The sequence below is a fragment of the Periplaneta americana genome, chromosome 9 (genome assembly GCF_040183065.1).
Source record: "Periplaneta americana isolate PAMFEO1 chromosome 9, P.americana_PAMFEO1_priV1, whole genome shotgun sequence".
In the NCBI taxonomy this organism is placed as follows: domain Eukaryota; kingdom Metazoa; phylum Arthropoda; class Insecta; order Blattodea; family Blattidae; genus Periplaneta; species Periplaneta americana.
The window spans coordinates 140,734,822-140,806,128 of NC_091125.1; the positions used below are offsets into that span (position 1 = coordinate 140,734,822).

General features: G+C 36.9%; 1 protein-coding gene and 28 non-coding genes across 29 annotated transcripts in view; 1 reads left to right on the plus strand and 28 right to left on the minus strand.

Moving 5' to 3' along the window:
* Window positions 1-5,621: 5,621 nt before the first annotated feature.
* On the minus strand, window positions 5,622-5,695 carry TRNAN-GUU (transfer RNA asparagine (anticodon GUU)). Its single transcript has one exon. It is a non-coding gene; the product is annotated as a tRNA-Asn (tRNA).
* Window positions 5,696-5,786: 91 nt separating this feature from the next.
* TRNAN-GUU (transfer RNA asparagine (anticodon GUU)) lies at window positions 5,787-5,860 on the minus strand. The gene has a single exon. It is a non-coding gene; the product is annotated as a tRNA-Asn (tRNA).
* Window positions 5,861-6,279: 419 nt separating this feature from the next.
* On the minus strand, window positions 6,280-6,353 carry TRNAN-GUU (transfer RNA asparagine (anticodon GUU)). Its single transcript has one exon. It is a non-coding gene; the product is annotated as a tRNA-Asn (tRNA).
* A 91-nt stretch (window positions 6,354-6,444) lies between these two features.
* On the minus strand, window positions 6,445-6,518 carry TRNAN-GUU (transfer RNA asparagine (anticodon GUU)). Its single transcript has one exon. It is a non-coding gene; the product is annotated as a tRNA-Asn (tRNA).
* Window positions 6,519-6,603: 85 nt separating this feature from the next.
* Window positions 6,604-6,677, minus strand: TRNAN-GUU (transfer RNA asparagine (anticodon GUU)). The gene has a single exon. It is a non-coding gene; the product is annotated as a tRNA-Asn (tRNA).
* A 91-nt stretch (window positions 6,678-6,768) lies between these two features.
* Window positions 6,769-6,842, minus strand: TRNAN-GUU (transfer RNA asparagine (anticodon GUU)). Its single transcript has one exon. It is a non-coding gene; the product is annotated as a tRNA-Asn (tRNA).
* A 91-nt stretch (window positions 6,843-6,933) lies between these two features.
* Window positions 6,934-7,007, minus strand: TRNAH-GUG (transfer RNA histidin (anticodon GUG)). The gene has a single exon. It is a non-coding gene; the product is annotated as a tRNA-His (tRNA).
* Window positions 7,008-28,467: 21,460 nt separating this feature from the next.
* TRNAM-CAU (transfer RNA methionine (anticodon CAU)) lies at window positions 28,468-28,539 on the minus strand. Its single transcript has one exon. It is a non-coding gene; the product is annotated as a tRNA-Met (tRNA).
* Window positions 28,540-28,620: 81 nt separating this feature from the next.
* TRNAM-CAU (transfer RNA methionine (anticodon CAU)) lies at window positions 28,621-28,692 on the minus strand. The gene has a single exon. It is a non-coding gene; the product is annotated as a tRNA-Met (tRNA).
* Window positions 28,693-28,773: 81 nt separating this feature from the next.
* Window positions 28,774-28,845, minus strand: TRNAM-CAU (transfer RNA methionine (anticodon CAU)). Its single transcript has one exon. It is a non-coding gene; the product is annotated as a tRNA-Met (tRNA).
* A 234-nt stretch (window positions 28,846-29,079) lies between these two features.
* Window positions 29,080-29,151, minus strand: TRNAM-CAU (transfer RNA methionine (anticodon CAU)). The gene has a single exon. It is a non-coding gene; the product is annotated as a tRNA-Met (tRNA).
* A 387-nt stretch (window positions 29,152-29,538) lies between these two features.
* TRNAM-CAU (transfer RNA methionine (anticodon CAU)) lies at window positions 29,539-29,610 on the minus strand. The gene has a single exon. It is a non-coding gene; the product is annotated as a tRNA-Met (tRNA).
* An 81-nt stretch (window positions 29,611-29,691) lies between these two features.
* Window positions 29,692-29,763, minus strand: TRNAM-CAU (transfer RNA methionine (anticodon CAU)). The gene has a single exon. It is a non-coding gene; the product is annotated as a tRNA-Met (tRNA).
* A 501-nt stretch (window positions 29,764-30,264) lies between these two features.
* On the minus strand, window positions 30,265-30,336 carry TRNAM-CAU (transfer RNA methionine (anticodon CAU)). Its single transcript has one exon. It is a non-coding gene; the product is annotated as a tRNA-Met (tRNA).
* Window positions 30,337-30,417: 81 nt separating this feature from the next.
* TRNAM-CAU (transfer RNA methionine (anticodon CAU)) lies at window positions 30,418-30,489 on the minus strand. The gene has a single exon. It is a non-coding gene; the product is annotated as a tRNA-Met (tRNA).
* Window positions 30,490-30,570: 81 nt separating this feature from the next.
* TRNAM-CAU (transfer RNA methionine (anticodon CAU)) lies at window positions 30,571-30,642 on the minus strand. The gene has a single exon. It is a non-coding gene; the product is annotated as a tRNA-Met (tRNA).
* Window positions 30,643-30,723: 81 nt separating this feature from the next.
* Window positions 30,724-30,795, minus strand: TRNAM-CAU (transfer RNA methionine (anticodon CAU)). The gene has a single exon. It is a non-coding gene; the product is annotated as a tRNA-Met (tRNA).
* An 81-nt stretch (window positions 30,796-30,876) lies between these two features.
* Window positions 30,877-30,948, minus strand: TRNAM-CAU (transfer RNA methionine (anticodon CAU)). Its single transcript has one exon. It is a non-coding gene; the product is annotated as a tRNA-Met (tRNA).
* A 234-nt stretch (window positions 30,949-31,182) lies between these two features.
* TRNAM-CAU (transfer RNA methionine (anticodon CAU)) lies at window positions 31,183-31,254 on the minus strand. The gene has a single exon. It is a non-coding gene; the product is annotated as a tRNA-Met (tRNA).
* Window positions 31,255-31,335: 81 nt separating this feature from the next.
* TRNAM-CAU (transfer RNA methionine (anticodon CAU)) lies at window positions 31,336-31,407 on the minus strand. The gene has a single exon. It is a non-coding gene; the product is annotated as a tRNA-Met (tRNA).
* A 234-nt stretch (window positions 31,408-31,641) lies between these two features.
* On the minus strand, window positions 31,642-31,713 carry TRNAM-CAU (transfer RNA methionine (anticodon CAU)). Its single transcript has one exon. It is a non-coding gene; the product is annotated as a tRNA-Met (tRNA).
* Window positions 31,714-31,947: 234 nt separating this feature from the next.
* TRNAM-CAU (transfer RNA methionine (anticodon CAU)) lies at window positions 31,948-32,019 on the minus strand. The gene has a single exon. It is a non-coding gene; the product is annotated as a tRNA-Met (tRNA).
* A 234-nt stretch (window positions 32,020-32,253) lies between these two features.
* Window positions 32,254-32,325, minus strand: TRNAM-CAU (transfer RNA methionine (anticodon CAU)). The gene has a single exon. It is a non-coding gene; the product is annotated as a tRNA-Met (tRNA).
* Window positions 32,326-32,406: 81 nt separating this feature from the next.
* Window positions 32,407-32,478, minus strand: TRNAM-CAU (transfer RNA methionine (anticodon CAU)). Its single transcript has one exon. It is a non-coding gene; the product is annotated as a tRNA-Met (tRNA).
* A 387-nt stretch (window positions 32,479-32,865) lies between these two features.
* On the minus strand, window positions 32,866-32,937 carry TRNAM-CAU (transfer RNA methionine (anticodon CAU)). Its single transcript has one exon. It is a non-coding gene; the product is annotated as a tRNA-Met (tRNA).
* Window positions 32,938-33,018: 81 nt separating this feature from the next.
* Window positions 33,019-33,090, minus strand: TRNAM-CAU (transfer RNA methionine (anticodon CAU)). Its single transcript has one exon. It is a non-coding gene; the product is annotated as a tRNA-Met (tRNA).
* An 81-nt stretch (window positions 33,091-33,171) lies between these two features.
* Window positions 33,172-33,243, minus strand: TRNAM-CAU (transfer RNA methionine (anticodon CAU)). The gene has a single exon. It is a non-coding gene; the product is annotated as a tRNA-Met (tRNA).
* A 17,484-nt stretch (window positions 33,244-50,727) lies between these two features.
* TRNAM-CAU (transfer RNA methionine (anticodon CAU)) lies at window positions 50,728-50,799 on the minus strand. Its single transcript has one exon. It is a non-coding gene; the product is annotated as a tRNA-Met (tRNA).
* A 3,370-nt stretch (window positions 50,800-54,169) lies between these two features.
* Window positions 54,170-71,307, plus strand: part of LOC138706555 (formimidoyltransferase-cyclodeaminase-like) — a 116,567-nt gene continuing 99,429 nt past the window's right edge. The window contains exons 1-2 of the mRNA XM_069836023.1: window positions 54,170-54,374; window positions 66,397-66,580. Of these exons, the coding sequence (XP_069692124.1) occupies window positions 54,321-54,374; window positions 66,397-66,580 (238 nt within the window). The 5' untranslated portion in view covers window positions 54,170-54,320. The remainder of the gene's footprint in view (window positions 54,375-66,396; window positions 66,581-71,307) is intronic.

Consider the following 71,307-nt stretch of genomic DNA (forward strand, 5'->3'; position numbering starts at 1 on the left):
CACAGAAACATTCTCTGTAGGCTATCTTTCATAGCTTTCGATTGTTGCTGTCCAAGGCCCCTTATAGACGAAATCATTTGTTTTTTAATTCATTACACGGTCTTAGATGGCAGTTATTTTAATTTTAAAACTCATTTATCTCATTAAATATCAGTCCTATAAAAATTTTTCAAGGATTAAAACTTATCGCAAATTATTTTTAAAGAAATTTTTGTTATGTCACATTTTTCACAAAATCAATAATAAGCGAGATATTTCGTTTTATTTAATTCAGGCCCCCTTATAACCCCCCTTTTAAATAATGTATTTTGAATGCCATATAGCCTAAAATCTAAGTTACAACGAACTTAATTTATATTCCAATTTTCATTGAAATCCGTTCAGCCATTATCGCGTGAAAAGGTAACAAACATACAGACAGACAGACAGACATACAAACAAAAATTTCAAAAAAAGCGATTTTCGGTTTCAGGGTGGTTAATTATATATGTTAGGACCAATTATTTTTGGAAAATCGAAAATTACCAGAAAAATTTCGGCTACAGATTTATTATTAGTATAGATTCGGTCGATTTACGAGAATTTTTTTTTTATTTTTATTTCCAACAAGTTCCTTTTTCACTCTTTTGAACAATGTATGTCGCTATATTCAATCTCAAAGTGTTACGGTACCGTGCCGCAGTTAAAGGTATGAATCCACCTCTAACCACGTGACAGAGCCAACACTGCGCTCTCAGCCACCTGTCTTTCATTAGCATCTATAGCGTTCATCGACATCGCTCACTGCTCTTAATCACTCCAGTTGCCCAGCCCTGCTCTATAGGGACCAGCGGGGTTGTCTGTTCGAAGCCTGCGTACGCAGTGAAGCTTAATATAGTCAGACGGCGTGGGTTGGAAATGCGCCTAGCTTGAGGTTTTTGTGCAGAGGTCGTCAGCACAGAGCACCCTGGGGCTAGCATCTTTTACCCGCGGAGAACACACTGCACCATGGTGCACTCGTAGCTGCTAGCGGGTATGCTCTCTATCTCTTCCTGCTGCACGACGGTGCACACGGGACGGCACCTCTTACCCTTTGCACATTTCAGCAAGTGCTGACGATCACTAGTTTAGCGTAATATATCTAATAAAGTCGCAGATCTGGGCAGAGTGCTGCATTGGAGTTAAATCCCTCGCTTGAACTCGGTCGAGTGTCGCACCCTCGAGTGAGATACGATCGGTCGTGATACGCTCGTAATAAAAAAGTCATCTCACCGACATGTCTTATCTTGTATGGAAGGCGACAGATAAGATACACATATGTTATGCTCACGTGGTAAAAGTAAGGCTTTATTTTCTGCGTTTATGACAAACGTTTAATGGAACTGTCAATGGAACGTACCAAAACAGGAACATGAAGTTATAAATAAAATAGTATGAAAAACTTCGATATATAGTTATTATTCCTAATTAATAATTATCCAATATTTGATTTACCACATATATAATATGATAGGTCCATACATAGTGTTCCGCCTATATAATGCGACAATGTAGAAACGTTTTACAAAAAATTATTGATATAGCAGTAGATTAATAATAATATTAGTACAGAGATAACGTCACAGAAAATATAATAAAACGAATAATCATCCTGCACAACTGTTACAGACGCAAAGATTGATACACTAATTATTATTATTATTATTATTATTATTATTATTATTATTATTATTATTACTAAAAAAACTTGATACAGTTCTTGCATTATCGTGATTGTGTTCTCCGTTTATAATAATTACATTTACATCCAATAATATCCATCAGATGTGGCAAAACAAAACCACTCTTGTGGGGGGGGGGAACATTTACCTACAACATTTATATTACACTTTAAAACAAGTTTTGTAGTTGTACTATGGAGAGGTTAGTTAAACACTGCCAAGTTTTGAAATGATAAACATCTATGATGTTACTACACAGTTCATCACTGTAACAAGAACGAATGTATAACGCTCGGCTTATACCGTTCGAGGATTTATCGCTCGTGACAATTTTACCCATCATGCATGTGCGCTACCTATCGGATTATTCTATGAACTACTTGGCGCTCGAGCGAAAACGTCCGATGCAGACCTCCGGTTCCGGGTCTCCTTAAAGTCAATTCAATTCAGAGATTTTATACTGGTACTTAATATGGAGCATTGTAAGATTTCAGCCTACTCCATAAATGTTGTTGTCCTCTATAGACGTGCGGTTACCAGTTCCCAGGCTGGCCGTAAGAACCCAAATCTTCGGGTTAAAATTCGGCTGAGAAACGTCAATTTAAAGGGCAATAATACCCTCAGAATGGCTTCAGGGACGAAGATGAGTGCAACTCTAGTGGCGCGAAGTTTCGAGACGTCCCTGCGTGACCTCTCATAGCCCCGTCTTGTTTACATGAGATTTTTAATTAAAATATCCAAGCGTTCTTTACATGTTAATCATCCAGTATCACGTAGGGGCCACTTGCGACCATAGCCGAGAAGTCAGTCTAATGGAATCAACACGGATCCAACAATGATGCATTGTGCGGAGTGATCTCACCACCATGAAGCACGTAAACAACTCGTCCGGTCCCAGTCATTACCCCAGTTGGATCCTTGCCAACACATTGCACAATCCTTAATTGCTGTCGAGTGCAAATATATGTAACTGCATTACATGGGAAGAGCATCAATAGGTCCAGGAGATTCCCAGCACAAGTCCACTTATCGAAAATGTAACTGCTACGTCTTTCTCCTAATTTTGGAATTAAATATCAGAAATGAAACGCTCCTTGTTGCCTTGTATTACTGTTCTGTTTGTCTCCCCCTTGTTCTCCTTTTATTCCTCTTGTTCTCGTTTTTCTGTTGTTCTCCTTGTATTCCCTTGTTCTCCTTTTTCTATTAAAAGCTTCCTTTTCCTCCTTTTGACTTCCTAGCAGCAGTTCATGTTACTGCTTATACTGGGTGTTCATTTCAAAGTGTGTCATGACGTCACTGTTGTGAGTCAGCGATTTGAAGCGAGTTTCAGCTTTTATGTCAGAGAAGTTGCCTATTAATCAAGGCGTTTAATCTGAACTTGAGAACGTGTACGGTATAACTTGAACGTCGTAGCAACAGATGGCGGCCTGTACGGTCTGTGTGCTACCATAACCTCTTTCGAACTGTGTTTTGCTCGGGCAAGTCGTACGCAGGGTATTTGTTGTCATCGGTTGCGTACGGCAACATTTCACAACACAAATCAAATGCTCCGTGTCCATGTTGACCGTCAAAGTTAATGTCAACAAATACTGTACTTAATAGTCTTAACCCTCTCCCCATATCCCGACAGTAAGAAAAAAACTCAAGCCAGTACGTGTTTCCAAACAGTTCACATTCCTGCCACTACTGGCGTTACCGTACGTATCGGTAAGTACTCTTCAGAATGAACGCCGTACTTGCCAGGCAACTTCTCTGCCACATAGGTAATACGCCTCTGCGGAAGTGTAGGAAGTTTAAATTCTCTAGGCTCATCGACTAGTCACATGACGTCATACAGCGAGCCATGACACACTTTGAACTGAACACGCAGTAGTACACCTCAAGTATTTGAGGCTGTCCACTTGCTCTACTGCCTCATTCAGAATTCTCACGTTTAAGTTCTATGTTTTTCTTCCGAGAGTCATGGTCTTTGTCTTCTTTACATTTATCTTCATCTGATACTGCTTACAGCTATCATTTAGCTTCAGTAACATATCTCTTAGTATTGTCTCAACGGAGGTTGATGGAAACATTATACCACTTAAGCGCAGACGTGGGCATTTAAAGAGATGCGCCGTACTACTCTGATTGCCGCAACATGCATCACCTGTTAACGTAATACTCAGCGGTGGATCGCGTGAAGTATTGAAACACGGAAAGTTAAGTAATTAAGCAGGACAAAAAGATACACAATTTTCTACAAATGTTATTTTTATGAATAATGACAATGAAAGAAAACATATTTTCCAAACCAAAGACAAACTATTTTACAAAAAGCTGAAACATAACTTTATTTCTAATTTAAACAATTACTGTAAAAACCTTATAAAATGATATAAAACGTACAATTCCACAACATTTAAAAAGTAATGCCATAATCTGAACCTATTTGTCACCTATCAGTCACTAATTTGCATCCTTTGAAAATAAAATTAAGAAACTAAGGAAAAATAGATTCTTAACAAAATATCAAGCACATTACCAAGAAACAGAAAAGCAACAATTAGGCTATTTTTTAAACTTCTTACTGTAGTTCTTTGTTGTTTTTGTCAATTTACTTCAATTGACTCATGCCCTTAAAAGAAAGGATTCGTTTATTCTTCTTCGTCACGTAAATCAGCAAGTGTTTCAAAATTTGGAGTTATGTCAGACATTGCAATTGTGAGCTGATGGAATAAATTTTCTTCTGAAATGCGTGATCTTGATTTGGATTTTACAATGGCCAACTGATAAAGAAACAGTTCACAAATAAAGGTTGAGCCAAACATAGAAGCAATTTTCATAACAAAACTCCGAAGATGTGAATATTTTACTTTGAAAAGTTGTTTAAGCTTATATACATCTAAACCAGCCATATTAGTGCACTTGCAATTGGGGTTTCGCGGCCAGACGCGCTAACCGTTACTCCATAGGTGTGGACTACTATTATTATAAAAAAATATAAAAAAAAATTGTTCCATTAAAACGAGTCTTTTCATAATGTCGCTCAACGTGCTAGTAAAATTTTGTAGCATAATAAGCACCTAACGCTTTCCCCTTCTTCACAATAAAAGAATTCATTTTCCCATTCTTTGTGGAAATAATATTTTTGGACTTTTTTACTTCAGGAGCTTCCTTAGAGAGCGACATTTTTTTTAGTGAAATCCACCGCTGACCGCCAGTATAGTACTTCAACCGGTCGGACAGGTACCCTAGCTAGGGGTGTGGAGGGAGGGAGATCACGTCCTTGCGTTCGACTCCGTTCGACATGTACTACTGATGCCCACGTCTGACTTAAGGCAAACCTACATTCAGTAACAATTCCGAAAATTAAGCTATGTGATTGTTGCCTCGAACCACCAACGTTTTGGTCAACAGCTGAACGCGATAACCGATTGCGCCATAGAGGCTGTGCAGAGATAATGCTAATGGTTAGTACACATTCAGTAACCATTTCGTGAGTTATGTAATTGTTACTTCATTATAATAAGTCTAACGCCCCCGGCTGGGCTCGAACCACCAACATTTCGTTTAACAGCCGATTGCGCCACGGATGCTGTCGACAGTATCAGACTTAAGACCAGTATACGTACATTCAGTAAGCATTTCGTGAGTTAGGCGATTGTTTCTTCACTATGAAAAACATAACTCTTCCGGGTTGGCTCAAACCACCAAACTTTCGGTTAATAGCCCCATTTCGTGAATTAGGCAATCGTTACTCCACTATGAAAAATACAACGCCCCCAGGTGGGCTCGACCCACCAACCATTCGGTTAACAGCCGAACGCGCTAGCCGATTGCGCCACGGAGGCTGTTGAAAGCAATTGTCATACTTAAGGCCAGTATACATTCAGCAACCATTTCATGAGTTAGGCAATCTTCATTTCACTATGAAAAATACAGCGCCCCCGGGTGGGCTCGAACCACCAACCTTTCGGTTAACAGCCGAACGCGCTAACCGATTGCGCCACGGAGGCTGTTGGTAGTAATTGTCATACTTAAGGCCTGTATACATTCAGCAACCATTTCATGAGTTAGGCAATCTTCACTTCACTATGAAAAATACAGCGCCCCCGGGTGGGATCGAACCACCAACCTTTCGGTTAACAGCCGAACGCGCTAGCCGATTGCGCCACGGAGGCTGCTGACAGTAACTCTCATACTTAAGGCCAGTATACATTCAGCAACCATTTCATGAGTTAGGCAATCTTCACTTCACTATGAAAAATATAGCGCCCCCGGGTGGGCTCAAACCACCAACCTTTCGGTTAACAGCCGAACGCGCTAGCCGATAGCGCCACGGAGGCTGTTGTTAGCAATTGTCATACAAGGCCAGTATACATTCAGAAACCATTTCATGATTTAGGCAATCTTCACTTCACTATGAAAAATACAGCGTCCCCAGGTGGGCTCGAACCACCAACCTTTCGGTTAACATCCGAACGCGCTAACCGATTGCGCCTCGGAGGCTGAGGACAGTAATTGTCATACTTAAGGCCAGTATACATTCAGCAACCATTTCGCGAGTTAGGCAGTCTTCATTTCACAATTAAAAATAGAACGCCCCCGGGTGGGCTCGAACCACCAACCTTTCGGTTAACAGCCGAACGCGCTAGCCGATTGCGCCACGGAGGCTGTTGACAGCCATTGTCTTACTTAAGGCCAGTATACATTCTGTAACCATTTCGTGAGTTAGGCAATCTTTACTTCAATATGAAAAATACAACGCCCCCGGGTGGGCTCGAACCACCAACCTTTCGGTTAACAGCCGAACGCGCTAACCAATTGCGCCACGGAGGCTGTTGACTGTTATACTTAACGCCAGTATACATTCAGCTACCATTTCGTGAGTTAGGCAGTCTTTATTTCACAATTAAAAATACAACGCCCCCGGGTGGGCTCGAACCACCAACCTTTCGGTTAACAGCCGAACGCGCTAGCCGATTGCGCCACGGAGGCTGTTAACAGTAACTGTCATACTTAAGGCCAGTATACATTCAGCAACCATTTCGTGAGTTAGACAATTGTTACTTCAGTATGAAAAATATAACGCCCCCGGGTGGGCTCGAACCACCAACCTTTCGGTTAACAGTCGAACGCGCTAACCGATTGCGCCACGGAGGTTGTTGACAGTACTTGTCATACTTAAGGCCAGTATACATTCAGTAAGAATTTCGTGAGTTAGACAATTGTTACTTCAGTATGAAAAATATAACGCCCCCGGGTGAGCTCAAACCACCAACCTTTCGGTTCACAGCCGAACGCGCTAGCCGATTGCTCCACGGAGGCTATTAAGAGTATCATTCTTAAGGCTAGCATATATTCAGTAACCATTTCATGAGTTCTGTAATTGTTACTTCACTAAGAGAAGTATCACGCTCCAAGGTAGGCTCAAATGCTACTGAATTCTTATTTCTAAAGGTCAGTATAATTTCAGTAACTCGCTTCTGCAGTAGTTCTAAGCAGTTGAATTAATACTCCTTTTCTGAAAACGTATGCCTATTTCATATTTCTTTCACATTTCTCTTGCCATGGGACACATTGTTAAAAATGACAACTCCACAACATAAATCGTTTTGCTTTCTAAAGCTTGTGAAAACAAATTCAGTAATAATGGCACAAAGGCTGTTTCGTAGACATTTCTGAATTGACTACCTACCATGTCATTGGATTGCATATGCTATCTTCGTTGATATAGTCTATTTTTGACCCCCGAAATCACCAGACTTGACACCATGTGACTTCTTTCTTTGAAGGATGCAGTTAATGAGCCATCTCCACCAAGACCCTAAAGAAGTAAGACTTGTGGCAAGAAATGTATTATCGTGTTCATGTTGATTTATTCCGTGTAACAAGAGCTTCTCACATTGAGTGCCAATAAAAACTTTTAGAGTTTTTTCAACAAATTATATGTGCCAAGTATTGTATCATTAATAGTTACCTAATAACAATCATATGAAATTATTATCATAATTTTGAAACACGATATATCGGAATACAAGGAATTAAATAAAACTTATCAGACAAGCGGAAACGGAAAAAGTATCTTAAAAATACTTCCACAGAGAGGACAGTGTTCCAGTAATCGTAGCATAGACACTTCAGCGGATGTATCCTATATTCTTGAAATGATTTTTGCCGAATTTTACTGTATCTTGCAATAAATATACATTTTTGGCCCGAACTTAGGGGAGAGTCAGGTGGTATCGGACATCGGGTAATATCGGACACTATGTTTCTTTCATCTACCACCATGTGGTAGTACCTGAATGACATGATTACGTTTCTCTGTGCGACATCACAGAACCGTAACCATGTCAATCAGGTACTATCATCGTGTGGTAGATGAAAGAAACTCACTGTCCGATATTACCCGATGTCCGATACTACCCGACTCTCCCCTATATTTTTAATTGTAAGGCAAACTTGGCACAGTGATCTTATAGAATAGGTAAAACACCGGACATATTTCAGACGTATTTCCAAAGAACGAACTATTCAGCCATTTCGAAAAAAAAAATTAAAACTAAAGACAAAAGTCATCTGAAACCGCAAAACTTAGAAGCACTTAAATATAATAAGTTGTTTTACCTTTTAATTATGAAATTTCCGCTTCAGTCACGCAAGGCCTTTCAGATACAGTGTGCCCTGAAATCTCTTATCCGGGAAACTCGCTTCAAAACAGAGTTGCATTTTGGAATTCATTTGTTACACTTGAGATTTCCATGGATTTTGGAACGCACTGTAGAAAGAGAAGTAAGTAAATGCGATTAAATTCCAATTTGTCTATTTCTATTGAAAGTTAATTTTCACTTTTACTTCACAAGCACACTATCGTTAATGTATTATGCTTGAATAGTTTCTCTAGTTAAAAATATCGTTAAATAAACAAACAAAGAAATAAATACAAGTATATTATCATCATAATATTGTAATGCCACGAGTGATTTTGAGGATATCGATAATGCCGCTAGTGCATTTATATAAGAAGTTCAAAATTACGAGTTGTATTTGTTAAGACTGTTTCACGAATAAAAGGAATTAATAGAATTATTAAAAATCCATAAAATATTTCGAAATAGACTACAATAAAATATAACACCTTAGTGCCACAGCATTGGTCACTAACATACCAATAGAAATTGAAAGTAGCGTTGTAGATTGTAATAAATAACCCAATATAATATAATATAGACTAATACAGGGACATCATTTTATTTTTACTAACATTTTTAATATTAACCTGTCTATACCTTTAGAGACCCGGAAACACAGTTTCCTATCCCCTTCCACGACTGTAGTTCGATGGTACTGGCGTAAAACACAAACAAATCACTCTACTAGGTATAGGAAGGAAGAAAAGTAGTTCATCCATTTACGTAAACTAGGAAATATCGCAATTTTGAGTTTGATAATTTTCATTAGGTTTTTGTTTAATCAAAGTACAGTACTGTATTAAGAATAAGTGTTTTTACTCACGAACTGAGTTATCCATGCGAACGTACTCATTATGCAGTGTATATTATACTGTCTACAGCACATTAGCGTACAATATAGAGAAAGAAGTTAAATTGAAAAATAATCATAATATGAATATTTAAACACAAGTTTGAAAATGGTGGCCGTTCATTTCGATACACGCTTCAGTTCTTTTGTGCATATTATCGCACTATAGACTACTGCATCTAATTCCAATTGCCAGTTTCGTCCTTCGTACTAATAACTCATGTTGAAATAATTCTGTACCTACTCTACGTACTGTAAATTCAATCTTCACTTCTGCCCGACACGAAAATATAAAATTACTCAGACATGCTATCTACTGTCCGTCCAAGTGGTTATGCCGCAGGATTGTAGAAAGGGGGGAAATCACGTGACAGTTAATTACTTAACGAGGCCCTTTTATTTAAGTTAAATTAAACAGCTGTATAATATTACGTAAAGGTCCAATTCCAAACAGAAATTAATGTTTTCAGAAAAGAGCTAAGACAGCCCAGCTATTACAGAGGAGCGAGCAGAAGCAGGTGGGAGAAATCGGGATGCGACGTAGGCAAACGGACAGTACCTGTGCGAAAATATGATTCAATATTGAAAGCTCTTTCGTCACTGGAAAACGCGAACATATTTCTGGAACGTACTATACTCATTCAGTACTGCTTACTATCTGCGGTCTTGGTTCTGTGTGGAGTTGGAACTTCCTTAGTAGAAGGGGTGGGAGTGAAGTACATTCAAAAATTCAGGTACAATAAAAATTGAAGTAAAAATAAAATGATGTCCCTGTATAATATCTATATATATAATTTGAACTGGTAATGGAAATTACGGGAAAACGGCTGGACGGATTTTAATAAATGACCCCTCATTTTGAAGCTTGGTACTCAAAGTTTTTCGGAAAAATAATAGTTTTCAGTGAAATGTCAATTTTTAAACATAATTTTCCTATTTTCCAAAATCCATCTGTCGTCAGTTCTGAGGACTAGCTAATAGCATTCACTGCCGACTTGATATTCCCTTCGCTTTTTTGTAAAGGAGAAGCGAAGAGAGCATCAAGTCGGCCGGTTGCATTTCAGAATAAAACAAAACACATACTACAGTAAACAATATTACACGAAGGCCATGATCTGCAAGAATGCTGACATATTTAGAGCTCAAATTAAATTGGTTATTAAAAAATTAACTTACTAAAAAGAATTTATAGGTTCGATTCTGTGGTGTGTAGTTTTCTGGGTACAGTTGTGTATTGGATATTACAAACTACAAATCTTGAGTTGGTTTGATGACATTATTACAATTAGAAATGAAATATTATTGTAGTTAATGCCATGATGTGACTATTTTTCATTAATTATACATATTAATGCTATATTGATGATATGAAAGTGAAACGTTTTGGGGTTATATAAGTAGATGTAGAGAATGACTTAAATTAGATTTTGATTTCTATATTTTACTGAGTGGCGGCTATATAGTATATGTTACTGAAAGCTATAAAACTTACGTAAGATAATAATATTATTAAAAATCAAATAGTTTTATAATTATTAATAAAGTGGGGTTGGGTCTTTTTCATATATTTAATGGCGGTGTGGTGTAGATATTTATATGCGTGGTTCTCTTCAGTATTGGCTCGAGAGAGAATCTTTCGTTGTTATGGAAGCAAATAACTTTCCGAATGTCTGGTATTCTTCATTGAAAATAAATGTGAAAAATGTTTATTTGAACGTGTAATGAACTTAGTTTACAGCATTTGCTGCACAAGCCACTACTATAATATAATATAATATAATATAATATAATATAATATAATATAATATAATATAATATAATATAATATAATATAATATAATAGGCTATAATAGAATATAATATAATATAATATAATATAATATAATATAATATAATATAATATAATATACAGACGTGGACAAATTATTAACAAAATTGACGATTTTTATGACAATTCTGTTTACAAAATTTGGCTTTTCAATTTAAACTACAGTTGACAATTTTGCATATTACCATTATTACAGTAGACAGAAATATGTAAAAATGTCAACTGTAGTTAAAATTGAAGAGTCAAGTTTTGTAAAAATATATAATAAAAATCTTGAATTTAGCTAATAATTTATAAATTAGCAAAAATGTCAACTGCATTGAAGAGCCAAATTTTCTAAAAAAATGAAACAAAAATCTTCAGTTTTGCTAATAATTTGGAAATATCGAAAATGTCAACTGTAGTCCAAATTGAAGAATCGAATTTTGTAAAAATATAGAATAAAAACCTTCAGTTTTGCTAATAATTTGTAAATATGCAAAAATATCAAATGTAGTCCAAATTGAAGAGTTAAATTTTGAAAAATATACAATACAAATCTTGAATTTGGCTAATTATTTGGAAATACACAAAAATGTCAACTGTAGTCTAAATTGAAGAATCATATTTTGTAAAAATATATAATAAAAATCTTCAATTTTGCTAATAATTTGTCCACGTCTGTAATATAATATAATATAATATAATATAATATAATATAATATAATATAATATAATACACTTTTATATTTCGGTGTTCTGAGACTTAACTTTTCGAATTAATTTATTTTCTCGTTCGTTGCTCGGTCAAATCTTTTAGTCACCATTTTTTCTTTGAATTTAGCGCTTGTTTTCATTGCTCACATGTTTGTTATATGTATGTTAGGTTATTTTTCCGATTCCAGCGTTTATTATCCGTAATAACATATTTCCTTCCTGACAAAATATTATTTCCCTTCCACAAACACAGCGACCGCTAGAAACATTTGAATGCCGCTCTGCTCAATGCTATTATACCGAATCTGTGCTTTGTATTGGAAATTCAAGATTTTGTAGTTAAGTTCTTGTTCCTGAGGACGCCTCAATTGCCGAGTAGTATGATCCACAATTGAAGAATGTGCTAAGTGTCAATTTTTCAAATTTCATTTCAGTCTAAGGGAGGACGGTATCTCAACATGCATTTCGCAGTGTTTTTCATCAATATCTCAGAAAGTGTGTGTGTGTGTGTGTGTGTGTGTGTGTGTGTGTCTGTGTATCCAATGCTTACCCACTTTCACTTGCGTGATTCGGATTCCGCACATTGCGGACAGATGGCACAACTGTGACCCATTTTCTAGTTGTACACCACTTCGGCGGGTCACGCTGTACATGATGTGTATCTGTATAGAGTTATGTCATGTACTACTGCGTGTTCAGTTCAAAGTGTGTCATGGCTCGCTGTATGCCGTCACGTGGCTAGTCGATGAGCCTAGAGAATTCAATATTCCTACACTTCCGCAGAGGCGTATTACCTATATGCCAGAGAAGTTGCCTGGCAAGTACGGCGTTCATTCTGAAGAGTACGTACCGATACGTACCGTAACGCCGGTAGTGGCAGGAATGTGAACTGTTTGTAAACACGTACTGAGGTGAGTTTTTTCCTTACAGTCGGGATATGGGGAGAGGGTTAAGATGATTATTTACGTACAGTATTTGTTGACATTAACTTCGATGGTCAACATGGACACGGAGCATTTGATTTGTGTTGTGGAATGTTGCCGTACACAACCGATGATAACAAATACCCTGCGTACGACTTGCCCGAGCAAAACACAGTTCGAAAGAGGTTATGGTAGCACACAGGCCATCTGTTGCTACGACGTTCAAGTTATAGGCTACCGTACACGTTCTCAAGTTCGGATTCATTAATAGGCAACTTCTCTGACATAAAAGCTGAAACTCGCTTTAAATCGCTGACTCACAACAGTGACGTCATGATACACTTTGAAATGAACACCCAGTAGATGAGTGTATGTGTAAGTGTTCGTGTAGTGTCTGAAATGAGTGATGATGATGATGATGATGAGGAAGGGAGAATGGGAAACCCGGTGCCGGCACGTAGCCTACTCCTGTCGAATAGCACCAAGGGAGCCGCCAGGCTTAATGTCCCCATCCGACGGACGAATCACTATCAACAGTGACATATGCCTTCTCTTCATATGCACCGCGGAGAGATCCCAGGCATATTGGTGCACAATCTAGTGGTTAGAAGTTGTGCACCGCCATCTCTCCTAGTCCCGAGGTAGAAATTTTGCATAAAAAATTTCTGACTCCGCCGGGAATCGAACCCGGCCCACCTAGTCTGAAGGCAGACTGAGCTAACTCGGCAGACATATCTCAGAAAGTTGTTTTTGTTAGCATATTTAGAATGTTAGGTCCTCAATTAGTATCCATATGGGCCTAGACTACCTGTCCTAGAGGATCACAGTTGTTTGATATCTGGCATTTTGTTGCATATGACTGGTCTATGTCTATATAAAATTACTAACGTATTGAAACAGTCATCACGACAGTATTTTTTATGTCTGAATTAACATCTTCCACATGATTTGTTATAGTGTAGGTTAGAAGTTGAAGGGTAAACAAGACCACATCCACACCTGTGGAGTAACGGTTAGCGCATCTGGCCGCAAAACCAGGTGGCCCGGGTTCGAATCCCGGTTGGGACAAGTTACCTGGTTGAGGTTTATTCCGGGGATTTCTCTCAACGCAATATGGGAAAGTGCTGCGTAACTTTCGGTGCTGGACTCATTTCACCGGCATTATCACCTTCTCATTCAGACGCTAAATAACCTAAGATGTTGATACAGCGTCGTAAAATAACCTATTAAAAAACAAGGCCACGCGCACTTAGGCCCAGATACGGACATCTTTACTATTTCCAAATTTGGACGTGGCGAGAAACGACCAACAAATTTCTCTTGCAGTTTTGTACCAGAAATATGGTTCTTTTATGTGCGATAAATGTACGACACGGCCTCGCATATTTTCTTCCCTTTTTTAGGAAAACTTGCTCTCGGTCGTGTTTACACCTACGAACTTCGGACAAAACGGTTCAAGTATATCACGTTGAAAGTATGAGTAGAGTTAATATTGGTAATAGAAATGTGTACTTTTTACAATGAATTAAAGTTCATAAATTGTTAATAAAATATGCAAGATTCGATTAATAATAATAATAATAATAATAATAATAATAATAATAATAATAATAATAATAGTAATAATAAGTTAATAATAATAAATTTAATTACATTACGAAATTATATTAAGAGCCACATCATATATTTTTGAGGGAATTAACATTTTGGTGTCCCGTGTTGAGTCTAGGCCTGTCTAAGATGTGCAGTGAGTAAAAAAAAGGTTGCGAAATACTGGACTAGAGGAGCAAAGAGTCTCATAGATATACTTCTTCCATTATCTTTTGCAATATCTCTTTTATCCCGCAAAAATTAATTTTATTGCCGTACTTTACTTTTGTTTGAGACATATTTAACTTCGGACAATGCTACTGTTCTATTATGTTATTAAAAGAAGGCAAAGATTTGGATTTGGTATCTCTTACTAATCGAAAAACTGATGAACGTAACCTTGCTGGCGGAACAATATTTACCAAGTTTACAATATGATTAAAAACCTTCTGCATGGTGGCGGCTTGTCCACCGAGGATGAAGACGAAAGGTACAGCAAATAATTGATTCAATTATTACTTTGTGCTGCAGTATTAATATAAAAACTGCATTTAGAGAGTAAAGAATTACATTGGCAACACTGTGTAATGAGAGTACCACGGATTCCACAGTCGTTTTATTCTAGCTAAGCGTTCCGCGGCAGCATCCAAACTCTTCTTTTATTATTCGCGTCATGAACTGTTCAGAAGTAGCTCTTCACGCCATCTCGAGTCTGCTGGCAAATCAAAGCTCTACCGAGTGTTCCTAAAGTCGCTCACACTTCACAAGTTGTTCAAAGAAAACTGAAACACGGAAACGCACAAAATTGTGTGTATCTAATGCAGCGATGACCAAAACTCGAGCTGCGGTGATTACATGCGACAGACAGCCTATGAAGTAAGGAGACGGAGGAAAGGTACTTGGCATGAAAACTACAACCAGTGGTGGTTCCTGTACTAACATCTTGATCAATCCCGCGGATAAAAATCTCAAGTTTTGCTGTATCAGTAATGTCACTGTTATCATCAAGAGCCAGTGAATAATATACGATTTTTCTTGCTTCTTTTTTAACCTTCCTCTTGCATATAATCAGGAATTTCCTAAATTCTTCTCTCGATACTTGGTCGAGAAATTCGTAGTTTTTCAAAATTAAAAACTTGTTATGGACAAATTATTTAAGCTATTTTAATCATTACTCTTTTGTGAAATTCTGTTGTATAAAAGGCTTTAGAACACGAGATATTTCAAACCCCATTAGGTAGCTGACTTCCTTACATTTATTTATCTCAATCTTTCTCTTCCTGCCCATGATTTAATACATGTCAATTCCTGGTGTTTAACAGTTCGTTGGCACAAAATATTGAATCATTTTTTCTACAATATTATTATTAAATGAATGACTAATAAATAGTTACCTTCATCTAAAGATTAAGAATATTAAAATTGAGATAAAACCTAATAATTTTATCCTTCTAGGGACAAGATCTAAAATATCAATATTCATGCACGTACAGAAGAATTATAGAAAAACATACCTGTGGTCAATAATAATAATAATAATAATAATAATAATAATAATAATAATAATAATAATAATAATAATAATAATAATAATAATAGTAATAATAATAATAATAATAATAATAATACATTATTCAGCGTGGCAATTAATGTTTCTATATAGGCTACTCCTAATTGAACCGTTGAGCAAAGTAAACATATTATATTTTGTCCGACAGAACAACAAAAAAGTTCTCTCCTTCTCATTCTTTACGAAACCACCTCTTACTGCTTGTAGAGATAGATTTGTAGAGCGACATGATACCGCCACTGCTTGCCCCAGTACGTGAACGAAACACACAGCAATGTACAGGAAACTCCTCCTACCCGTTTGAATGTCTGAAGCGATTTGTGAAGCTGCGTTGGAAATAGTGGGTGAAGAATGAATGATGCTGAAACTGATCAGAAAGAGGAAAAGGAATTGGTTGAGTCACTGGCTGAGAAGAAACTGCCTAATGAAGGATGCACTGGAAGGAATGGTGAACGGGGTAAGAGTTCGGAGAAGAAGAAATCAGATGATAGACGACATTAAGATATATGGGTCATCTGATGAGACAAAGAGGAAAGCAGAAAATAGAAAAGATTGAAAAAAGCTGGGTTTGCAGTGAAAGACATAGGGGAAACTGGGCTAATTCCGCAGTACGGGTAATTTCGCAGTAATGCAAATATGATTTTACTGTGGCTTTACAATAGCGTGAACGTAAGTTTTGAGTTGCTGTCAACAGGAGGCATGCCCTCTGCAGTGCTGTAGAAAAAATCAAGGATATTGGTCGACACCTCTGTCGGCAATACAGTGAAACATCGAAAGTAGGCTGTTTTTCGTGTTTTGCTATACAGCTGTGAAGAAAGTGAGCATTGTTACACATAAATTGTTCCTTTTATGTTACTTTCATAATGTATTTCATAATTATTTACTACTGCAGAATTAGCCAAGTCCTATTGCGGATTTATCCGCACTGTTGCGGAATTACCCGAGTTGTTCTTTTTCAACTGTAATGTATGTACAACTATATATATTTGCATTTTAATAGGTCTCCTTATCTCATTTGGTAATTAAAGGTTTCGTCCATGTCTACATAGGCCTACCGTGATAATATTTTTCAATAAACATTTTGATAAAAATATGGTAGATTTACTTCTTAATATTGCGGAATTAGCAGAGTCTCCTCTACATTACAAACGAAATGCAAAGAAAATATACAATTTCTAGTGTTTTAAAAAGTATATGATGCCTATTTTGATATAAAATTACCTATTATATTCCGTATATAACTCAGGGCTTTGGACATACCAAATTTTAAAAAAGAGTTTCCTTATATCACGGTAATAAGATAAGAAAATTGACCTTAAAATGACTGAAATTTGTATGGAAAATCAAACAATTATAGGCCTAATATTACTGATGATGACTGGGGTACGCATTTTGAGGTCATTAAAATGTAATTTTAGGTGCCTAAAATAGGCTCAAAAGTATAGAAAATAGTCTCTAAAGAATTGAAAATAGGGATTAACAAAAATAATGTTCCAAATCATCAGGAATTCATTCTATAATTTAATAATTTTAAATGCTTATACACCGTTACCACTGCTACTACTAAAAGTACATGCACAACAAATACCCGTATCTAACTAGTTATACATAAACTAACAATTAAATGTGAAAAATAAGTTTTTTACATAAATTCAGTACACAAACAAGTAAAATATAATCAATTTTTACCAAGCCTTGTCCAGTAATGTCCATAATTAGCTTCGCAATAAATTACTAATACTTTTTTCTAAATTTTCAACCAAAATGCAATGCCGTCTGTCACTCAACACAAATTTGTATGCCGGAAATGAACGTTCCACATCCACTGAAGTAACAGGAGCGTATTTCAATTTTGACACTAGTTGGACAGGAATGTTACATTGCAAATCTGTGTTCTTCCCTGCTAGGATATCTGAAGCAGTACGTAAGTCCTTCAGTCCTACATTTCTCTGCAGAACTTGCTCCAGTTTATCACGTACTTTATTTTCAGCAAAACAAGGAACACTTACGGAATTTAAAATATAAATTTTCGAAATAAGAATGGGTGTTTTGACCTATTATAGATGAAACATAGACTACTTAATAGGTCAAAACAGACTTGTGTCGTCAAAATAGGCTTTTTAGGTGCTATTAAAAAAACAATTTTAGACATAGTTTTTTTTTATGAAACGTGTACTTGCAAGATTTTATGAACTTATCTTTTGAGGATTAAAATAGGTTTTTACATAAAATCCGAAGTCTAATGATAACAACTTAAAGGTCAGTTTCATAACAGTTTCATGACACAAGACGAAATATTAATTCAACATTAGTAGAACCTAAATGTCTCACATCAGCTAGTCTAAAGCATAGCATTAATTTTGGCCCTCGGTTGTACAATTCTTTAGCTAAATTGAGGACCGTTTTTGCAAAACTTGCTAACTGCAAAATTTGCAAAAAAGAGATTTTGATAGATTCGTTAACATAAGGCAGGCCTCTTCATGATGTTCAAAGCGTCTTAGTAAAATTGGGTTATTTCTCTTCATTGTAGTGTGTCAAAGTGTGATCGTTTTTTCAAAACTTGCTTTCTGCTATAAGTGAGAGATACAGCAGAACTTGCTACTATAGTGTTTTGTCTCTCCTGTAAAATTTAGTTTTTTTTTTTTTTTTTCAGTTAGCAAGTTTTGCAAAAACGGTCCTCAATTACACCCAGAACTTGTAACATGTAACCCACTAACATATAACAAGAAAATTAGAAACATGTTAATATCTTCAATTTGATTAAATAAATTTATAGCCTATGTGTATGAATTAATCAACCTATATTATATTTGTATTCTATAATTTTGAAATACATATATATATATATACATAAATTGTCCTACTTTTCACGTGCGATATTATTCTTCTCTAGTGTCAATATTATTTATATTATTCCATTGCCGCTGTAATTTAAATTTTAGTACCTATTTTATTTTATTTTATTTATTTATTCCTTTATTATTATTTTCTATATTTCTCTTGTATTAATATTGTATTATATAATTTCTGTAACTGTAATTTTAATTTTATTTCCTATTTTATTTTATTTTATATTCTCTTATAGGCCTATTAATATTATATCTGAACTGCGACCGAACACAAGCGCTGCTCATTCGGTCTCAAATTTTGTTAATAGGCCTACTACTGTATCTCCTTTTTTTATATTGGTTGTATTATTTTATTTCTATTTCTCTTGTTTGTAATTTATATTCTTTATTCTGTATATTTAAATTTAAATAAATAAATAAATAAATAAATAAATAAATAAATAAATAAATAAATAAATAAATAAATAAATAAATAAATAAATAAAAGAAACAGTGTCGCACAAAAATGTCCTTGTATATGCAATGGTTAAAATAAATATTCCATTTTAAAATTTTGATGAAATTTCCCACTTCTCATGGAATAGCCCCAAAATGTTCGCACAATTTTTATACACCCTGTGAAGAGCGGTTCCAGATCCTTGTCGCGGATCCATCTTGTCCTGCCCCTCCGCGAGCAGACTGGGTTGATGACATTTGATGATTGAAACGGTGACGTAACGATGTGGTAGAGTTCCTCTCTTGACTGAATGAATGTACAAGACTAAAAAGGAATTACAAAATGAAGATAAAAACGAATCATACAGTGGCGACTCCGGGCGCTTCCAGCACTAAAGCCCACATAGTTGACGGACATCAGTGATCATATGCGTGCACCGCATGGTTAACCCTCATCACAACTCTGTTAAACTTATCTCTCGTAACTGTGTTTAGTTATTTTTAGTTGGCAGGCTTGTAAATGCTGTTGAAGGCCAGACTTGTTAAAATGGAAATCGTGGCATATTAAAATTGGATTCTCTAGTCTTAACAGAATTCGCTTTAACTCAGATGACGAGTTTCTTAACAAAGGGTTCAGGTTTGAACTCGGGATGATGCGGTGAGAATTTTAAATAAAGCACCTACAGGCCAGGTTTCTTCCAGCATTTCTGTTTCAATTAGTTATTCGTCCTTCAATTGCTGTACTATTTCCATACAATATTTTGTCAATAGGCTACTATGTAACTTTTTAAATTCGAAACAGTCCTTAATTAATTACATAAAGTTTAGAGGCGAGGTATGACAGCGTTTTTCAGTCACAGTTCCGAAATGTGACAGCGCCGGAAAAACCCCTGTAACAGATTATAGTACAGTGAAACTTGTGTAATTCGAATCTGAAGGGCATAAGAAAAAATTCGAATTAAAAAAATGGTACTGCAGAAGGCAAACTACAGGTGTACTGTATGTACTATGTATTACTATAACATTTCAAGACAACAGGGTATTATAATACAAGAAAATATAGTGCTGTATAATGATAGGCCTATTACATAAATACAGTGCGGTACAGTAATTAGTAAACATTATGCACAACACATACAGTAGTTAAAAAAACATACCTTACTAGGCCTTTGTTAAGTAGGGTGTGATTTTAGTCTGCTTCTTTTTATTGATTTGCTGGGTTACTGTAAAGTCCTCCAGTTTATTTAATGCATCAAACAGAGAACCATGCACATTTTGGTGTCCCCCAATGAATCTTCTTAGCTCTCGGAAGTGAAAGATCGGTGTTTCGGAGTTTGTGAAAAGCAATGCACAGTGACCGTTTTAACTGAGTACGGTAACTGTACTTTCGAGGTGAATGACACTCCAAGGGTTGTCAACCCGCACTGGGACCACTTTCTCCGAAAAGGAGATACAATGCATTCTCGGTTCCAGCCTCCAACCCCTATGGTCAGGTCAATTTGTTACAGTACTGGCTCGTTCCGCCTTTGCCACATTTCACTGTAAAACTCATGTCCATTCTGGATTTTTTTTCTTCGAATTAAACAAAATTATGTTCGAATAAAAGACGAAATTTGTGCACTGTTTCCATAGGAAATTCAAGGGGACAAAGGAAAACTTCGAAATAAAGAATAATTCGAATTAAAAATGTTCGAATTATACAAGTTTCACTGTAGTATTGAGTGGCTACGGGCGGGTTAGGGACGATCCTTCAGCACATCGCACAGTGGTCCAAAATCCATATTCAGAAGAACAAAAGTAGAAAAATGACATGTCAAAAAATGAAATAAAATTCTTAAATTATTTTTCCTATATAGGCCTAACTGAGTAACACTGAATTGATTAATCTTAATCAGCGGAGGTGGCTGCAGAGCGAGATAAGAAGCCGGTAACATGCCACATTTCGCCACCCAGCGTTCTTACTCAGCAAGTGCCGCGAGTCTGCCGTTTTCTTTGTGCTGTAACTCTGTTGTAAGTGGTCGATTCCATTCATATTTTGGTATCAACATGTCAAGTAGTTCTTTAGGTATGTAACACTGTTTGTTTTTGTTACATTTATTGTTGTTATAACATATCAAATTAGCATGAATGAACACGGGACAAAATATAAATATAACCACTGAGAGCAGACTTGGCTAAGGTAGAGAAAAAAAACAACCTTTATTCCGTTCTAAAATGATTTTTTTTTTCACTTCCTCGAGTATTTATTTCTATTTTAAATGAAGTCTTAAGGTGCGCATATTTGCGGAAATAATAAATTATGCCCACTATTCTTTCCAGGTGCAGTAATGCAATTTTTCTCGATTGCAATTATTTAAATAGGGTATCTGAGAATCGAAACTGCTTCCGAAGTACAATTCAGAGAATTCAAGGTGACGGCTTGTTAATAATGTATCAAATAAGCTTCCCGAGTGCCCAAAAGTTGCAATAGTAGCTGACTAAAATGTTACATTTTTCCCATAAGATAATTTATCGTTGGAAAGCAAGAGGATAAAGAATATGAGTTTTTTTTAACGAAATCAACATTGGCTTAGTGAGCTACTTATTAAATTAGATTCTCATCGTGATAGTAATGAAAATTTACAGAAAATTTACCCCTGGAATAAGTCGTGGCTGCCCAAGAAAGCTTTTTCATTACAGCAAATATGAGGTCGAAACAAAGACAATCCAGAGAATTGGAGCTTGTATACACAACAATAATGTACTACCTGTAACTGTATAAAGTTTCATGAAACTCTGTTAGATAAGAGAAAAGTTACTAATTTTGTCTAAAAACATCCCCCTATAAAGGGAGTTCCCTTTATACCAATGTAATCAGAGTTTGTATACAAAACAAATGTACTCCCTGTAACTACTGTGTAAAATTTCATAAAAAATATGAGGAGATTTTTTTTTATTTTAGTAGGTTATTTTACGACGCTTTATCAACATCTTAGGTTCTTTAGCGTCTGAATGAAATGAAAGTGATAATGCCGGTGAAATGAGTCCGGGGTCCAGCACCGAACATTGCCTAGCATTTGTTCATATTAGGTTGAGGGAAAACCCCGGAAAAACCTCAACCAGATAACTTGTCCCGACCGGGAATCGAACCCGAGCCCCCTGGTTTCGCGGCCAGACGCGCTAACCGTTACTCCACAGGGGTGGATTGTGTTCAGAGAAAAGTTACTAATTTAGTCTAATTGCGTCCCCTATAAGGGGTAGTTCCCCTTAGACCAACGTAATGAGAGCTTGTATACAAAATATATGCTATCTGTAACTTCTGTGTAAATTTCATAAAAATCTGTTAGTTAGCTGAAAAGTTATTAGTTTGTCCCGCTAAATTTGCATTTTGGACCATTGTGCGGTGGCGGCGGCCATATTTACTTTCTTTTCGCAATGTTAACGCTTTCCGCTCATTTTTTCTGCGTTTTAATTTTTGTGGCAAAATAGGGGGTTTTTGGAATTTTTTTTGTGGAATGGACGGAACCAGGCTGCAAGGAGACGTCAGTTACCTCCATTACTAAAAAAATCTACAGAATGTGACGAAGTTTTGAACTGCTTTGAAATTAAAAGCAATAAGAACCAAGAAATGCTTCTGTACCGATCTTGGTACTATCCAATATATTATACTGACTCTGATACAACTGAGAGAAGAGTGCCATCTTGTGACGGCATCAAAGAAAGAAAACCAAAGGCAGGGTTACCAACCTCAAGATGCACAACACTGGCACATTACGCAACTCAAAGAGGACATTATGTTTCTAGCAAGCCAAAGACATCCAGGAAGGAAATATATTTCATTACGCGTAATTTGTTCACACGTTCTGGAAATGCGTACGCACAACTCATGGGTGGTAAAAATGGTCAAAGTCGACTACCCGCGCAACTCGAGTTCTCCGGTTTTTTTGAGATAATTAAATTTAAAGTTACAATTGGTTACACATAACTCACACATTAACACTACTTCTACTAATTCTACAGTGCGTTCGTAGCTCGGCCGGACCGTTCCGCGGCGGCAGCACAATTTTACTCACAACACGCGCACAGGACGTCTTTCCCTCACGACAGATTCAACTCGACTGACTGGCGCGTCAGCGGTATCTACAGCGCTACTCTGGCGGCAGGCGCGCCAATCTTCACCCAGTCCAAGACCGCCGCGGAACGGTCCGGCCGAGCTACAAACGTATTGTATAAAATTATACTTGTAATTAAGTTACTGAGAAACAGTTTTCATAAAACCGTACATTTTCTAGTGCGAAAATAAAAAGATGATACAATTTGTCAAAATTCTACTATTTTCATTAGCACATCGCCTTAACATCGAAATCGCCCATTTTATTTCATCAAAGAATACGATTTCTAGTAATAAGAAGTGCTGGAGAACGGCAGAGAAATATTCACTCTCTGACCTTATTCCAAAAAGGATCATTCAAGTCAACACCGGGGATAGAACACGAATTCGAAGTTGATCTCAATCTGTAGCTCTCAGCTATCGGAGAGGCTTTCAGAAACAATAACCCCGATCAAATTAAGTTTAAAAAAAGGACCGCTTAATAAAGACTTACAACTACTTGAACTCTTCTATTCCTTCGTACCTGTCGTCTCGCTTCACTTACCTTTCTTCCCACCATAATCTGAACACACGCTCTCGTCATGAAACAATACTAACAATACCATCCCATCGCACCTCCTCATACTCATCTTCTTTCACAATAGCCCTGCCAAGACTCTGGAATTCGCTACCCGCTAGCATCAGGGACTGTCGAAATAAAATTGAATTCAAACGAAAACTTACTAGGCACTTGGTCAGTAATTGATTTCTTGTAAATAGTTTCTTTAATCTATCACAAAATATTTCAATATTCAGTAATTTCATCAGTATACAATTTTGTTACTCTAGATTTAATTTGTAATTCAGTAAATATAAAATATTCTTTGTTTCTCTATGATAAATTATCTAGCTTTAATTATTCAGGCAATCTTTTCGTACTTTGATTTTATTGTAATTGTAATTGTAAATTTAATACTAATTGTAATGTTATTTGTAATTGTAATTGTAAATTTAATACCAATTGTAGTTTTATTGTTCATATTGTAGTTGGAATCTCCTAGTAGAGGGGCAGAGAGGGCCTGACGGCCTTATCTCTACCAGGTTAAATAAATAAATACTAATACTAATACTTCCTGAAACTCCTATCAGGGCGGAGTTGCGATTGGAGGCCTCGATTCACAATTATGGCAGTACATGATAAATTGGTTTAGCATCCAGTCTTAATCTTTGACTATTAAATGCAGAGCAATAAATATATTTCTTCCTTATCGAATTTTAACGCTGAATTCGTGATTTACTACCTTCTGTCTGCTATCACCGCCGGCGCCATGTAGGGAAATCACTCAGCCCATCGCGGTCTGTGGGTGGGATTTCACAAAATGAAGATTCTCTTGCAAGCTTCATTAGCAGCCGACGTTCTTCAGATTTTTTTACAAACTCGCATAAAGAAGCTGGCTGTCTAACCGACGCGAGATGTAACACAAAATTAATTACACGGTCCAATAGCGAAAGTCTCGGATTTTCTGTTTGTACCCAAAGGCCTTGGCTTGTTATCTTGTAGGAAGGGAACGGGGAAATTAATTGCTAATGTTTTCATCACTGGGTCAGACAGTGAATCAACCCCCACCGGACAGCCAGAGCCTCCTACCGTTGATTCAGCACAACTGTCCATCATTAAGACTTCAACTGTCTGAAGAAAAACGCACATTCATTCTCAAGTTTGTGATTCTAGACGGAGTGTAGTCAGGGTTGGACAGAATGCCAGTAACGTGCATCTAACAATTCTGGTCATAATTAGAGCAAATCAAGTAACGTGTTTTCATAAGTCTATTCACCTTCCTATCTGCTATCTACAGGGACATCATTTTATTTTTACTAACATTTCTAATATTAACCTGGCTATACCTTTGGATTAACGGTTGAATCCACACCTGTGGAGTAACGGTCAGCGCGTCTGGCCGCGAAACCAGGTGGCCCGGGTTCGATTCCCGGTCGGGGCAAGTTATCTGGTTGAGGTTTTTTCCAGGGTTTTCCCTCAACCCAATATGAGCAAATGCTGGGTAACTTTCGGTGTTGGGCCCCGGATTCATTTCACCGGCATTGTCACCTTTATCTCATTCAGACGCTAAATAACCGAAGATGTTGATAAAGCGTCGTAAAATAACCTACTAAAAAAATTAACGGTTGAAAACCGCTCCCACTTCCACGACTGGAGTTCGATGATACTGGCGTAAAATACAAACAAATCACTTTACTAGCTACAGGAGAGAAGAAAATTAGTAAACTAGGAAATATCGCGATTTTCAGTTTGATAATTTTCATTAGGTTTTTGTTTAATCAAGATATAGTACTCTTTAACAATAAGTTTTTTTTACTCACGAACTGAGCTATCCATTCGGACGTATTCATTATGCAGTGTATATTATACTTTCTACAGCACATTAACGTACTATATAGAGAATGAAGTTAAATTGAAAAATAATCATAATGTGGATATTTAAACACATTTTTGAAATTGGTGACCATTCACTTCGATACAGACTTCAGTTCTTTTGTGCATATTATCGCACTATAGACTATTGTACCTAATTCCAATTACCAGTTTCGTCCTTCGTACTAGTAACTCATGTTGAAATAATTCTGTATCTACTCTATAAAAGAGTACCTTACGTACTGTAAATTCAATCTTCACTTCTGCCCGATCGGAAAAGATAAACTTACTCAGACGTGCTATTTAGGCCTACTGTCCAACCAAGTGGTTTTGCCGTAGGGTCGAAGAAAGGGGGGAAAAATCACGTGGCAGTTAACTACTTAACGAGGCCCTTTTATTTAAGTTATTTTAAACATTTGTATAACATTACGTAGACGTCCAATTCCTAACAGAAATTAATGTTTTCAAAAAATAGCTAAGACAACACAGCACTAGCCTTTGCAGAGGGGCGAGCAGAAGCGGGTAAGGGAAACCGGAATGCGACGTAGGCGAACGGACGACAGTACTCGTGCGCAAATATGATTAAATATTGAAAGCTCTTTCGTCACTGGAAAACGCGAACATATTTCTGGAACGTACTATACTCACTAACTTAGTACTGTTTACTATGACCATAAGGCGAATTTGACTGCATACACGACCTTGGTTCTGTGTGGAGGAAGGTTGGAAGTTTACTAGTAGAGGGGGTGGAGTGAAGTATCTACATTCGAAAACTCAGGTACAATAAAAACTGAAGTAAAAATAAAATGATGTCCCTGTAAAAAGTATAAATATCCACGTAACTACCACACATCTGTCAACCATTTTATCTAACTATGCACACCTACCAAGTTACTGCAGGGAGATTCAAAAGGTTACACATAAACTTAAGTAGCTTATAGAGGTGTCGAAGTACAACAACTTTCGAATAGGAACGTATGATCTAAGAATTAATCCTGAGTCATTGCACACTTGGGAATATCAGGAACTACGTTGCAAATATAAGCTTACTTTGCAATGAATCACTGAGTTCGATACACTATGAAATGATGAAGACTTTCCTCTGCCACCACGTTTGAATAAAGTGAGGTACAAGGTCTTCATACGAGACGTTCTTCCAGAACTGTTAGAGAATGTACCACTTATCGTGCGTCGTCAGATGTAGATGCAAGTATACGGAGCACTTGCACAACTTTTCTCTTCAAGTACGTGGCATACTAAATCACACTAATCCCGGGCGTTGGATCGGAAGGGAAGAGCCAATTGATTGGCCACCCCGCTCCCCTGATCTGACGCCTCTTGATTTCTTTTTCTGGGGGGCATATCAAAAGCCTCGTGTACGAGACACCAGCTGCCGACCAAGAAACACTTCTCTCCAGGATTACTTGCAACATTTGATGAGTTTCGTGAGATGCGTGATGTACTTGGTAGAGTGCGCCAGAATTCCTTCGACGTTGTCTACCTGTATTCAATGTGGTGGTCGCCAAATTGAATAACTTTTGTAAAAACAAAGTGTTGAATAAACATTATCTTTGCTTAACTTAAATGAGTGATTGTCCATTATGTAGTTCCTGACATTCCCACTGGCTCAGGATTACTTCCTAGACCATAAGTTCCTATTCTAAAGTTGTTGTATATCGACCTCTCTACATAAGCTCCTTACGTTTGTGCGCAACCTTTTGAATCACTCTGTTAATCTATTTTTTTCCCTCGCCCAATCTATAAATATAAATCTGTACTCTAGCAGACAATGCTTTCGATCCGCGAACCACTATGTCATTAGCCCAGCACGCTCCCACGGCGTAATTCTATCGAGGCAGAAATAAGTACATAATAGCTTCTTTACAAGTGCTACGTTTCAGTCAGAGACGATTTAGAAGATTATAATTATACAGTAACAAAACATGGCTTACATTCACAAACCGTTGGATTATGAGCCCAGCACACTTCTACTGCGACACTCTGCTTATTTGAAAGTTACCATCTAATAGCTTCTCTACAAGTGTTACACTTATGTCAGCAAAGACTTGTAAATGTAAAATTATATATAGCAGAGCACGGTTTCTATCCACGGACCTGTGCGTTAAAGACCCACCACGTTTCGACTGCGTCACTTTGCTTCAATTGTTATTATTCTCTAAAGCTCCTCTACAAGTGCTAGACTATGGTCAGCAAAGACTTATGAGTGTAAAACCTACACATAGCAGAGGGTGGTTTCGATCCACGAACCTCTGGCTTATGGGCCCAGCACGCTTCCACTGCGCCACTCTGCTTATACCGTCATTACTTTCTAATGCCTCCTCTGTAAGTGCTAAACTTATGTCAGCAAAGACTTATGAGTGTAAAACTACACATAGCAGAACGTGCTTTCGATCCACGGACTTCTGGGTTATTGGCCCAGCACGCTTCCACTGCGCCACTCTGCTTAAACTGTCAGCAAATTCTAATACCTCCTCTATGATTGTTACCCGTATGTCAGCAGAGACTTATGAGTGTAAAACTACACATAGCAGAGCGTGGTTTCGATCCACGGACCTCTGGGTTATGGGTCCAGCACACTTCCACTGCGCCACTCTGATTACATTGTCATTACTCTCTAATACCTCCTCTGCAAGTGCTACACTTACGTCAGCAAAGACTTATGAGTGTAAAACTACAAGTAGCAGAGCGTGGTTTCGATCCACGGACCTCTGGGTTACGGGCCCAACACGCTTCTACTGCGCCACTCTGTTTACACTGTCATCACTTTCTATTACCTCTTCTATAAGTGCTATACTTATGTCAACAAAGACTTATGAGTGTAAAACTAGACATAGCAGAGCGGGGTTTCGATCCACGGACCTCTGGGTTATGGGCCCAGCACGCTTCCACTGCGCCACTCTGCTGATATTAGTCTCATTTTCTAATACCTCCTCTATGAGTGCTACACGTATCTCAGCAAAGACTTATGAATGTAAAACTACACATAGCAGAGCATGGTTTCGATCCAAGGACCTCTGGGTTATGGGCCCAGCACGCTTCCACTGCGCCACTCTGCTTATATTGTCGCTGTTTTCTAATACTTCCTCTGTAAGTGCTACACTTATGTCAGCAAAGACTCATGAGTGTAAAACTACACATAACAGAGCGTGGTTTCGATCCACGGACCTCTGGGTTATGGGCCCAGCACGCTTCCACTGCGCCACTCTGCTTATATTGTCGCTGTTTTCTAATACCTCCTCTGTAAGTGCTACACTTATGTCAGCAAAGACTTATGAATGTAAAACTACACATAGCAGAGCATGGTTTCGATCCACGGACCTCTGGTTTATGGGCCCAGCACGCTTCCACTGCGCCACTCTGCTGATATTAGTCTTATTTTCTAATACCTCCTCTATGAGTGCTACACGTATCTCAGCAAAGACTTATGAATGTAAAACTACACATAGCAGAGCATGGTTTCGATCCACGGACCTCTGGGTTATGGGCCCAGCACGCTTCCACTGCGCCACTCTGCTTATATTGTCGCTGTTTTCTAATACTTCCTCTGTAAGTGCTACACTTATGTCAGCAAAGACTTATGAATGTAAAACTACACATAGCAGAGCATGGTTTCGATCCACGGACCTCTGGTTTATGGGCCCAGCACGCTTCCACTGCGCCACTCTGCTGATATTAGTCTTATTTTCTAATACCTCCTCTATAAGTGCTACACGTATCTCAGTAAAGACTTATGAATGTAAAATTACACATAGCAGAGCGTGGTTTCGATCCACGGACCTCTGGGTTATGGGCCCAGCACGCTTCCACAGCGCCACTCTGCTTATATTGTCGCTGTTTTCTAATACTTCCTCTGTAAATGCTACACTTATGTCAGCAAAAATTCATGAGTGTAAAACTACACATAGCAGAGCGTGGTTTCGATCCACGGACCTCTGGGTTATGGGCCCAGCACGCTTCCACTGCGCCACTCTGCTTATATTGTCGCTGTTTTCTAATACCTCTTCTGTAAGTGCTACACTTATGTCAGCAAAGACTTATGAATGTAAAACTACACATAGCAGAGCGTGGTTTCGATCCACGGACCTCTGGGTTATGGGCCCAGCACGCTTCCACTGCGCCACTCTGCTTATATTGTCACTGTTTTCTAATACCTCCTCTGTAAATGCTACACTTATGTCAGCAAAGACTTGTAAATGTAAAATTATATATAGCAGAGCACGGTTTCTATCCACGGACCTGTGCGTTAAAGACCCACCACGTTTCGACTGCGTCACTTTGCTTCAATTGTTATTATTCTCTAAAGCTCCTCTACAAGTGCTAGACTATGGTCAGCAAAGACTTATGAGTGTAAAACCTACACATAGCAGAGGGTGGTTTCGATCCACGAACCTCTGGCTTATGGGCCCAGCACGCTTCCACTGCGCCACTCTGCTTATACCGTCATTACTTTCTAATGCCTCCTCTGTAAGTGCTAAACTTATGTCAGCAAAGACTTATGAGTGTAAAACTACACATAGCAGAACGTGCTTTCACAGCGCCACTCTGCTTATATTGTCGCTGTTTTCTAATACTTCCTCTGTAAATGCTACACTTATGTCAGCAAAAATTCATGAGTGTAAAACTACACATAGCAGAGCGTGGTTTCGATCCACGGACCTCTGGGTTATGGGCCCAGCACGCTTCCACTGCGCCACTCTGCTTATATTGTCGCTGTTTTCTAATACCTCTTCTGTAAGTGCTACACTTATGTCAGCAAAGACTTATGAATGTAAAACTACACATAGCAGAGCGTGGTTTCGATCCACGGACCTCTGGGTTATGGGCCCAGCACGCTTCCACTGCGCCACTCTGCTTATATTGTCGCTGTTTTCTAATACTTCCTCTGTAAGTGCTACACTTATGTCAGCAAAGACTTATGAATGTAAAACTACACATAGCAGAGCGTGGTTTCGATCCACGGACCTCTGGGTTATGGGCCCAGCACGCTTCCACTGCGCCACTCTGCTTATATTGTCGCTGTTTTCTAATACCTCCTCTGTAAGTGCTACACTTATGTCAGCAAAGACTTATGAATGTAAAACTACACATAGCAGAGCGTGGTTTCGATCCACGGACCTCTGGGTTATGGGCCCAGCACGCTTCCACTGCGCCACTCTGCTTATATTGTCGCTGTTTTCTAATACTTCCTCTGTAAGTGCTACACTTATGTCAGCAAAGACTCATGAGTGTAAAACTACACATAGCAGAGCGTGGTTTCGATCCACGGACCTCTGGGTTATGGGCCCAGCACGCTTCCACTGCGCCACTCTGCTTATATTGTCGCTGTTTTCTAATACCTCCTCTGTAAGTGCTACACTTATGTCAGCAAAGACTTATGAATGTAAAACTACACATAGCAGAGCATGGTTTCGATCCACGGACCTCTGGTTTATGGGCCCAGCACGCTTCCACTGCGCCACTCTGCTGATATTAGTCTTATTTTCTAATACCTCCTCTATAAGTGCTACACGTATCTCAGTAAAGACTTATGAATGTAAAACTACACATAGCAGAGCGTGGTTTCGATCCACGGACCTCTGGGTTATGGGCCCAGCACGCTTCCACTGCGCCACTCTGCTTATATTGTCGCTGTTTTCTAATACTTCCTCTGTAAATGCTACACTTATGTCAGCAAAAATTCATGAGTGTAAAACTACACATAGCAGAGCGTGGTTTCGATCCACGGACCTCTGGGTTATGGGCCCAGCACGCTTCCACTGCGCCACTCTGCTTATATTGTCGCTGTTTTCTAATACCTCCTCTGTAAGTGCTACACTTATGTCAGCAAAAATCCATGAGTGTAAAACTACACATAGCAGAGCGTGGTTTCGATCCCCGGACCTCTGGGTTATGGGCCCAGCACGCTTCCACTGCGCCACTCTGTTTATATTGCCGCTGTTTTCTAATACCTCCTCTGTAAGTGCTACACTTATGTCAGCAAAAATCCATGAGTGTAAAACTACACATAGCAGAGCGTGGTTTCGATCCACGGACCTCTGGGTTATGGGCCCAGCACGCTTCCACTGCGCCACTCTGCTTATATTGTCGCTGTTTTCTAATACTTCCTCTGTAAGTGCTACACTTATGTCAGCAAAGACTTATGAATGTAAAATTACACATAGCAGAGCGTGGTTTCGATCCAAGGACCTCTGGGTTATGGGCCCAGCACGCTTCCACAGCGCCACTCTGCTTATATTGTCGCTGTTTTCTAATACTTCCTCTGTAAATGCTACACTTATGTCAGCAAAAATTCATGAGTGTAAAACTACACATAGCAGAGCGTGGTTTCGATCCACGGACCTCTGGGTTATGGGCCCAGCACGCTTCCACTGCGCCACTCTGCTTATATTGTCGCTGTTTTCTAATACCTCTTCTGTAAGTGCTACACTTATGTCAGCAAAGACTTATGAATGTAAAATTACACATAGCAGAGCGTGGTTTCGATCCAAGGACCTCTGGGTTATGGGCCCAGCACGCTTCCACAGCGCCACTCTGCTTATATTGTCGCTGTTTTCTAATACTTCCTCTGTAAATGCTACACTTATGTCAGCAAAAATTCATGAGTGTAAAACTACACATAGCAGAGCGTGGTTTCGATCCACGGACCTCTGGGTTATGGGCCCAGCACGCTTCCACTGCGCCACTCTGCTTATATTGTCGCTGTTTTCTAATACCTCTTCTGTAAGTGCTACACTTATGTCAGCAAAGACTTATGAATGTAAAACTACACATAGCAGAGCGTGGTTTCGATCCACGGACCTCTGGGTTATGGGCCCAGCACGCTTCCACTGCGCCACTCTGCTTATATTGTCGCTGTTTTCTAATACCTCCTCTGTAAGTGCTGTACTTATGTCAGCAAAGACTTATGAATGTAAAACTACACATAGCAGAGCGTGGTTTCGATCCCCGGAACTCTGGGTTATGGGCCCAGCACGCTTCCACTGCGCCACTCTGCTTATATTGTCGCTGTTTTCTAATACCTCCTCTGTAAGTGCTGTACTTATGTCAGCAAAGACTTATGAATGTAAAACTACACATAGCAGAGCGTGGTTTCGATCCACGGACCTCTGGGTTATGGGCCCAGCACGCTTCCACAGCGCCACTCTGCTTATATTGTCGCTGTTTTCTAATACCTCCTCTGTAAGTGCTGTACTTATGTCAGCAAAGACTTATGAATGTAAAACTACACATAGCAGAGCGTGGTTTCGATCCACGGACCTCTGGGTTATGGGCCCAGCACGCTTCCACTGCGCCACTCTGCTCATATTGTCGCTGTTTTCTAATACCTCCTCTGTAAGTGCTGTACTTATGTCAGCAAAGACTTATGAATGTAAAACTACACATAGCAGAGCGTGGTTTCGATCCACGGACCTCTGGGTTATGGGCCCAGCACGCTTCCACTGCGCCACTCTGCTCATATTGTCGCTGTTTTCTAATACCTCCTTTGTAAGTGCTACACTTATGTCAGCAAAGACTCATGAGTGTAAAACTACACATAGCAGAGCGTGGTTTCGATCCACGGACCTCTGGGTTATGGGCCCAGCACGCTTCCACTGCGCCACTCTGCTTATGCACGACTTCCCTTAAATGTTTAAGTGGTTGGTGGTTCTGTAATTTCAAATCATTACGAGGTTTGAACCTTTCGAATGCGAGTCCCAAACGTCTGAGCCAACTGGCTCGGTTGCTGTAATAATAGGGCAAAATAAAAATAAAAATAAAGGGTTAAATAAATTTGTCCCGAAATAGCTACTTTATTTCATCCCATTATTGTGTTTTTAGCTACGATGAGAGTTTGAACGATATATTACCACTGTTAAACATCTTTAGGGGAGAGTCGGGTAGTATCGGACACCGGGTGATATCGGACAGTGAGTTTCTTTCATCTACCATACGATGATAGTACCTGATTGACATGGTTACGTTTCTGTGATGTCCCATAGAGAAACGTAACCATGTCATTCAGGTATTACCATATGGTGGTAGATGAAAGAAACGCATTGTCCGATACTACCCGATGTCCGATACTACCCGACTCTCCCCTAAGTATCTTTATCTCAGAAAGTATTAGGCCTATATGAAAATTTTACTTCATTTCTTTCTCGTATGTTAAGTATGCTGAGTTCTTGTTTAGAAAGTGCACTTAAAAATATAAGTATTGATTTTTTTGTAACCGACTATATACATGTATACCTTTAGATGAAGTAAGAGGCTCCATATTACCGTTGTTAATCATATTTAAGTAACTTTATCTCAAAAAGTATTATAGATATCTCTATGAAAAGTTTACTTCTTTTTCTTAAATTTGCTGAGTTCTTGTTTAGAAAGTGTACTTTAAAAAATACTGTCTTGATTTTTTGTAACCGACTACAGTGTAATAATAATAATAATAATAATAATAATAATAATAATAATAATAATAATAATAATAATAACTTATTTTAGCTGGCAGAGTTAAGGCCGTAAGGCCTCCTCTTCCACTCAACCAGCAAAAAGTATACATACATACAGTAGCGTGCAAATTAATCCGAACACGACATATTTTTACATTTTCTGTCATTGTTGGCCTCAGCTCCTCATACCGCTTTAATTGACATCTGTAGTACGTGTAATTCCATTGTTGAAGGTCTGTCGTTATTATTTTTTTATAATATGTGACATTTTGCCTGCCGTTTTGTACTTATAAGGATTTCAGTTGTGTTGAAGACTTAATACTGCGATCCTGTGTACATTCTGTCGTCTTCACGAATGGATACAACTCCACGAAAACGGTCTAAAATTATAAGATTAGCAGAGCATTATTCTATGACACAGAGGCCAATTGCTACAGAATGTCACATCGGTTTGGCTACTGTTAATTCGATCATAAAACGATACAGGGAGACTGGATCCATCACACCCCAGAAAAAAGGAAACTGTGGCCGGAAAAGGAAGACTTCACCTGCAGATTATCGTTTGTCAGGAAAAGTAAATTAAATCCTAGACAAACTGCTGTCGACTTAACCCGCGAGTTAATGGCTACCACTGGGGCGAATATTCAAGTCACAACAGTGCGGCGTAGGCTTTTGGAAGCTGGACGAAGGGCTCGTAAGCCTATTAAGAAGCAACTGCTAACCTCTGTTATGTGCAAAAAGCGCTTAATGTGGGCAAAATTACATCAACACTGGACAGTGAATGACTGGAAGAATGTACTTTTTTCCGATGAGTCTCATTTCGAGGTCCACGGCCACCGTGTTTCTTACGTACGGAAAGGATCCGAAAAAGTAACAGCAGCTCGTCTCTAACAAGCACCCAAATACTCCCCTAAAGTAATGTTTTGGGGTTGTTTTACACATGAAGAGCCTGGAGCATTAATACCTATCAAGGGAATGATCATTTCTGACAAATATATTCACTTATTGGAAACCAGAATCGTACCCCAGCTGCAAAAATCATTTCCGGATGGCAGAGATGTGTTCCAACAAGACCTGGCACCATGCCATACGTCTCGAAAAACTACAGAATTCTTCAACAAGAAGAATATTGTAAATTTTTATATACTGAACAACAATGTAATTTTATTATCTCAACAATAGGATTTGCTCTCCGCACAGTAACACAGTATTCGTTAGTGCACTCCACAGACGACAATGTCAATTTACTTGGACTATTACGAACAACAATAAACTGTTAATCTTAACTAATATTCACAAAGTACTATTTACAATACAGAACTGTCAGTTCTCAGTTCACAGTTCGTTTGTCTTGGCTAGTTCTTCTAGCTCAGTCACTCGCGTTCACAGAATCTTGAATCCCAGACCTTAAGAGACGATCCGCTGAACTTCGAACTCAGGTCCCCCAACTGCGGTCCACTGCACTCGAACTCCGGGCTTCAGGCTCCACAGTTACGGACACAACTCAAGTCGCGCTCTGGTCTCGAAGCTGGCTTCGCTGCTATACAAGACTAACTCGCTTACTGTCCAAGTCTGCTCTGCTCTCGGAGGCTGGCTTCCTTTTTATTTGCTAGGCAACGCTTTGCGGGCCTTCCCGACGTTTCCGTTACTGGACAATTCGAGAATAACCTGTCACGCTGCTATTCTTCCCCTTCGCCTCGCGCTGCCGTTGGCTTTCTCCCCCTCTCGTCGCACCCCTCTAGTTTGCGTGGCTGCAGATCCCTTCTCCACGTCACCCGAACCTTCCACGCGCACCCTGGCCTCTGCGGGACGCGTGATCGAGTCACTTATTGGAAACCAGAATCGTACCCCAGCTGCAAAAATCATTTCCGGAGGGCAGAGATGTGTTCCAACAAGACCTGGCACCATGCCATACGTCTCGAAAAACTACAGAATTCTTCAACAAAAAGAATATTCAGGTACTCTCCTGGCCAGGCAACTCACCCGATATCAACCCCATTGAGAACTTGTGGTAAATTTGCAAAAGAAGAATGCAAAAAATGGATTGTTCTACAAAGGAGAAGATGATTTCCGCCCTCATTGGTGTATGGTTTCGCGATGAAGAAATGAAGAATATTTGTGGGAAATTAGTGGAATCCATGCCAAATCGCCTCAGAGCTGTTATTAGGAACAAGGGAGGCCACATAGATTACTGAGGTATGTCTTAGATCCTTTTTTTTTATCCCGTTTGAGTGTTTCGGCATAAGTAATTACGTTGTTCGGATTAATTTGCACGCTACTGTATGTATCAACTTACAAAGAATTCAACAATTTGGTTTAGATAAGAGCTACATGTATACAAGAGTTATTTACGAATTAAACAACAAAATACTATGAACTATTAATTAAAAACTGAAATACAAACTACGTAGCAGAATTGAGCTAAAATACATAGAATGTTAATATATTTCAAATAATGTTAGATAATAGAAAGAGATTATTATGAGACAATTTTGAACATACAGCACTATCAGGATGCATGTCTAAAGGAAGGAGTAACAATGTAGACAGTGATAGTTTAAGTCATTATGATTGGAGTGAAATGCTAAGAAGGTTCTCTTTTAAGCTGTTTTTAAAAGTGTTTATTGTCTTGCAGCCCCTAATACTTTGTGACAGGGAATTCCATTGTCGCGAGGTGGATATTGTAAAAGATTATGAATAACGAGATGTTCTATGAAGAGGTGTACTTAACGCGCCACAGATAAGTGATCTGGTATTTACGTCGTGGTTAGAGTATAGTTAAGATAAACGAGACGAAAGGTAATTTGGTGTTGAAGTGTGCAGAATTCGAAACAGCAATGACAAGGAGTGTAAAGTTCTACGTTCTTTAAGTCGGAGCCACGAAAGACTTGCGAAGGACGGTGATATGTGATCATATCGTCGGATGTTGCATACGTATCTGTCGTACATATTCTGAACTCGCTGTAACTTGACTGACAGTTCAGAACTTACATAGGTCACTTAACAAAACGTCACAATAATCGAAATGCGGCATTACTAGGGTTTGTACTAGGGTAAGTTTTAGTTGCTGTGGCAAGAAGTTTCTTAAGCGACTCAAACAGTGAATGGAGGAACATATTTTTTTTATCGTTTCTTTAAGTTAAAAATTGCAATTTAGATTATTATCGAAAAAGAAGCTAAGATTTTTTACGACAGATGAATAAGGGATTAGCATGTTGTTAAGGGTAACAACAGAAAGATTACTGTTATTAAGAGAGTTAACTAAACGCTTATGGCCAATAATTATAGGCCTATATATACCTTTAGGTGAAATCAGAGGCCCTATATTACCATTTTCAATAATCTTTAAGTTCCTTTATCTGAGAAAGTGTTATAGATATCTCTATGAAAATTTAATTTCTCTCTTTTTTATTATCTGAAAAATGGTGAGCTCTTGTTTAGAAAGTGTACTCTGAAAAATACTAAGTCTTGATTTTTTGTAATCGACTATATATAGGCCTACATTTGGGTGAGATCAGAGACCCTATATTACCATTGTCAATCATTTTTCAGTACCTTTATCTGAGAAAATATTATAGATATCTGTACGAAAATTTTACTTCCTTTCCTTTATTATCTTAAATTTGCTGAGTCCTTGTTTAGAAAGTATACTTTAAAAATACTAAGTCTTGATTTTTTGTAACCGACCCTATATTACCATTGTCAATCATTTTTCAGTACCTTTATATGAGAAAATATTATAGATATCTGTACGAAAATTTTACTTCCTTTCCTTTATTATCTTAAATTTGCTGAGTTCTTGTTTAGAAAGTATACTTTAAAAATACTAAGTCTTGATTTTTTGTAACCGACCCTATATTACCATTGTCAATCATTTTTCAGTACCTTTATCTGAGAAAATATTATAGATATCTGTACGAAAATTTTACTTCCTTTCCTTTATTATCTTAAATTTGCTGAGTTCTTGTTTAGAAAGTATACTTTAAAAATACTAAGTCTTGATTTTTTGTAACCGACCCTATATTACCATTGTCAATCATTTTTCAGTACCTTTATCTGAGAAAATATTATAGATATCTGTACGAAAATTTTACTTCCTTTCCTTTATTATCTTAAATTTGCTGAGTTCTTGTTTAGAAAGTATACTTTAAAAATGCTAAGTCTTGATTTTTTGTAACCGACCCTATATTACCATTGTCAATCATTTTTCAGTACCTTTATCTGAGAAAATATTATAGATATCTGTAAGAAAATTTTACTTCCTTTCCTTTATTATCTTAAATTTGCTGAGTTCTTGTTTAGAAAGTATACTTTAAAAATACTAAGTCTTGATTTTTTTTGTAACCGACTATATATACCGTTAGATGAGATCAGAGGCCATATATTACCTTTGTTAAACATCTTTAAGAGCCTATCTTTATCTCAGAAAATATTACAGATATCTCTATGAAAATTTTACTTCATTCCTTTGCTATTTTAAATACAATATGCTGAGCTCTTGTTTAGAACGTGTACTTAAAAAAAATACTAAGTATTGATTTTTTTGTAACCGACTATTTTTCACAAAAATAAAATAATATTAATATTCATGCACAAAAAAGTTTTTATTCAAATGATCTGAAACTAGAGCTCAGCAGTCATTTAATACTGTAGACAAGCTGTAAAAATGTCATGCTTCCAGCTATCCTCGTTTCTGAGAAAAAGGTATACATAAAATTTTAACTTCCGAGAACGAAGCGACGAAGCAAACGTTAGAAAAAATTACATTTCCAGAATCACGTAACACTAAATTTGTTTTGAAAATTCACAACAAAGCCTTCCTTCCTTTGAAGTCATAAACATTACCGTCGACTTATGACACAAACATTCAGCTACAAAATACGCCAACCTACAACCTTTTATACCAAATACGTAATTTCAGATATATTTATATTTTTATGCAAGAGTGTGGGATGGAAAAAAGAAGTAGTTTCACTCATAAAAGTATAAAGGTAATTAAAAGCACTCACAATTATAATTATATAATTCTTCAATAAATTATATGCCAAATAACATAGAATAGTCCAATTATTATTTGAAACAATAAAACAATTTTGTATTCTTCTTAAAGTTTTACCCCTGACCACACTTTAGAAATGCAACTGCCATTTTATAAAGTATTCATGTAATGGCAGCCGAGACATTACATGAAACAGCAACGCTATCTTCAGTTATTTCCAGCAACTATAAAACTTGTTAAGAATATGACTCAGATTCGCCGCTTGAATCGCAACAGAAGAGGTCAACTCATTCCCAAGGAGCCCAGAGAAAAGGTCAAACGATATGCAACGATGACGTCATGTTTGACCTAACCTGACATAAAATTTAATCTAGAAATGTAAATTTATGACAGTTTGGAACATTTTTTTTATTTAATATGTGTTACAATCTATTGTAGGAATTCAAACAATGTATGGAGGGGGGGTTATTTGGCTCGAAGATGGACCAGCAAGTGGCTGAAATGTGAGTCATGGCTCAGTCAGAGTTAATTCTGGTCTCGGGTCATGAGTATGAGCTTCGATTGAAAACAACGCGCGGCCTCCTGAAGTACACATGCGGCCAGGCCGCGTTGCTGCTGGTACTGTTCTGATTTCTCGCACATGACAAAACAAATGAACGAGTTCTCGTATTTCTGCGTATCGCCAGTTCGTAAGCTACTGTGTAGTGCGATATCGGCACCTCTCGGGTCAGACATTAGAAGTTTTAAAGCTCATTTTCGCAAGAAAAATATGAGAAATTACCCGTGACACAAATTCTGATTTTAAATAAAACATTTCATTTCTTTCATGTCCCTTTTTGGTTCGTAACATAATGGTCATCGTACACATATTTTTAAAGAAATAAGTGCAAAAAATTAGGTACGTTCTTCTTCTTTTTCTTCTTTTCATAGGCGGAGCTACGAGGGGTGCCGGGGATGTCTGGGCACCCCTTAATGAACCTATGGACACCTCAAAATACGTAGATTGTAAGAAACGTCTCGAAAATTCACCACATTAAAAATATTCCGTAAATAAAGCTTTTCATAATATCAACATTTGGTTATAATCAAAGGCTGACTTCAGACCAATTTGTATAGCTCGTATGTTTTCGGACAAATTCGGCTTTTCTTTCTCTGCTAATAAGCAAACGTCCTTACAGAGGCAGATAAAAAGTTGTACAAATTTTAGCCACTCGAGAGCAATTACGAAGTCCGTCAGAAAGTAAGTTTTGCTAGGGGCGTTTACAGAAAGAAACACAATTTCATGGGAACTTTTATTCGAAAAGATACAGTAATTTGTTAAGATACTTTTCAACATATTCCCCACCGGAATTGAGACATTTGTCATACCTTGGGATCAAAATAATCTGCTCTCAGTGAGGGTGACCGTAAAGTTCCAGAATAAAAGCACTACTTTAGAAACACAAAAATGATTAGGCCTAAATACAGAAATTGTAAAAAAACATCCAGAGAAATGCAAACCCAATAGAATCATTAATGACCAAAATATAAATGGTAATGTAATATTTGGAATGAATCCCTAAGAAAGTTCAATAAAAGCTAATATTATTCAAATTTAGATTTTATACATACGGTTGTTGAGCACACACAAAATTATAAGTTTCAATAAAAATAACAAGAAATTTCAAATTTCCAGTATTCTCTGCCCTTAATTCAGGCCAGAAAAAATATGCGATACAAATCCCTGATAACTAGCAATAGTCCTAAATCTCCACTTTTCTACGGAGAACCGAACCTTCATACATCTTGTATTTGTAGCCGAACAATACCGCAGGAATCTGGTCATGCAGTGTATAATACTTGTATCAATACCTTAAAAATAATATACTTTGCACATTTCCACTTGGTAATGAGTTTTGAAATAATATTCTGAGGAAATTCCACAGATAGTAACAGTATATTCCTACTCAAAAAAAGAGTACTGTAATTAGAATAACAGTAGGTGCCAAATCTAAAGAGTCGTGTAGGACTTACTTAGTACTTACTGGGTTTTTAAGGAACCCGGAGGTTCATTGCCGCCCTCACATAAGCTCGTCATTGGTCCCTATCCTGAGCAAGATTAATCCAGTCCCTACCATCATATCCCACCTCTCTCAAATCCATTTTAATATTATCTTCCCATCTACGTCTCGGCCTCCCCAAAGGTCTTTTTCCCTCCGGCCTCCCAACTAACAGGTATTTTTTATGCATTTCTGGATTCTCCCAAATCGTGTAGGACTATTTAAAAAAAACTACAAATAATGCCCATGACTTCTCAGTATATTTTCTCATTAATTATCTTCCAAGTATGTAATCGTTACTAATTCAACAGTTCATAGCATAAATACGTGTCAAGAAATGAATTGATACTAAAACTTTGTGTTGTACTAGTAGACTATATTGTAAACCTCTTCTGTATATATTTCAACTAGACTGTGGCTATTGTAGGGATTCGTAACAAGCTGTTTTTTACGGTGATGAAAAAATACAAGTCTACAGTTATCGATCAAATTCCAGCAGAATTAATACAAGAGGGTGGAAGTGCATTATATAGCCAAATTTATAAACTTGTACTTGTTATTTGGGAAAAGGAAATAGTACCAGAACAATGGAAGGAGTCCATAATTGTACCTATTTTTAAAAAGGGGGACAAAACCAACTGTAGTAACTTTCGAGGAATATTACTTTTGTTGACGTCGTACAAAATTTTGTCCAATATTCTTTTGAGAAGATTAGCTCCGTACGCAGATGAAATTATTGGGGATCATCAGTGCGGTTTTAGGCGTAATAGATCGACTATTGATCAGATTTTTTGTATTCGACAGATAATGGAGAAAAAATGGGAGTATAAGGGTACAGTACATCAGTTATTCATAGATTTCAAAAAGGCATATGACTCGGTTAAGAGGGAAGTTATATATGATATTCTTATTGAATTTGGTATTCCCAAGAAACTAGTTCGATTAATTAAAATGTGTCTCAGTGAAACACACAGCATAGTCCGTATAGGTCAGTTTCTATCTGATCCTTTTCCAATTCACTGCGGGCTAAAGCAGGGAGATGCACTATCACATTTACTTTTTAACTTCGCTCTAGAATATGCCATTAGGAAAGTTCAGGATAACAGGCAGGGTTTGGAATTGAACGGGTTACATCAGCTTCTTGTCTACGCAGATGACGTGAATATGTTAGGATAAAATACACAAACGGTTAGGGAAAACACGGAAATTTTACTTGAAGCAAGTAAAGCGATCGGTTTGGAAGTAAATCCCGAAAAGACGAAGTATATGATTATGTCTCGTGACCAGAACGAAATGGAAATATAAAAATTGGAGATTTATCCTTCGAAGAGGTGGAAAAATTCAAATATCTTGGAGCAACAGTAACAAATATAAATGACACTCGGGAGGAAATTAAACGCAGAATAAATATGGGAAATTCGTGTTATTATTCGGTTGAGAAGCTCTTATCATCCAGTCTGCTGTCCAAAAATCTGAAAGTTAGAATTTATAAAACAGTCATATTACCGGTTGTTCTGTATGGTTGTGAAACTTGGACTCTCACTCTGAGAGAGGAACATAGGTTAAGGGTGTTTGAGAATAAGGTGTTTAGGAAAATATTTGGGGCTAAGCGGGATGGAGTTACAGGAGAATGGAGAAAGTTACGCAACACAGAACTGCACGCATTATATTCTTCACCTAACATAATTAGGAACTTAAAATCGAGACGTTTGAGTTGTGCAGGGCATGTAGCACGTATGGGCGAATCCAGAAATGTATATAGAGTGTTAGTTGGGAGACCGGAGGGAAAAAGACCTTTAGGGAGGCCGAGACGTAGATGGGAGGATAATATTAAAATGAATTTGAGGGAGGTGGGGTGTGATGATAGAGACTGGATTAATCTTGCATAGGATAGGGACCGATGGCGGGCTTATGTGAGGGCGGCAATGAACCTTCGGGTTCCTTAAAAGCCATTTGTAAGTAAGTAAGTAAGACTGTGACTATAAATTAAGACTTTATAGTAGTATCACAATCTAGTACATACAGTCACGAAGCTCAACACGTAGTAAATATGCATCCATAGATAGTTGCTAACCACTAGGATCGCTAATATCGCCTCATTACAGACAATGCGAAATAGTACCGACAGAGTCTATTGTTCCTAACACCCTCACAACTTAAGCTTCGTGACTGTATATACTAGACTGTGTAGTATTAAGTTTTTTTACTTTTTCCATATTCTAGTTGTGAAGCAATGTATGAATAGCATGGAATGTTAATAAATACAATACAATACAATAGCCTTGGTTACGACCACGTGTGGCATCATCAAAAATCGACACCCTCTTCCCATGACTCTTCCTCTTCCTCGAAACCAGAGCCAAAACTAAGTCGTTATATACTATATGGCATTTCCGTAACGAGAAGACGACTTGTCCCAATAAAGATCAGGTTCTCGTCTGCAACGGAAGTGACGTCACTATTGTTACTATGCGGAATAAGTAGGCCGCGCAGAGTTCACAGCTGTGCAGCGAACCCAGGCCCTTCGGTATTTCCGAAACATAAATCTGTTGCCACCCAGCACTTAGCATTGCTTCATGTATGCAGTCGTTCTTCACATGCGATAACCCATATAGACAACTGGGCACTGTGCTCTCAGTGTTTTCTGCAGACTTGCGAGATAAAAAGTGGTGCACTCGCAATGTTCATTGCGTTTGTGTATCGAGTGCAGTGTTGCCAACAAGTAGGAAATTAGGCATTGTGAAGGAAAAAATCATTAACGTATTACTTTATTAAAATACGAAATATACAGAGAAAGTATAGGCCTAACCTTAGTCCTGAGACGATTTTTGTTTAATTTTTTTTTTTAGTTCAATAGAGTGTTAGTTGGGAGGCTGGAGGGAAAAAGACTTTTGGAGAGGCCGAGACGAGAAATGTTATGTTTTATTTAACGACGCTCGCAACTGCAGAGGTTATATCGGCATCGCCGGATGTGCCGGAATTTTGTCCCGCAGGAGTTCTTTTACATGCCAGTAAATCTACTGACATAAGCCTGTCGCATTTAAGCACACTTAAATGCCATCGATATGACCCGGGATCGAACCCACAACCTTGGGCATAGAAGGCCAGCGCTATACCAACTCGCCAACTAGGTCGACCGAGACGTAGATGGGAAGATAATATTAAAATGGATTTGAGGGAGGTGGGATATGATGGTAGAGACTGGATTAATCTTGCTCAGGATAGGGACCAATGGCGGGCTTATGTGAGGGCGGCAATGAACCTACAGGTTCCTTAAAAGCCAGTAAGTAAGTAAGTAAGTAAGTAAGTAAGTAAGTAAGTAAGTAAGTAAGTAAGTAAGTAAGTAAGTTCAATAGAGTGTTAGTTGGGAGGCCGGAGTGAAAAAGACCTTTGGGGAGGCCGAGACGTAGATGAGAAGATAATATTAAAATGGATTTGAGGGAGGTGGGATATGATGGTAGAAACTGGATTAATTTTGTTCAGGATAGGGACCAATGGCGGGCTTATGTGAGGGCGGCAATGAACCTCCGGGTTCCTTAAAAGTAAGTAAGTTAGTAAGTAAGTAAGTAGGTAAGTAAGTAAGTAATTAAGTAAGTAAGTTCAATAGAGTGTTAGTTGGGAGGCCGGAGGGAAAAAGACCTTTGGGGAGGCCGAGACGTAGATGGGAAGATAATATTAAAATGGATTTGAGGGAGGTGGGATATGATGGTAGAAACTGGATTAATTTTGTTCAGGATAGGGACCAATGGCGGGCTTATGTGAGGGCGGCAATGAACCTCCGGGTTCCTTAAAAATAAGTAAGTTAGTAAGTAAGTAAGTAAGTAAGTAAGTAGGTAAGTAAGTAAGTAATTAAGTAAGTAAGTTCAATAGAGTGTTAGTTGGTAGGCCGGATGGAAAAAGACCTTTGGGGAGGCCGAGACGTAGATGGGAAGATAATATTAAAATGGATTTGAGGGAGGTGGGATATGATGGTAGAGACTGGATTAATCTTGTTCAAGATAGGGACCAATGGCGGCCTTATGTGAGGGCGGCAATGAACCTCCGGGTTCCTTAAAAGCCAGTAAGTAAGTAAGTAAGTAAGTAAGCAAGCAAGTAAGTAAGTGAATAAGTAAGTAAGTTCAATAGTGTGTTAGTTGGGAGGGCGGAGGGAAAAAGACGTTTGGGGAGCCCGAGACGTAGATGGGAAAATAATCTTAAAATGGATTTGAGGGAGGTAGGATATGATGATAGAGAATGGATTAATCTTGCTTAGGATAGGGACCAATGGCGGGTTTATGTGAGGGCGGCAATGAACCTCCGGGTTCCTTAAAAGCCAGTAAGTAACTAATATAATTCTACACTTCAGGAAAGTCACTGAAATGAGGAAAAATTCTGAACAAATTCTGCAGGTTGTAGTTAGGGCACAAATGCAGGTATACTATGCTATACTTCGGATCTCTGCACATACATCTCATATCATAATTTTTTACTCTTAAAATATAACTTTTCCTGTGTACTTACTTCGAAAGCATATCCTACGGTGCCTTAGCGTTGAGTTGCTAGTCGGCATTTTCATTTACAAACAGTTGAAATATGTATTGTAATGATTGAATCATTCTTCTTGCGCTTCCTGTAAGTCCCAAGAGTTGTCAGGAGTTTGACAAGCACAGAATAGAAGTGATTGATAACAATTCCACCTAGTGGCAAATCTGAAACTAAATGTATTTATGAAGTATAGTATACTATACTCCAGGACCCAGGAGGATAAAGTATTTTATGCTCGACCATTCCGAAATGTAGTAATTATACACCTGGTAGCAGCCCTTTAATGGACCTCATTAAAGTACACCTATTCATTAAAGTTCAGGTGTTCCACCAATCAGAAAATGCCATTGTAGCAATATGAAAGCGCAAGTATCGATTATTCTCGGATATGCAATCGAAAGACAACAATAAATCAATAAATCACCTATATTTGAAATAAGTTCTGTTACAATAACAATTAGCGTCAATTGTAAATAATATTCAAATAAATTCAATTTGTCATCTCGTTTTTCAATGTCAAGGTCAATGTCGACATCTGTTTCTCGGAAAAAAAAATCAATACTTTCGCGTGTGCGCACATCTCACAATTTACGAGGTATTGCACAAGGTCAGTTCCGCTCCTCAGTCAGATAGGAATAACATGAATAGTTATGAATAATTTCAAGTTAGAAATATGGTCGAGCATAAAAAGCTGTATGGAACTTGACTATAATGGTAATTAAGACGCTCGTATGAAAATTATGAAACTCGCTTGCGCTCGTTCCATAAACATACTCGCGTCTTAATTACTACCATTATAGGCTCGTTGCATAATGTACTAATATTAAATTTAGAGTCGCTTCAACTGGAAGATCAAATCACAACTGTCAGCTGAGAATGGTATAGTGTTGATACATTTAAGTTTCCATTTTGCTGCCACCTCCCTGTCATCGTATAGAACTATGGATTGAGATTCTCATGTGACTTCAGCCTTCTTAGCTCCAAATCTTTTCCTAACACCTTATTCTCGAAAACCTTTAACATCTGTTCCTCTCTTAAAGTGAGAGTGCAAGTTTCACAACCATACAGAACAACCGATTTTCTTTTCCAGTATTCTTTCGTTTTTTGTTCTTTTCGGTATTGTACGTGCATTCAGATTATCGGACATTCGGATTATTGAGGTTCGGATTTTCAAGGTTCTACTATACAGTCAGATAACATTGTTGTCATGGAAACAGGAATTAAAAGTTCTGGTTCCGCAAGAAATTTGTTCTGAAGCCAACAGTAGCGGACTGTGAGTTTGAAAGTCGAGGAGGCCAAGACGTGACTGATTGAAATATAAAAATATAAGGCCTGTGATTTACCTTATTACCAAACGCAGAATTAATAGTTTCTAAGAAACTAAAATTAGGTTTTCCAATTTATGTTTTAGGATTTTAAATCTTATGTTTAGAAATTTATATGATTTTACGGGGGGGGGGAAAATAAAAATAAACAACATATTGTTAATACGAGTATATTACAATGGCTTGGTAAAGATGGCCTCTCTTTAGGACACTTTAAGTCCTAACCTACGAATTAGGTATTTTTAGGTCATATTCAATTTAAGAATGTTACTCTTTGCTACATAAAACGAACAAGAAATGCAATATTTCGAGAGTAACGAGATAGCAACAAAATTGATTCGAACCTAAGAATACGGGGCTTGCTTATTACTATTGGGTCTACATAGTCTAATTTTACAGAAAATTAACTCGGCAATTCTCTTTCTTCGTAAACCGATCAATTATGTCACATCATATTGAACAACTGCTACTAGAAGAAGCTAGAGACAAATCTGCATTTGTTCCTAAATTCTCGATATATTTAATATACTGTATAAATAAATACATCTCTTAGCACGAAATAATAAAATAACAGGAACACCCGCAAACAAGAGAAAAATCTAGCAACATAAATGAAAACCTTTACGCAGGGAGAGAAAACTAACAACACGTGATTCAATTTTGTAAAACCAAGAACAGAGAAAGAGAGAGAGAGAGAGAGCTTCCCAATACAGCCGATACCAGCTGTGACTATAAGCAGTTCAGTAGTACAGTTGTCAGCGGTGGGTAGGACATCTCCAAATTCGGTTCCCCTCGCGAGTTCTAGCCAAGTTTAAAACACTCCTCTAACCAGCTATCTTATTGGTTGAACTGCTGTTGTCATGGTTACCGGGGAGTAGTGTGATGTAGCCGACTCCTCTCTCCCGCTCTCGCATAGACACTGCAGGCTGCTAGATGTCGACTATACAGGTTACAGCGCTATCTGTTATTTTTCAGTACGAATTATTTGTACTATTGCAGTATAGTGAGAGGGCATCACCAACTGAATGTGGTCAAGTTTACGTAATTTACATCATTTAGTTGTAGTGAATAGTAAAATTAATATAAAAGGGAAAATGTTCGTCATTTGCTATAACTTGTCTGTGATCTTAATTTAGCTGGAATTATTACTGCCATATTGTGTTCTGGTAAAATATTAGGGTAGGCATGGCCTCCCTTGCCTCCCCTGAAAATCCGCCGCTGGAAGCCAATTACTGGCAGTCCCATCTATCTTTCTTTTGCTCTGGTTACCATCTTGGCCATGAATTAATTGGAGGAAAACAAGTCTTCGCAGCATGATGTACTGGATGGGTATTTCCTATTCTTCAGCTGTTGCACTTGTTACTGGAATATCTATACTTAGCATGCGTTTCAGTAACCTAGTTACCACAGAAATAAACTTCCTACAAGGAAATAGACGGAGTAGAAGATCAGGGAACTAACTTGCAGTCACGACTGTATAGTGCGCAGGTTTTATTTTTAAACGTATTATTTAATAATGCAAACGAGGTTGTTAATATGCACGTGGACACTTGAGCAATACGACAAACCGGTTTGAGTCCAGGAGATTCAGGCAACAACGTCTTCAGGCTTAGGGCGCAAAGACTGGAAAAACCTCCATGACAAATACACAAAGAAACTCTTCTGTCACGCATGGAAATCTTCCTGTCCCAAAAGACCCTCCCTGTCACAATACGGGGACGACAAAACTGCTAGAAATACAGGGTGAGGCAGAACAAAAATACGATTTTACAATTTGAAATAAAACACTTTGATTGCAAAGTATTTGGGAGGTTAATTACTGCACATCAGGTAGGTAGACCTACATGTGGGTTTATCGTTTCAGTGAAGTCCCTTTCGATTCCCGGCGTTGACTGGAGTGATAGATGTATTGGATTAATATGTCAAACATGACGGTTCTTCCTGGGGTTTCCCAGCTTTCCTAACATTACAAATTTCATTCCATCATCACTTTCCATTTTATGTCACTAAGTAATATAGTTGTTCAAATCAAGCTTTCAGGTATAATTCCCTGTAAAGTTCATTTGAATAATTTGAGGGAAAAATTAATCCTGGGCCGGGTATCGAACCCGGGACCTTTGGTTAAACGTACCAACGCTCTACCAACTGAGCTACCCTGGAACTCTACCCGACACCGATCCAACTTTTCTCTCTATATTCACAGACCTCAAAGTGGGGTGACAACCGTCAAGCAACCAACATTGAGTGCACACTAACTCTGTATGACAAATTATTCAATATAGTTGTTATTTATTTATTTACTCTAGTGGAGTTAAGATCATCAAACCTTCTTTACCACACGATGAAAGAGTAATGGAACGGAGAAAAATTCTCTCCGGCACCGGGATTTGAACCCGGGTTTTCAGCTCTACGTGCTGATGCTTTATCCACACCGGATATCCATCCCGGTGTCGGACAGAATCGTCTCAGTTTAAGTTCCAACTTTTGGGTTGCCTCTAGTGGTCGCCCTTTGCACTACGTCATAGATGTCTATGAACGTAGGACTGAAGTCCACACATGTGCTGAGGTGCACTCGTTATGAGGGTATCCGGTGTGGCTTAGTGGGTAAAGCATCAGCACGTACAGCTGAAAACCCGGGTTCAAATCCCGGTGCCGGACAGAATTTTTCTCCGTTCCATCGTATGATGACGCAGAATATCTACATGGAAATATCATATGTACTTCGGTACATAAAAAAATGTATACAATATGCGTAAATCACTTCGTGATTTAAGACGGCGCTTATTCCGTCGGATCCCGGCCAACTAGTCACTCATAACGAGTGCACCTCAGCACATGTGTGGACTTCAGTCCTACGTTCATAGACATCTATGACGTAGTGCAGAGGGCGGCCACTAGAGGGAACCCAAGAGTTGGAACTCAAACTGAGACGATTCTGTTCGACACAGGGATGGTTATCCGGTGTGGCTTAGTGGATAAAGCATCAGCACGTAGAGCTGAAAACCCAGGTTCAAATCCCGGTGCTGGACAGAATTTTTCTCCGTTCCATTACTCTTTCATCGTATGATGACGCAGAATATCTGCATGGAAATATCATATGTAGTTCGGTACATAAAAATATATAGGGCCTACTTCTTTACCACACCACTAGAAATGCAAATACCGTAAAAAATTGACAAAGAAGTAAATAAAAATAAAAATAAATAAAAATACAAACACAAAAATATAAGAATACAAAAAGTGGAGAAGAAAAATAAAATACAAGGATAAATCACAATACAGTTTCTACTAAAAGTTTAAGGACACCTCTTCAAAGGAGATGTTTCACTATTGTTCTTATACTTATGTATGTAAAAAAAAACCTGATGTTTATACAGAGATCAAATTTCTGTGAAAAATGAAGCTTTTTACTGCAAACACAATTTCTCTATTTTTAAAACTGTGGAATATATAACAATTTTTCTGTTATAAAAACTTACTGAAAAATTACATTTTCGAAGGTAAAAAATGTATTATTCCAAAATGGATGTACTTACATAGAGTTAGACATTACCTCAAGTCATTATTCCATATTACAATAAACTTTCACTTCATGTCCATATTCACTGAATTTCGACTCAATTTCACTTTTTTTTTAGGAAATAAATCGAATCTTTCCACACTTGTAACAAACTCTACGTCACCAAACATATGTTCTTAATAAGATAAACATTGAAATTGATGTTTAATATAGATAGATTATACAAAATAAAATAAACTAACTCGAAAAAGAAACTAGCAGAGCGTGGTTTCGATCCACGGACCTCTGGGTTATGGGCCCAGCACGCTTCCACTGCGCCACTCTGCTGACATACGTAGCACACATTCATTACGATGAACGAACTGAATAGTCCAACTTTTCTTATGGGCCTCCAGCGTTGACCAGTAATTGCGCCACAAAAATTAGCTTAGCTATCAGGAAGGGTTTGAATCACGTACAATAAAATCAAAGATTTTGAAAAACAGAAGCATTATGCGTCTGAAAAACTATCCTATGAAGAGATTTTGATGTGGCCTGTAAATAATGACAACCAAGAAGATGAGTGGGCGGGGTGTAAATAATATTTTTTTTGCTGCATCACTGTTGCAACATAAGGAAGTGTATGACTCATACAATGTGCAATTAATATTACATTGGATCGGAAACACAAATTAATGGAAACTATAAGCAACTACAGTATATCTGGTTTTAGTAACTGTTGTTCTATTTTTTTAAAGGGCAAAAGTCTCCATCCGAGGCTTATTTGAAGGATTCGTAACATGCTGTTTTTTACGGTGATGCACTATAACCTTTACTTTTTAACTTTGCTCTAGAGTATGCCATTAGGAAAGTCCAGGATAACAGAGAGGGTTTGGAATTGAACGGATTACATTAGCTGCTTGTCTATGCGGATGACGTGAATATGTTAGGAGAAAATCCACAAACGATTAGGGAAAACATGGGAATTTTACTGGAAGCAAGTAAAGAGATAGGTTTGGAAGTAAATCCCGAAAAAAAAAAAAACAAATATATGATTATGTCTCGTGACGAGAATATTCTACGAAATGGAAATATAAAAATTGAAAATTGATCTTTTGAAGAGGTGGAGATGTTCAAATATATGGGAGCAAGAGTAACAAATATAAATGATACTCGGGGGGAAATTAAACACAGAATAAATATGGGAAATGCCTGTTATTATTCGGTTGAGAAACTTTTATCATCCAGTCTGCTGTCGAAAAATCTGAAAGTTAGAATTTATAAAACAGTTATATTACCGGTTGTTCTTTATGGTTGTGAAACTTGGACTCTCACTTTGAGAGAGGAACAGAGATTAACAGTGTTTGAGAATAAGGTGCTTAGGAAAATGTTTGGGGCTAAGAGGGATGAAGTTACAGGAGAATGGAGAAAGTTACACAACTCAGAACTGGACACATTGTATTCTTCACCTGACATAATTAGGAACATAAAATCCAGACGTTTCAGATGGGCAGGGCATGGAGTACGTATGGGCGAATCCAGAAATGCATATAGAGTGTTAGTTGGGAGGCCGGAGGAAAAAAGACTTTTAGGGAGGCCGAGACGTAGATGGGAAGATAATATTAAAATGGATTTAAGGGAAGTGGGATATGATGATAGAGAATGGATTAATCTTGCTCAGGATAGGGACCAATGGCGGGCTTATATGAGGGCGACAATGAACCTCCGGGTTCCTTAAAAGTAAGTAAGTAAGTAAGTAAGTAAGTAAGTAAGTAAGTAAGTAAGTAAGTAAGTAAGTAAGTAAGTAAGTAAGTCCCCATCATTTAACTACTAAGTATAATAATCAGAAATTGTGCAAGTTGCGAAAAAAACCGGTCATTTTCAAACTAGTATTTTTTTCAGGAAGTAGGAAAAATTGTATTGAGCCTTCACTTTACCCCAAAGTGAATGACAATTTTATGTGTCGTGCATGTTACGTCCGTTATTGTAATGGTGTCAATAATCATGATTTTAGTAATTTTTTGTGCATTTTATAGACAAAAATATTTTGGAAATGTCAGGTTTTGTTTCGAAATATGAAGGAAATGTTCACTTCTGTTCGAAAAAAGTTATTTGACATTTATAACAGTAAAAGAAACACATCTCCTTACATATCCTTCACTTTCATTCTAGTGTACGACGGAAAAATGAATATATTATAACCCCTTTACAATAATTTAAATTAGCAGTAAGATATTATCACTCTTGCACACGGAAATGGAAATGACCGATTTTGAATGGATTGATAATTGCAACACTTACTAGAGAACGTTGAAAACGTCCGTTCTTGATACAAAAAAAGACAATGAGAATATTGGCATTATCATGGTACGGAATTACTCGGTTTTGGTTGAAAATACTAATTTTACAATAGGCCTACTGTTTCTCAGGGAAATGACGGAGTTAGAACAAAAACAGTGAAAATATATTCAGAAAGATGCCTCTCTAAACATACCGAAACCATAAAAAAACTAATTTTTTGTTTTCGATGGAAATGACCGATTTTGTTCGGAACTCGCACAATTAAAACGGAATTACTCGTACAATCACTCCCCTGAGAATCAAAATTGAACCCCGGAACTTGGCAACTTCAATACAATTGACCACATTTTATTATTTTGCATTTTAAAAAGTTTTTCTCAATTTCCGAATAAAATGTATCTGTTGACTGATGACATTAAAAAAATTTACAATTCAGTTGAACATAATAATAATAATAATAATAATAATAATAATAATAATAATAATAATAATAATAATAATAATAATAATAATAATAATAACAATGAAGGTAATATTTTGTAATGTAAGATCAGGTAAAGAAAATTCATAAACGATTAGGGAAAACACGGGAATTTTACTTGAAGCAAGTAAAGCGATAGGTTTGGAAGTAACTCCCGAAAAGACAAAATATATGATTATGTCTCGTGATCAGAATATTGTACGAAATGGAAATATAAAAATTGGAGATTTAACCTTCGAGTAACAAATATAAATGATACTCGGGAGGAAATTAAACGCAGAATAAATATGGGAAATGCCTATTATTATTCGGTTAAGAAGCTTTTGTCATCTAGTCTGCTGTCAAAAAATCTGAAAGTTAGAATTTATAAAACAGTTATATTACCGGTTGTTCTGTATGGTTGTAAAACTTGGACTCTCACTTTGAGAGAGGAAAAGAGATTAAGGGATTTTGAGAATAAAGGTCTTAGAAAATATTTGGGGCTAAGAGAGATGAAGTTACAGAAGAATGGTGAAAGTTACACAACGCAGAACTTCACGCATTGTTTTCTTCACCTGACATAATTAGGAACATTAAATCCAGACGTTTGAGATGGGCAGGGCATGTAGCAAGTATGGGCGAATCCAGAAATGCATAAAGAGTGTTAGTTGGGATGTCGGAGGGAAAAAGACCTGGGGATGCCGAAACGTAGATAGGAGGATAATATTAAAATGGATTTGAGGGAGGTAGGATATGTTGATAGAGATTGGATTAATCTTGCACAGGATAGGGACCGATGGCGGGCTTATGTGAGGGCAGCAATGAACCTCCGGGTTCCTTAAAAGCCAGTAAGTAAGTAAGTAAGATGAGGTAACAGCTGAGTTGCTGTACATGTTATTGTAACACCTTAGAAATAAACTTGTTACATAAGACACTTTCACTCTCAAGGTTAAAGGACAAGTCAGTAGTGTGGGGACGAAGTTCACGCAGTTGGAATCCCGTTTTATCGGAGAGACAGCCAGCCGTGTGTGCGGGATATTTTTCTGTTTGTTCTCAAAAGTCAACTTGTGTGTCCGTGTGCAGCGTTGTAACAGTGCGAGATTTCACCATGAGCAAGATCGTGGAGTGCGTGCCCAATTTCTCAGAAGGCCGTGATCAAAAGGTAAGATTGCACTGCTTCCTATATTCAAAAATTCATGTGATTTGCTTATCGAAGCTCTTATGCAAGTCATAATGGCTACGAAAAGGACGGCTAGGACGCAACTTCACATTCTTAGTCATAACATGGCCAACATTGAACAAGTTTATATATAAACGCACGTTTAACATGAGTTTAATATAGCAATTCCTTTGTCTTTTTAGAACTTTGAACATGTATTTATATTAGGCAATTAGGCAATTGTAAAGATGGCCATGACTGGTCCATAATAATCACGTGACTCCAATAAGCGGCGTTATAAGCAGTAACATGAGCTGCTGCCAGGAAGTCAAAAGGAGAATAGCAATGACAAAGGAAGCTTTTAACAGAAAAAGGAGCATCTTCTGCATACCTCTAGAAAAAGAAATAAGGAAGAGACTAGTGACGTGATTTGTATGGAGTGTGGCATTGTATGGGGCAGAAACATGGACATTACAACGAAATGAAGAGAAGTGAATAGAAGCATTTGAAATGTGGATATGGAGAAGAATGGAACGTGTGAAGTGTACAGACAGAATAAGAAATGAAGCTGTGTTGGAAAGAGTGGGTGAAGAAACAATTGAAGAGTCCACTGCAAGAATGATGGCTGTCACTTTCTTGTTGAAAATGAACCAAGAATGTCAATGCATAGCTTAAGACATATAGAATGTACATACAGAGGTGTATGGCATTAACACTGATAGTCATTGTTCAGTAACAGTAATGATCGGAAAATCTCGGTTAAGCTTTGAGCGCTAAGCATTTCAAACTTTCAATTGCGTCTCCTGCAAAATGTGTTCCAAATGACATCCATCATTCTTGCAGTGGACTCTTCAATTATTATTATTATTTTAGTAGGTTATTTTACGACGCTTTATCAACATCTTAGGTTACTTAGTGTCGGAATGAGATGAAGGTGATAATGCCGGTGAAATGAGTCCGGAGTTCAGCACCGAAAGTTACCCAGCATTTGCTCATACTGGGTTGAGGGAAAGCCCCGGAAAAATCTCAACCAGATAACTTGCCCCGACCGGAAATCGATCCCAGGCCACCTGGTTCCGCGGCCAGACGCGCTAACCGTAACTCCACAGGTGTGGACGAAGAAAGAATGATGCTGAAACTGATCAGGAAGAGGAAAAGGAATTGGTTGGGTCACTGGCTGAGAAGAAAGTGCCTACTGAAGGATGCACTGGAAGGAATGGTGAACGGGAGAAGAGTTCGGGGTAGAAGAAGAATCGGATGATAGACAACATTAAGATATATGGATCATATGAGAAAACAAAGAGGAAGGCAGAAAATAGGAAAGACTGGAGAAAGTTGGGTTTGCAGTGAAAGACCTGTCCTTGGGAAGAACACTAAATGAATGAATGATTGAATGCATGAATGAATGAATGAATATGGCTATAGGAAAAAGGTCGATTTCTTTGTGGAAAGAAGAAGGATGTTGTATGTTACATCCTAGATCATATATGTAACAGATAACTCATCGCTATGTTAAAATCGGCAGCACTTTGAAGAGAACAACCGCCAGGATCGCCACCCGTCCGCCGTAAACGAACACGAGATGGGAGTACAGTCGCTAATGCAATTCAAATGGGAATTATGACGTGACTCCTTATGTAACAACTAGATGGCAGAGTAGTAAACTTGACAAAAATTGTTAACGTCAAAGCCTATAAGGCCGATCTATCTGTTACATATATGATCTATGGTTATATACATTTTTCAATCTTTGCTACAGTATGTTATGTACCGGAGGCTATATTTTGATGCGAAGAGATTTATGGGAGAACTAGCAAAAGATCACAGTGACTATTATGTGAATTATATTCAGGCAGAATGTTTCCCTGTATTTTATCTGAACAGTGAATGTGGCTTTTCTGTGCATACAAAAGTACTCACAAACTGACGCACAAATTTTCGTGCAAACAATGTAGAAACCATGTTTAGTTTATATTTTCGGGTGATGCTGATATGTGACATGTGTATGAAACAAGAAAAAAAGTGAAACAATAGTAATATGCGTTACAAGAGCTGTATGTTGAAGTTTTCATGTTCGAGGAAAAGTTTGAAAAAGCGAAACGTAGTTGACCTTTTTTAATTTCCGAGAATTGAAACAAAACATATCGCTCGTGTATCGTACATTATTTTGTGCGAAGATCGTTTATTACATATTTGAAAGAGCAATTTCTAATTAGTTGCAATGAAATCTCCATCTTGGTTTCTGTTCAATGACGACAAATTTGCAAAACAAAAATATCTATCTTCAACATTATTGCTTTAAAATGTTTTCTGTGTTTACTATACTCCAGCAGGCCGTGATATACGTCTGTCTCCCCCCCCCCCCAGTATATGATGAGTCTGGAATATTGTTGATTTTTTCACGGCTTCCTTAATGTTACTTGCATCACGAATGCAATAACTTTAGTGGAGTTGTAGAGTTTACTTAATTTTTGCAAATATTTAAAAACAGTACAATTTAGGTGAAATTGCAGTGGTAAGTTTCCAATTTATAATTATTACTATATTGAACGTCTCTAAAAATAATATGTTAAAAGCCTAAAGCAGTAAAATCAATATGTCACTTAAGCAGTGAGAAGAGGGAAATTGTTATGTGTGTTAGGTTGTGAATACTGAATGTGGAATTTTAGTCTTTCCGCGGATTGGTTTTGTGCGGAAACCAAGCAAATACGCACGATCTCGCACAAAGTGTTTTATATTAAACATAACATAAAATCATGTAATTGGCAACTTATTTCACGAAATATCCATCGAAATAGTGGAAGGTTTAACATCGAAAACGCTAATTTATTTCACCAAAAAATACTTTCCCTGTCTATTACTGATATCTACAAAATGACATATGAGAAGGTAATGGAGTTCTATTGAAGTTCATAATACGGTACAAGCACACGTGTAATAAAAGATGCACTAAGTGATTCGACATATCTTAGCAACACTCTTGGCTCTTAAGCATTATTCCAACTCGAGTGTTCAGTTCTACATACATCATCCTCTCATATCGTCACGTATGAAATGAGTCATATAACCTCTCTGAGTGCTTTGTTTAACAACACTTTCAACTACAGAGGTCGTTAGCATTAAAAATGACTCATATATAACGTCTTTTTTTTTTAACTATTTGCTACATAGACGAGATGATAATAAGGACATGGGGAGGCAGTGAAATTATAATATGGAAAGAAAGCCGATGTGTTCGAGAAAAATAAACTTGTTCCATATCTGAACAATGTAATACACAGCTCACAAAATATTCTAAGAATCGAAACCTTCAATAATTTTCCCCTGTAATTTTAAGTGTTAGCGCTCTAAAGCCGGTTCGTCCGTGCAATTTGGACTTGTTTAGTTTGGCATAGATGAATATGAATCTATGTTATTTAACATTTGAAGAATGTTGTTAGGAATAGTTTTCACTGTTTTATCAGCAGCAAGCTATTTTTAGAAGGGCATGAACAATGAGTTCTCTCTGAAACTTCTCGCTCGTGTTCAGTCGTAGACTGAGAGGTTTACTTTGTGGGTCAAAAAGAGACAAAAAGAGACGCTGCGAATTTCAACTTTGTGTTTGTTGCCTAAAGTAAATAATGTGATTTTATATAATGTCGATGTGCTGAATTCGAATTTTCAATCCGTTTACTTCTATCACGTCAGGTTTGTTTGCAAAATCACTTTAAATGTATTGCATAAATACGTGAATTTCATCACAAACATTTTCATTTCACTTTTTTATTTCAAATGCAAAAGCAATATTTAAAAGACATAACTTGCTGCAATTATTTGTATGGTTGTTCATACATGTCACTAGAGTGTTTTTGCTTTGTTTTGTCTTGTTTACTTCACTATTGGATGTATAAGTTAGCACAATTTATCACACAAAAAATTACACCACTTGCTTCTTAGTTGAGGAAGTCCTCCTGCTCCTCTTTCTTTTATTTTTGTCTTCAGGTATTTCATGCTTTAACATCCAGCAATAATGAGGATGCATACTTATGCTCCATCGTCCCTGGTATCTTCTTTCGAACTCCTGCAGATCCTTGTGAAAGCATTCACCTTGCTCTTCGCTCAAAAATCCTAGATTTTCGGGGAAATAATCTAGGTGAGAAAACAGAAAATGAATTTTGATAGTCATATTACAACCAAGCTCCTTGTATGCTTCAAGCATGTTAGCCACAATGTTTCGGTAATTATGACCCTTGTTGTTACCAAGAAATTTTAAAACAAATTCACACAAAAAAAAAGATATCCATGCTGCTTTCCCCTTTTCATCCACAGTGTTTTTAAATGCTGCATCAGGCATCTGTTTTCTTTAGTAAGGACCATTAAATATATCTTCTTTTAATTTGCTTCAGATAGTAGTGGAAATTTCTCACATATGTATTTGAAACAGTCTCTTTCCTTATTTAAATCCAAGTTCTGCAGCACCCGATTCTGGTAGATAGTCACTGTCACTCGTTACAATTTCCCTCACCACTACATCAGATTCAATGAAAACTATTCAAGATTTTCTAGTCGCACAGTGATTGGTACATTAGGCCCATGGGTTACAGGTAAAATGGCTGACCGAATAACTGGATACACGATATGCTTTTTATTTTTAGAATCGTACCCCTTCACATCACACGAACAGAAGTAGCGGTCATTACTATGGTTCGACTGCTCTCTCCAGACCATAGGTACTCCAAAACATAGCAACAGTCTTCTGCCGTTGATCCAATGATGAAGTTCTTCAATGCATACTCTACATACTTTGTGTGGTGCCCAAGCTTTACTTTGATCTCCAAGTTTGATTCCAAAATAAGCAAGATATGATTTTTTCACAAAATCTGTAAAATTACACCTCTTCTTAGGCAATGTGTATACTTTATATAAGTTATATCACAAAAATGGTCTGGATTATTGATATATTCTCGATGCGACATGGTAAATACTTACTTACTGAACTAAAAACTCTTAACTTTCTACTCCACAATAAAGCTTCAAAAACTGATTTCGTTTCGTTTCCAGGTGAAACACATGACTATTGAAATGTGAGAGGAACTAGACGAGTTGAGTTGAGGTATGGCTGGCATTTCTATCTCCCACAAATAAAGATAATGGCAATGCTGCACGTTATTACACCCTAACTTCCTTATACGCTTGCACCCTCTATCTGCTACGAAAGATCTGTTATCCTTGATTTTCAATATAAACATCTTAAAACTATGTTGAATATATTTCGTTTTCATATCTTAACATACTAAATCTACAGTTGTTGAAGTATTATAGTTTAAATAATTACGCTATAAATTGCCGTAATATATTATAAGAAAATTAAAATAACAAAAAAAAAAAAATGGTACGTGACAGGAACTTTCTGGCTTCGAATTTTATTTCAGCATGCTAAAAATACCCTAAAAACATTAAAACTTTGGAGGCAGTAATTTCATCGCAGACTAGTGTATTAGTGATTTATTGTGTTGTGAGATATGAAATCTGTTCAGATAGGTACGTTCTTACTAATGAATTTCTATTTAGGGTCATTTTCTCCAAATTACTTTAAACTTGGGTTTATTTTATGCTGGTTTAACCCTAAGTTTAAGGGTATATGTACGTGAACGACCACAAGTATTATCAGAAACTGCAGACTATAAATTTCTAACATTTTGTAAGGAAATGTACTCAGAATTTGTAAAAAATTACAAGGTACCACAATAAGACTTATTAGTAGTTAAATACCTGATACAAGTATAAAAAAAGGTTACTAATAATATTTTTTAGAATTCCCTTTTTACTTTAAATTAAATTTTCGAAATTTTGAAAATTTTCACACATATTAATTCATAACTCCACAACCATTAGAGACAGAATTCTGAAATTGTGTACACTGATTTAACATGCATTTATGCAAATTGTAGACTACAATAATGCCCATTTCTTTGAAAATAGAAAAAATTGGTCACAAAACATTATGTAAATTTTAATAGATTTTATATAGGACAAATAAAAAATTAATTGTATCAAAATAAACTACTCTACAGTTTGAGAGTAGTCTACGTTTCAGAATTAAGTATTTATTACATGCAGGAAAAATATTAAAGATTTGAGAGAGACCGTAACAATGTTATGGTTATCAAATGATGTAACTGCAGAATTTATTTGTTTTTTTTTTTTCATACTTTGATATAATTGGTTTGAAAAATATTATTAGTAACCCTTTATATATTTTTATCAGATATTTAAATGCTAATAAATCTTGTTGCGGTACTTTATAATTTTTGTCCAATTGTGAGTTCATTTTCTTATAAAACTTAGAAATTTAGAACCTGCATTTTCTGATAATATTCGTGGTCGTTCACGTACATCTGAAAATCATTTTACCCACGTTAGTTTAAACTTTATATTAAGTTTAAACGTGGTTCAAACGACCTATCATTTAGATTTAAACCAGTAATCGTGTTAAATTTCAATAACACTATATATATATATATATATATATATATATATATATATATATATATATATATCTGCGATTTTTCAAGTAAAAAGGTTAGTTTCGGCTGACAGTATTATACTTCAATATAATATAAAATTTGAAAATAGTACTACCATTAGAAAATGGATGTACTAATTGAAATTTTGGATGAACTAGAAGATAAATAAATGTGATGTACAAGTGAGGTTATGGAGCCTAGAATTATTAGTGCGAAAGTTGATCATTTCGAAAATTGTGATGCAACAGAGACTTTAATAGGTTTAGAATTCGTAAAAAGAACAGCAAACATTATTTTACATAAGATAAAGCATCTAATTGAAACAGCACGTTTAAACTAAATACTAAAGTTGAACGGGTTTAATTTATACTATGTTTAATTTGATTAGGAGAAAATGGTCCTTGAAGTTTGTAAAATATTCTTATCATTACAGTAGGGTTTAAATATTACAATTGAAAAGAGAAACGAATATGTTTTAAAGTTGTCCAAATACTGTATAATGGGAGTTTTAGTATGGCTGGTGACGTCCGGTTACAACAATTCTGTCATTACAACGTCATTTAGAGTGGTTGAATTCTTGTTTTAAAGTATGCGTGTTTTTACGCATTTATCAGTAATTCTAATTAAATTTTATTTGCTAACATTTAATTGACCTCTGTGAGAAGTCTTAGACCAATCTGCGCTTTTTTATTTCAATAAACTGCTTACATTTTTTTAAGTCAAGAAAACGACTTTATTTATTTATTGATTGATTGATTGATTGATTGATTGATTGATTGATTGATTGATTGATTGATTTATTTATTTATTTATTTATTTATTTATTTATTTATTTATTTATTTATCATAAAATAGTTGAAAACCATTGGACTTGTCAAAGAAAGAAAGGGAAAACAGTAGGCTAATTAAAATAGATAAAATTACAATAAATTAGCACCAATGTAAACCCACACGTATTCCATCTAAATTTTTATGTATCTTTTAAAACTCCTTAAATCATTCATATATTTAATTTCATCAGTAAAACTATTATATAGAGGGGCATCGCTTTATTTTTAACAACATTTTTAACATTAACCTGGCTATACTCGGAAACACTGTTGCCCCCTTCCATTACAGGAGTTTGATGTTACTAGTGCAATATGTAAACAAATCATTTTACTAGGTATAGGAGGAGAGAAAAGTAGTGTATCCATTTATGTTGTAGGGAAATACGATTTTACAATTTTCAGTTTGATCACCACTTTTACGGAATTAATCAAAGTACAGCAGAGTAGTAACATTTTTTTTTTTTCAAAAACTCAACTTTTCAGGTGGCTATGTTCGTTATGTAATGTCTACTTTATTTAGCATATTAATTATTGGTGTTAACATACAATATAGAGAGTGCATTTAAATTAAGGGGGTCATAAGTAAAGGGCTGTAAGTGCACTTAAATTTCTTTTGAGAAAATGGGGTTTAAATATTTAAGCTTTCGTAAAATCGGTGAAATTTTTATTTAAATTTTAATTTGTGATGTGATTAAAATATCCCTTTGCCACTAAAATTTTAGATACTTTAGCTTACACTGGATGCACTTAACTCATGTTATTACAAATGTCACTAACATTCCTTTGCTTCTAGCCACCTCAATTCAAAATAAGCTAATCTGAATTTTTAAACAAGTTGCTGAAAATGGTTGCCGTTCATTACAATGCAGGCTTCAATTCTTTACGCATATTATTAAAAACATTTTGAAGCATATTCTCTGGAATTGAATTTATCGTTTCTTGAATATAATTTTTAGTACGATATTATTAATATAGGTTCTTTCTTCTATAGAAAACGCAACCATATTTCTGAAACACACTATACACTGCAGTGTTTACTTCACTGCTTGAAGACTTCGAATGCAACAACAGCCGTAAGTTTGTGTGTCTGACGGGAGCAAGGACATTAGTGAAGGGGTGGGAGTGAAATACATTCAGAAATGCAGGTACAATTAAAATGCAAGTAAAATAAAATGATGTCCCTGTATTTTTAAGTCATAGACCTTACAGATTGTATTGAAACTTGTCAATCGATGTGCTGGAATATTAAACTTAGCCTGTAATAATGAAAATCACTATTTCGATAAAATTGTTCATATAGAATGTATTAATTACATAAGCTTAAAAATATATAAAGCAGAACTGTTAAAAAAGCAATCAAATATTTCTCTCATCTCACTCACACACCATACGTTTGGCCCCATTTGATTTTATGGCTAGATCATTTAAAACAATCTCAAGTATAATTACTATCATGAAAACAAAGTAAAGTGAATTTTCTTAATTTTTCAGCATTATTTCACCATAGTGTCCCATTAAAAATTGAAGAACAAAACTACGGGCTTTATCTGAAATATGTGGACCTATTAATAGCTCCGTATATAAATGAACGCCATGGTATGTTTAATACAATGAAATAATCATTCTATTTTACATAAATAAACTTTAACAATTTTTAGCGATTCTAGTCGTCCTGATTTTTAATTAATTCCAAATATGACAAGAGTAAATTTGTTAACTACAATCGTAGTATTGTATAAAAACAACAAAATATAAAGGGTCAAATTGCTACGCAAACTGCCTGCTCTAAAAAACTAAAATATCACGATTGTCAGATGTTTCGTTGTAACCATGTGCTTTAGGAAAACCATGGAAACAATCTCCTTGGGAAGCCGCATCCCGGATTTCCTGTGGAATAGGCATTTAAAGCTAGGTTTATCAATCGTTTGTTGAGGCAGGGAAGCCATGGTTAGCCGCTATCAATTGCAATCCTTGACTGATAACGTATTAAATGCCACTGCAGATCCAAGATACTTTAAAAGGTCGTTGTACGTCCTACTTCAGGATTGTGCTAATTTCAACAGTTAATGCAACACATTATTTAGCCTATAACATTAGGAATTTAGAGAACCTTCCACACTTTTTATTTTTCATAACATTATAATGTTTAATAAATAACATATCATTTCTGATCTATGAATGGCTTAAGTGAAATGAAATAGGACGCTAACAAAATAACTGAAGGTCCGATAGTCTTTCAATAGCCTTCATAGTCTAAGAAGGAGCAATAAATACTGAATCATAACTTGAATTACCAACTTATCCAAAGGCATATAACTTTTTGTATTTACAATCAAAATTTAGTGTCATATTTATAAATCCTGTGCACCAGAACTTTTAAAAATGACATTAGAGCACTAACAAGGCTATAAATGCGCATTAAATGTTATCTGATTATACATTTGCCCCTTTAAAAGTAGCCGTAAGATAATAATTGTACATTTCTTATTTAATCTTCAAACACTATTCAGATTCTAGAAAACGATAGTTTCAATTGTTCTTCACGATAGTTTTAACACAGAAATACATCTTCCTCCCCAGTAGGAATTTATTTATTTATTTATTTATTTATTTATTTACTTATTTATTTATTTAGTTATTTATTTATTTATTCATCTTCTTGCTAGTAAGTTTGAAATGAATACAAGTTAATACAATGAAAGATAAACTAGCCCACTCCTGAATGAGTTAAGACTCGTGCTCAGGAGGGGATTCCAATACAGACAAATATAATATAATATAATATAATATAATATAATATAATATAATATAATATAATATAATATAATATAATATAAAATTTGAAAGTTAGAATTTATAAAAACAGTTATATTACCGGTTGTTCTTTATGGTTGTGAAACTTGAACTCTCACTTTGAGAGAGGAACATAGGTTAAGGGTGTTTGAGAATAAGGTGCTTAGGAAAATATTTGGGGCTAAGAGGGATGAAGTTACAGGAGAATGGAGAATGTTACACAACACAGAACTGCACGCATTATATTCTTCACCTGACATAATTAGGAACATTAAATCCAGACGTTTGAGATGGGCAGGGCATGTAGCACGTATGGGCGAATCCAGAAATGCATATAGAGTGTTAGTTGGGAGGCCGGAGGAAAAAAGACCTTTAGGGAGACCGAGATGTAGGTGGGAGGATTTGGGGAAGGTGGGATATGATGATAGAGAATGGATTAATCTTGCTCAGGATAGGGACCAATGGCGGGCTTATGTGAGGACGGCAATGAACCTCCGGGTTCCTTAAAAGCCAGTAAGTAAGTATAATATAATATAATATAATATAATATAATATAATATAATATAATATAATATAATATAATAAAATATGATATAATATAATATAATATAATATAATATAATATAATATAATATAATATAATATAATATAATATAATATAATATAATATAATATAATATAATATAATATAATGTAATATAAGGAATGGAGAGGATAACTTGAGAATTCTCTAAAATGGATGTATCATAGCCTTCTTGAAGATAAATTCAAAATTTCTTTGACATTTTACTCCTAAACGCACATTGTTAATTTTTTAAAATTACCCCTAATATTGGCTTTCAAAGTTGTAAGATAAACTATTACAATTTAACAATGAAATTTAGAGACAATTTTATAGAAATAAGGAGGGATATTTTTCACGTAACAAAGATTATTTTAAAGCAATTTTTTCGTTTTGAAAATAAACTGTTTTTTCACCATATTTAAACATTCTTCTCCCTTGAAAACCCTGTGCACCATAACTTTAAAAATAGCGTTGCAGCAGCTGACACGGACATAAATGAGTGTTCAAGTTTTGTAGAGTCTAGTATATTTCTCACATATCAAAGCGTAAAAATAATGAAAAAAAATCACTGATTTTCCACTATATAAAAAAATCATCTTCTCTTCCTAAGCGCGTCTATGTGTTTTTATTTCAAATAACAATGAAATAAATAACCTTCCCTAGTACAAAGGCATACTAGAATTCGGCTATACAAGACCTTGGCGAGACCTGTACTTTGTTACGGCAGTAGGCATGAACATTGAGGAAGAAAGACGAAAGCAGAATAACGGTTAATGAAATGACATATGAGATATACAGCGGGATACACGAAAGGGATCACAAACGCAATGAAGATGTAATAGAAAAGTAATTAATCACGTAAAACATTATCAGAACAACTGGATAAATCATCTGCATCGCATGCATAGAGATAGAATCCCAAAAGTCATGCTCCACTATCGTCCAAACGGGAAGAGATCTCTAGGTCGTCCAAAGAAGCGCTGGATTGAAAATTCAACTGTGAGATCGTAACAGACCATATGGCCTAATACTTGAAGGGAAGAAGAAAGAAGAAAAATAAATAAAATTGTTACATTTTTATATCTCATGTGTGTAATTCCCGGATGAACTATGGAAAGCTCTAAACTAATAACAGTTCACACCTAAACGAAAACACTACGAAATATTCCCACTAATGCCTAATTCTTAACTGATGATAATGATGATAGTTATGGTCATAGTGGTGGCGGGAGTAATGGTGATCAAGTTTAAATAATTTAAAACTTTATAAAAATATTATAATGGGAACTCAACTCAATTATTTCCTGTAATCTCGTTTGTATTACCTACAGATTATCAATGCCATCGCTTCAGCCGTCCGAGACACTGATGGATGCACACTCCTGGACGTCGATCCCGGGGCTTCTACCAACAGAACGGTCTACACATTCGTGGGTGAGCCACCCGCGGTAGTGAGGGGTGCGCTGAATGCGGCAATCGCGGCGAGCAAACTCATAAATATGGCGACCCACAAAGGTGAGTGCTAGCCCCGACCACTACATAACAGACTGCTCAGTCTTATAGGCTTTGACGGCAACAATTTTTATTAAGTTTACTATACTGTCATCTAGCGACAGTAGAAGGAGTCACGTCATAACTCTAATTTGAATTGCATGGAGCAAATGTACTTCCATCTAGCGTTCGTTTCCAGTTGACGGTGGCGATCCTGGTGGTTGTTTTCTTCCACATGCTACCGTTTTTAAAATTGCGATGGTCAATTTGTTATATGTGATCAGGGGTGCGAATGTAAAGTACAATCACGCCCAATAATACCATCTCCCCTCGCTACGGGAATGAGGGCGCCGAATTAGCATATGAAATAAAATTAGTCGTGTCGTTCTGCCTCTCTCAGTAATATATCGTGGCGAAAATGTGACTCACGAGCACATTACGGCTTTCAATGATAGCAATGCATTTCTCCTGCTTGCTACCTCCCCCAACCCCCACCCTCTCACTCACTGGAGTCAAACTCCGTTCCATTTGTATTTGTCTCTGACCTGCGAGTGGCGTATCGTCGCAATGTCTGTCCCGAAACCATGTACCTCTACAAAAACGAATGTTTCAAGTAGGAGGGAGGACTCATTTTTTTGCTGTCAATATGATGAGAATATTAAATGTATGATTTGTTCACAAGTATTACGGGGAAACGGTTGTATAACATAAAACGGCATTATACTACATGTCACTCATGAAACATTAAAAGGTTTATTATTATTATTATTATTATTATTATTATTATTATCTCTATACGTCGATCCTTTTTCAACAGATGTACGAATAATGCGGTTAGTTCACAGATTTACAATGCGATGTTAAATGAAAGCTAAATGTAAGGATTTGACAAATGTTGAACTTAAAAATCTTTCGATGAAAGAGTAATGGAACGGAGAAAAATTCTCTCCGACACCGGGATTTGAACCCGGGTTTTCAGCTCTGCGTGCTTCAAATCCCGGTGTCTGAGAGAATTTTTCTCCGTTCCATTACTCTTTCATCGTATGATGACGCAGAATATCTGCATGGAAATATCATATGTACTTCGGTACATTAAAATAAATATTAAAAATCTTTGCCAAAAAATAAATATCCGAAGCTTCGTTCTTTCGCTTGCTCTGTTGAAGCCATGTTCGCTACAACTTACGTTTGTGAAAAATTATTTTCAACAATGAAAATAGTAAAAACCAAATTGAGATCACGACTGACAGATAAATACCTTCTGATCAACTACGACTGGCAGTAAGTGACATAATTTCTGATTTTGAAACTCTGTCGCAGACACATTCTGAATACAGTTAATTTTACGTTGTGATAATGTTTTCTTGTTCATTTCTTTCTTCGTTACACGTACTAAACATTAGTTTGTAACCTTATACTGTATAGAATTATATTTAAATGCTTGACGCAAGAAAAATGAAAATCCGTTAATAAGTCAGACAGTTCCTTCACTTCCCCTTCGGCTGTCCGCCTCCATCCATAGGTGCTATGCACGTTGCAGGTTGCACAGTGGCTCGGCGCACGATCACATTTTCGCCACGGCTGCTGTAATACATAGATAAGACTAAATTTAAATATTCTAATGTGAGATCTGGTACACTTTATTTTTGATCAGTGGCAACACTGGTCTAGTGTCTGAGGGGAAAATGTATTTCTACTTCCTTGCCGAGAACCGAACTCTGGTTAGCTACATCCATACGCACGTCATCGCTTGAGTCAGAGAGAACATTATTTGCTCTGTGTTTCGCAAGTTATATACAAGTGAAGGAACCTGCTAAGTATTCTTAACATCTTTTACTAGAAAGTGAGTTCACGATAAACAAAACAACGCCTCCAGGATGCAAAATATCCTGCAGTGGTAAAAATAAGTGTGACCTGTTTTAATACTCGTAATGCCAATCTTTATATGTCTGTGTTTACGTCTCAGCGAAGACTGAAACGTGGGTCAGCCGGTCAGATGGCATTTTGCTTTTTTATTTGGTTATTTAGCGAAGCTATCACTGCGTAGTTATCTAGAGTTGGTGGAATTGAAATAGCACTAGGTTTGTTCCTGCAGCGAATTTATGATGGTTTGACGACTCTTTGAAAACTCTTCCAATCTCAACAATTATTGAGAATTAAGAATTACACTGAATTTTGTAGATTATTCTGTGTGTTTGTACAAATTGTCATTTAGACCTATCATAAAGTAGAAGTGGGATATAAATTGTGATTACTTAATTATGTATCATGTTTTCTCAATATTTCGTCGTATAATCGCTTCAGTTCTTAATGTTTTATCTCCATTACTTGGACAACTGAGAAAATGTGAATTGAAGTTTGATAATTTCATTATGGAATACTGTAATAGGTTTTAATGAACTAAGTATTATAACTAACATGTACAGTAGTGGCAAAAAAAAACTGAACCGACCCTTGTAGCTATTTCAGAGCCTTGTTCACTTCAGAGCACGATAGACTGGTAACTAAGACTTTCGTGGTTCGAATCCTGCCTGGGAAGGAAACTATTTTTTGTTCTTTATTCAAATTTATTCCCAATATATTTCGATTGCTGGTAAAATTCATATTCTGGGAATAATAAGTTAATTAAGTAGTAAAATATCGCTGCAATCGAAAAGTATTGGGAATAAATTTGAATAAGGAACAAAAAAGTTTCCTTTCCAGGCAGGATTCGAACCACGAAAATCTTAGTTACCAGTCTATCGTGCTCTGGAATGAAAAGACTCTGAAATCAACTACAAGGGTCGGTCCGGTTTTTTTTGCCACTACTGTATTTCGTCCATGTACTGTGGGTCCCTATCACCACGGCATTGGCGCGTCCTCAGGTTGCGGATAGAGGAGACGGCCTCCAGATATGGAGGGTAGCTGCGAATACATTGAATAAGCAGTCGTGGACAGCCGATAAGGGGTGGTCCTCCAGCTTGGGGGTTGGGCGAAGGGCTAACAACCCATCACCGTAAAAAACAGCTTGTTACGAAACCAGACACTAAGCCTCGGAATAGGATTCTCAGGATAGGGACAGATGGCGAGCTTATGTGAGAGCGGCAATGAACCTCCGGGTTCCTTAAAAGCAATAAGTAAGTAAGTACTGTGTTTTGTAAAACACTTATAATCGATTAATAAAAACGAATAAATGTTGCAACATAGTAATTTGGCAGCATGATTTGTGTTGGAGATAGAACCATTAAGATCTGAAGTAACGAAATACCCAATCCTGAACTTTATAAGCGAACAGTAGTCCTGGTTTTCATGAAATTTTTTATATTCTTAAGCAGACCATTCCCTTTTTTCTCACCAAATAAATAGTAGACGACACCCCGACGAATGATGACCAATCAGAGAATAGCACTGTGCCAGACAAGTAGCCAATCCTGCACTTTATAAGCGAACAGTAGTCCTGGTTTTCATGCAGTTTTTTATACTCTTAAGAAGACCATTCCCTTTTCTTTCACCAAATACATCGCTGACGACACCTCGGGTGAATGATGACCAATCAGAGGATAGCGCTGTGTCAGATAAATAGCCAATCCTGAAATTGATAAGCGAACACTAGTCCAGGTTTGTATGCAATTTTTTTATATTCTTATGCAGACCATTCCCTTTTCTTTCAACAAATACATCGCAGACGACACACCGGTGAATGATGACCATTAGAGGATAGCGTTGTGTCAGATATAAAGCCAATGCTGAACTTGATAAGCGAATAGTAGTCCAGGTTTGTATGCAAGTTTTTATACTCTAAGCAGAACATTCCCTTTTCTCTCACCAAATACATCGCAGACAACACCCCGGTGAATGATGACCAATCAGAGAATAGCGCTGTGTCAGACAAGTACCCAATCCTGAACATTATAAGCCAACAGAAGCAATTTTTTATACTCTAAGCAGAACATTCCCTTTTCTCTCACCAAATACAACGCAGACAACACCCCGGTGAATGATGACCAGGGAACGGATTTATATGGACTAAAAATATATGAAATATGTAAATATATATGTAGTTATTTTTACCAAAATATGGAATTAAATATGGATTTTTACCAAAATATGGAATTAAATATGGACTTAAAATTATAAAAAAAATGACTATGTACGTTAAATATTGGTACATTTTAATCAAACTAAACAAAAAATATAATGGACGTACCTTATCTTCCAATGTAGTTTCAACAAAACACAATTTTTATTGTCTGTTACCATAACAATAGGTTACAAACATTTCTTTCAAGTGCTGAAAAGTGAATCTTCTTCTATTGTCTCTGAGGATAGATTTATACTGACTAAAAGAGCGTTCGACGTCACAAGAAGTAACTGGTACATAATTCAATTTCACAATGTCTGCTGGGGATAAGTCCAAGTTAATCTTCACTGTTGATTCACCACTCATCACAGCAACAACCTTTTGTAGTTCTTCATATCCAGGGTTTTTTGAAAGTACAGTGTCCACCTTAGCTCTTACTGCATCTGCAACTTTACCTCTACCACGATTCAGTTGTTCCACAGTACTATTTATAATTTCAAAACTTTCAGATAGTGAAAGGTGCCTATTTTGGAGACTTTTGAGCGTTTTTATGATGCATGAAAATGTATGCTGAATGTGAGCTAAGTCATTCTTCACACTTATGTCACAGGTAACTGTTTTCGCAGTATCAATTGAGACTGCATCTTCAGAGTCCAATGCAAGGAGAACATTGTTAATAGAGTCTATATGT